Below are 52,189 nucleotides of genomic sequence, written 5' to 3' on the forward strand. Positions count from 1 at the left end.
CTTGTCATGTTCTCATAACAGACTCTCTGCACATCAGCAACATTGTGAGGCCCAGAGAAATGGAATCTTGGAAGAAATCTAGTATAAATAAACTGAGAGAGAAAATGTCGACGCAAGGCATGACATCAAATCTTAAAGTCGGAAGTAAAAGCATTACTTCGCCTCTCAACAGATTAGTTTTTTTCAGGCCGGAGGACCAGCTTCCAACGTCTCTCCCATAAAGATCCGCTCAACCATCGTAATATTCCCCTCGAAATCCAGCGGGGTTGAGATGGATCATTTCCCAATATCTGCTTTGACTTTGACTTGAACGCGCAAAGTTCATCACAAGAGAAAGATGATTGCTTGATGAAGGTCTCAAAATTCCCCTCGAGAGCCATCGGAGCGTAAACGATAGAATCTTTGGAACTCTTCGACTTTAGAAGCGAAGCAAAGTTAGTCAAAAACTAGAAGAATTGCCAAGTCGACATTGTATCACAGTAAATTAGGTTAAGCACCAACGAGTAAACCGGTAAGTAGCCCCACAAGAAAGACTCGAAGAGCTAAACACATCCTTTTCTTGGAAAAAATGGGTTCTTTTAGCGGAAGAGGTAAAGGGTTATTACAGAGTTTAGACGAGAGAATGGTTTACTTTGGCAGAGGAGGTAAAGGGTTTCTAACGGGTTTAGAAGTTTTCTTTGGCAGAGGCAAGGGTTCATAAGGTTATAGGGTTTAGACGAGAGAGAGCTGGAGCTATTTCGTGCTTTCAAATTTGAGTTATAAAGGTTCTAATTGTTTTTGACATATATTTAAAAATTTAAATTATTCAGAATATCTAAATAACTCTTATTTTTATTATTCAATCAATTTTATATTTTATTTAAATCAAATATAGGATACTTTTTACATTTAGTGTCATGAAATAATAACTAATATTTTAATTAATAAATATTTACTCTTAACTATGAATAAAACCCTTACTCTCAATTAAACATATCCTCACAATAAAAGAATGAAACCTTACTCTCATCTATCAATACAAAAATAAAAACCCTACTCTTAATCTTCCTAATTTCTTCAATCCTTCATTGCATCCTCAATTTTCTCGAAGTCTGAATCCTCACTGCCACGGTCCTGTTGTTCATCAGATTTATCCTCTGCTGTCTTAAGCTCCTGTCCATGGCCTGCAACTTCCTTCAACATAGTGTCCCATTCTGATAAGGTATCGTAGAACCATTTAGAAAACCCCTTTAGGACGTTCTGCAAATTCCTTTAACATAGTGTCCAATTTTGAGACGACAGCTATAAACCATTTATGAAACTTTCTGGTCATCGCAGACATCACTTTCAACCCCTCATGTTCGACCATAGCTTCCTCTTTCTTCAGTGTTTTCCCATCCTTACTAGGTTCCTAAAGTTCTATTCCAGAAAGCCTAATTCATTATTAGGCTCTCAACATAGTTTTGCACCGTTCTTGTTATGTTGTCATGGGAGAGTCCCTGTACATAATCAAGATCAGATAAAGAGGATAAAAACAGACAAAAGAAAAAAACATTAATTTAAAATAATACTCAATTACCTGTGTGCCCATTTTGTAACAAGATACCGGAATAAAAAAGAAGTGAGCTTTTTCGGGGTCGCTAGTCACAAACCCAGCTTCTTTCATGTTATTAAAGAAATACCCTTCAGTGGTATATTTCCCCTAGCCGACGAAACCCTCATCTAGATTATAATATGTATTACGATCTCCGGGGTAGACAAAAATCTTGAAATGAGTTTCCATTTCTGCATATTCGACTTTAAATCTCTCCAAAGAACGAACAATTGAAGCATTTGGCTAACAACGGCAACGCAAAGTTAATCAAAAAATAAAAACAAAAAAAAATCCAAGAAAGCGATAAAAGAGAACTTACCTCGATTGGACCTTCGGCGACGAAATCAAAGATAACAACGACGGAAGCGAAGAATGCGGTAAGCAGAGCGCATACAACAATTAATACGATCCACTGCTGATTAGTCATTTCCTGAGGTAATTTTCTTGAGAGAGGGAAAGAGTCGAAAGAGAGTGAAAGAGAGTGAAAGAATCGAGAGAGGGAAAGAGTGGAAAGGGCGGGAACAAGCGGTTTGGTAGGGGATCTTAACGGTTGAATAAAATAGGCTAAACGACAGCGTTTAGCTTGTAAAGAAACTTCAATAAAACGATTAAACTAGCAACCGTTTTACCAGCGTGAACTCACAAACTTGGGTCGTGCCTATTCCAGAACCAACAATTCTACTTCAGGTATATGACAACCTATTAGACTTAAAAAAAAATCTTACTCCACAGTCATTTTCCTCTTAACAGTTTTAGTATGGTAGTGTATATGGTAAGCATCATTAAAATATGTCACATCCATATTAATGCTATTAGCTTTAACCATAAAATTAGATACGATTAAAAAAAATTAAATTAAAATAATTCTCAAAATTAATTAATTAATTAAATTATTTTAATTTTAAATACATAAATTAAATTAAAAAATCTAAATATAAAGACTTGATGAATATTTTAATCATTTAATTTTGATATAAAAAGAGAGAGAAAAGAGGAAAGAAGAAGGCCTCATTGGGCTCCATTAGATTGACAGAATAATTTTTTTTTGCTCAAACCAAGTGGGACGTGTTTGTTTCCTCTTATTATTACACCACATCAAGTGACAGTAAAATTATAAGCACTTCCGTTTTCTTGTTTGACTTGGCCATGATATCAACCAAATACAAAGGTAAGGAAATGTATCATAATGATCAATTACTCCAAAAAAATAAATAACATTTTTTTTCACCAAAACTGCATCTCCCGTTAGCTATTTCTGGCCATAACAAAGAATTGTATAACATCTACTACAAGCCTAGTTTGACTTAGGCATTCTATTTGAAGTCGAGTTATCGCTACTGACTATTCCAAATCTATCTTTTCCACCCATATCGCCATTCCGCCTCTGGCTACCATTTAACTTTGAGCCAGGAAAGTTCTGAGTAGCTCCATTTCCTCCTATGCCACGATTTCTTAGAGATGCATACCTGTTTCCCTCGTTGCTCCCATGTACCTCTGCTCCTATACCTTGCTTGCCAGATGAATCTGCTATTGGAGTGCTAAATATCCCAAAGCTAGGACCTGGAGTACCTGGAACACCAGAATGAGACGGTCGTTGCTTGGGCAAGTCATTAGTTTGAGGACTCAAGTTTCCAAACAGAGAAGCGTCATTCCCAACTTGCTCTGTTTCTCCCACTGAAGATGAGGCATTCATGTTTTGAGGTGGTTGCTGTCGTTGATACGAGAACCGAGGTTCTGACCTACCTGAGTCTCTGGTATTCTGGCCCATATGACCCATTGATCTAGCAGGTGGAAACTGATTCCTTGGCTCACTTTTTCTGCATCGATTCCCAGTCCCGAGGGATGCTTCTGGATGAGAGTATTCAGTGGAGTTAGCTACTGGCTTGGGATGCAAAAACTTCGATGCAAAATCATTTCGTGAGGAGGGAACTGTTTGTTGAGTAGCATGTATTCCCTTACTCGTAGAATTTGATGAGAAGCCTCCATTAAGATTAAATAATTTGTCAAAATCATCACCAGATTCAGAGACCAACCAAGCAGTCTTCTTGTCCTCAAAATTTTTACCCTGCATTTGCATTGGTGAAGATGTAGGCAGGTCATCTTCATCTGAAAGTATCTCATTTTCAGACTCTGAGATGGATTCAATGGAATCATCTTCAGGCACCATGGGCTTAGGTTCGGCCTTGGTATCCTCTACAACCTTTGATGTTTTTCCACCACCTTTCTTCAATGGGCCAAATTTGACATGCCTGACTATAACATATGCCTGTTTTCTCTCCACCCTTGGCCCACTTACCACAACAGATACATCTTGGATCTGCATAATAAGGTTCAGAAAAAAGGGGTTGGGTTAGGGGGAAGAGGCGACAGATACAAGGAATCAAAAGTTCACATCAGACACTAGAAGGAAAAAATGCAGAAATGTGAGATACCAAGTCAGTGAGACGAGACAATAGTCCTCCCAAGTCCTCGTCTTCGTCCTCCTTACCCTTGCCCATGGCCATACACTATTAGACAACCACAGAAGACAGTTATTAATATTCATCAGAACCATGATAACTAATCTGAATATCACCAATTTAGAGACAATCAGGCAAACATGCCACAATTATTTTGCCCTACCACTTTCAGAATTATTTTTGAATCCTGGCTAAATTTTTTTTTTCTTTTTTTTAAGTCAAAGTACACAGTATTTGGCACATAAGGCAAACATCATCACCATATATATAAAGAAAAAACATAGAAAACAAGGGAATTGAAAATACAAGAGATCTGCTAGGATCAAAACTTATCTCTTCTGAAAAAAAAAAATTTGGTAGATACCACTGTATCATCATACAACAGCATAAAATAGGAAGCAGATAGAAACACTAAATCAGAAGAGTCTACCAGAATCAGGGGATAAAATAAAATAAAAGTGGCTACAAAGCTCAATTACTGCCTAATCATTAATCTTGCACCACAAAATTACACTTACAAACTAGGAAAAACATACTTTAATTAAATCATTAATCCCTCAAAGGATTGGAAGTAAGTACCTTCACTCGATAACCACGTTCCATTAATCTTATAACACTATCTGCCTTCATTTTAATGTCTTTTGCTTCCTGCAGAAGAAGAAGAAGAAATTTTGTCATGGTTCCCATCTCTGCTAGGAGTCTGATTTATTAATACTAGGAACCCCAACAAAATTTGAACAAGGAGGGAATAAGTCATCCACTGAACCATTCAAAAAATATCAATAACAAGAAAATGCCATCTAGGTCATGCCATTATCTATTCCTCTGTAAAATTATGAATCTATGGATTACTGGCTCAGGGTATAACAAATTGACAAGGAAAATGCAATGGACAATCTTTTTTCAATGCAAATGCACTTTATTCAAGGAGTAATTTCATTGCAGTTTACATGTCTAGTTACCCTCCCAAATCTTTACATGATACTTGCAGTACATTTCATAAGGTTGGGCCCTTAAGGCTCATGTACCTTTCAGCCAAGTATGGATTAATATAGAGAAGTCTACACATGCTCAAAACCCGAGCCACAGATTCAAAATATCAGCCTAAATTTGAGTATCTGGCATTAAGCAGTTCAGAAAGAGCCACAGATGAATAGTTTAAAATTTTTCATAAATGCTCTTAGTATCTGTGACTATGTTGTCCAGCCTTAAAACATTTTTTATTTCTTTTATCTTTAGTACTATTGCTGATTGGATGTTTTGCATGATGGTTTCAGGATGTATCAATATTGAATGGATGATAAGAAGAAGATACAAATTTCTTAAAGAAAGAACTTACTATTTTCCCAGTGAATCGAATCTCTTTGCATTCTCCTTTCTTTAATGCCTTTCCTGACTACAGAAAAACAAAATTATCAAGCTCAAGAACAGGGCATAGATAATGTTGTTTGAAAAACAGGCAGGTCCACCATGCATGGGCAAACACACAGAGACACACATAGAGACAACAATAGTTAACTTCAAGTATGATCGTGGCTCATATCAATTAAGCAATAATAATAATTGTTCAACACATCAAATATATTATGACACTTCCTGAAAGTGTCACATAATTAACTGATATGTTAGACAAAATCAATGCCAAACAAGTTCATTAGGAGACCATGGGTCTACTTGTTTGCTTGGTTTATTATCTTAATTCTTGCCAGTAGGCAAAAACATTGCACAGCAATAGTGCAACTGCTATTTACTAAATAAGCTCCAGTCTCTACAAATTACAGGGTGCAAAGGCCATTTTGTTTATGCTCTTATTCTCTGGCCCCTGGTCTAACAGGACCCGTTGCTCCAAGAAACTAGGTATCTAATCTTGGAGGCAGATCTTACTTTAGACAAAATAATAGAACCTAAAGCAAGGTTACATATTCAAGTCATGCACTCTCTTAAAGAATATTTTTTATTTCATCTTGAGAGAAATGAAGACAAATACAGGAATTATCATGCAACCTACCTTGCTTTTAGCACGATCCTTTTCCATTACTCGTCGCTTGTATCTTTCCTGATTGTAGTCCATCAGTTTACAAACAGGGGGATTAGCACTTTTTTGAACCTGCATCAGTTACACAACTTCTATTAGATCCCATAGGAGATAAAACTGGGCATAAAGGTTATTCTTCTTAAAAACTTTCAAACAGTGGCCAGATCATCAAAGAAGTTACCTCATAGCATGATGAAATAAAAGAAAATGGAGAGAAAGCTCCAATACCAAATGGCAAATCACATTAAAATTAATCATCTATAAACAAAGAGAAATTGTAACTTGTGACAAAAAAGATGTGACATCCATTTTTCCAAAAAAAGTAAAAGCATGTTAGCTATGATTATAGAAGTCCTCACTACTTTCAGCAGCTAAAAATTACCGATAAATAAATGAATGGAACATATCCGATGGAAGAAACCTAAAGAAATGGGTTTTTTCTTTTTACAAATACACACACACACACACACACACATATAAAATGTAGAACAGCAGGAACCAGGGAAAGTAAAAAGAGTAGTAGTCAGTTAGAGTAACCTAACCACTCAATTGAAATCATATTTACCTCAACTAAATCAAGATCAAGAACCTTTGCACGTCTCAGTGCTTCATGAATTGCGATGATCTCGTGACCTGCACATATGCATAAATCATAAATTGATTTATTTCTAAAAGCAAAGGACTACCATTCCATTTAAGATAATCCAACGCGACCTATAAAATAACTGTTATCACAATCAATAATAGAAACCTTCCACTCTTCTCTCTCATTTTAACTTCAGTTCAGTAGTCCTAAATTCTAATCCTAAGTGAGTGCTCCTCGCAAGTTCACATCCCTATAACCTCAAAACCGGCATATGTGAAAAGGTCCTTTATTTTGCTCGATGGGAAGAAAGGCAGCGTCACAAACCTTCCTCTGTCACCAATCTAATAACATCAGCTTTGATTTGCTCATTCAAACGCTTCTCAAACTTGCTCGGCTCTTCGTTCTTATGATAGTTTCCCTGAAAAAAACCAATACGCGAAATCAATCATTCATCCTTCCTTAGCACCACAAACTTCCCATATCCATTACTCAAAATTCAACAAACTATATACAAATTGCAATCAGAACCCAAGTATCCTTTTAATCCAACCAAAACCAAAACCAAAACTCATTCAGAAATAAACAATAGATCCCCATCAACTAAATTTTAACTAAAATTGATGTAATTTGCAAAGTTACCTGAACAGGGGCAGCAAAAAATCTGACATTACCGTAAAAATAAGATGGTCTCCTGTAAATACTGCTAACGGGTTTCTCTAAAACAGATGTTCTTATCGGATCAATAGAAGATGCACAAGGAGCTTGAACGTAAAATCTCCTGTATTGATTTGATATGAGCTGAAGCCTAGATTGATTGATTCTACACCAAAACGCCATGTTTTTAGCTCAATGTAGCAAAAGGTGGCATTCTTTGGGAGCAATCAGGTAGGGTTTGCGCAGAGAGAGAGAGAGCAAAACCCTAGTTAAACTAGTTTTCTGATTCGGGGCAAAAAATTTTTATGTCTGGTCTGCCAATGTAGCAGGTTCCCAGGTTTCAGTTGCATACTTGCCAGATAACAAACTCTCGTCTGCCGTTTTGGACTAACTGCTCCGACCCAATCAAGCCCAATTGTCTATGAAATTTTGATGGGCCTTCTGCCCAATTAGGGTTTCAATTTGATAATCTTTGGGCCACTTATAAGGGTTCCATGGGCTTGGCCGTTTCAAAAGTCCAGGCTTTGTAGACGTAATTAATTGAGCCGGAGACTTGCATCTCATTTTGCTTTGAAATTATATTTTAATGATTTATACACATAGCGTGTATTACTTAGATTGTAAATATTAATCATAGTAGTGAAGTTTAACATTTACGTTTTATATTTCGTTAAACTATGTAATTAGTTTTTGTACTATGATAAAGTGGTGGATTTAATTTATGTATAATAATTTATAAAAATTGAATCTCTATATTTTTTAAAATTGATAATATCAATCTAATTGTTAATATTGTTAAAATTTTTTTTATTATTTATGTTGACATGACATTGAAAATGGTGATGTGTTAATGATTATGTGGTATTTTTTATTTATTTCACAACACTTTTTTCATTATCTTAAATCTTAAATTATGAAACACAAAAATAAATTTGTTTTTTGTTTCACAACATTCTCTCCTTAAATAGTATTTTTAATTTTTTTTAATTTTATTTAAAACTATTAACTTATATTGGATAATTCCACATCAACACTTATAAAATCCATGTCGTTGTTTAGTCACATTATGTCAGTATTATTATTACATCATTCATAAAATGCCACAATATCATATTAAATGTCCCATAGCAAGAAAATATCATGTCAACATAACCAAAGTACGTGTCATCATAGATAATAAAAAAATTTTAACACGTTGAACTAATATTGTCAATTTTGAAAAATCTAAAACTCAATTTTTATAAATTACTATACAAAGACTAAATTCATCACTTTAATAAAGTATAGTGATTAATTTCATAATTTGACTTTTATATTTTGATTGTGTAACAATAACACAACTAACCTCTATTATGCTTAACATTTAACTTCTCACAAATTTTCATTGTAACCCATCTTGTTTAGTTTGATATAATTCGATGATTAACGATAAAATATAATTTGAATAAAGATTTTAAATCTAAATCATAATAGTTTTTTTAATTTATAAAAACGTAGTAACTACGTAAATATCAAAATCAAGAATGGAACTTGATGTCAATTGAGATCGTTGTCAGTAATTTTTTTATTATTGCTAGTCAATTTTCACGTGTATAAAAAAATTTTTTACAATATGTTTTAATTGTTAGATCGGTGATATCGTTATCAATGGTTTCTAATCTTGAAGAAAATAAAATAACACATTGATTTATTTTTCTCTTTGAATTTTTATATTCATTCCCATCAAAAGTCCTAACAAGAGAAAGATTCAAATTTTATCAAAAGGAAACAAGAAAACAATTATATTTAATGAACAAGTGAAACACGGGACGCAATCAAGAGTATAACGATAAATCCATATTTTCATTTAATATGCCAAGCCTTTGAGTTTTGAATTATTATAATTAATAAAGTTTTGTCAAAAGAAAATTTTAATACAAAATTCAGTTCGAAAGTGGCAAATGCTTTGATACAATAAATATATTTTAATAACCATATGTTAGTCGAGCATTATATGCATTATTTAAATCCATGCAAAAAAGTTCGTGCTCTTTTTATTTATTTTGGGATTTGATTCGTATGTTCTTCATTATAAATTTTCATATAAGGATCAAAGGTCAGCAAACAACCAAGAAAATAATCCCCTTTTTTTATATATATATATATTTTTGTCCAACTTTGCTTCTTTGCCTACTTTGTTTGATTCGTTGACAGGATAAAGCTTAAGATTTAATTAAATTTAATTGCCCATGAAGCATTCCCCAGATGGAAACTGAAATCCAATATGCCATCAGAAAAATAATAAATTAATGTCATCAACATTAATTAATTCTATCTTGCATGACCACGAGGAATTGAATCCGCGCAATCGATGAATGGATTTGAATTTTTGATTTCAATACGTGCGATTAAAGAAAAGAAAAGATTGAAAAAGAGTGGAACGAAAATTTAGAATAGGATGGGACAAACTTGATGAATAAAGAGATTTTTGCTTCTTCTTTTTTATTCGAAAAAGAAACAGTCCGGAACTTATTAATCATACATCTATTGTTAAATCAAAGTTTTGATAGAAATAAAGGGGTTTAATAGGAAAAAATAAATGTTATAGTAGTGGGAAGGAAAGTTTGAACCATTGAAGCACGAAGCAGACAGGGGAAAAAGCAAGAAAATGATGCATATGATTCCTTATTGAATGTGGTTCAGAATGTGGATAAGATTCGGTTAGTTTAACCCAAATTCAGATGCGGAACAGGAACATAACTATCCAAGGGAGGTACCTAAATAGTCAAGTCAAGAATAAAGATTCCAAGCATCAGACTCTGTGTGTAATTATTGTTTCTACACCATGATATTGACTTTCTGAGCTAGGTTTTTTCTTGCTGGGAAAGTTACTTTTCAGTTTTAAACCTTCAATTTTCATTAAATTGCAATAACCCACCAATTGGCTAACTTTTCTACATAGTCTGATCCAATCTGAAGAAATATGCGGTGGGTTCACCTGATCTCCGTCGTACACAAATATATTTTAACATTAAATTGATTTATTATAGTCACTTGAAGTCTCGTTTAAATAATAAAACGAGACGAGATTTGAATAAATATCTTAAATTCGAGTTATATTCTCGTCTCTTTAATGATTTTATTGATATATTTGTTGGTTCCAATATTCAATACAAAAATTGAAGAGGCACGCGTAGGGCTAAAAAATTATACACACAAGTCTAGTTGGATGCCATGCCTGCCAATAGAAAGAAAAATATACAAGTCTGAAAGCAACTCGAGGGTACCATGCAGCACGGGGCTACATATCCTAGTCTTGTTTCTTCAACATAATTAACAGTCGGCGGTCATATAATGAACTATATTTTCATATGACAGAAGATCAACAGAAAGTTTGTATCGCTTGTAATTTATGTACTTATATTTCATAGGAACAAGACAAGATCCCCTTTGGAGGAGAAATATTGTTATAATTGTAACATTCAAACAAAATCTGATTAATTTATCAATTTATAATTTTTTTATAAAATTGTACTTATTTTTTGCTTCTCGAAGTGACTTTGAAAGATACCTAAACAGTGAAACTATATATGATTTAAATCATGTTCATGTATCTAAACATGTATATTTATGTGAAGATCTTTTTGGTTCATCTGTCGATTCTTGTTGATTGTTTAAAGTTGGGACAATATTTCATTTTCTTAATTAAATCTAAGGATTGGTTATACATATATATAAAATAAATTTTTTATAAATTAATGCTCAATAAATTAATAACTTCAATTATATAATATTTTTAATCGACCTCAATCAACGTGATAAATTAATAATTTGTTAAATTTATAAGATAATATATTTTTAAAAAAACACATAGATTTTATTTGATATATAAATTAATAATCTTTTCATACGCTAAAATTATATATATACATACTCAATTAGAAAGTTTTTGTAAAATATAATTCTAATGTTATTTATTTATTTCTGAAATTGATGTCTCTTTAGACCTCATTTTTAATTTTTCATAATGCATTAAGAAACTTTAGTATAGTGTTTTCGTATTATAAGAAAAAATTATACAATTTGATTATTACTTTGAATGCATTTTTGCACGAGACGGATTATAGTACAGAATTATCATCTTCAACTTCATTTTTTGTATCATTGTTTACGACGTTCTCAATAATTTGCTCGTTACGAATAATAATAATTCGTAATTCGATAATTAGATAATGTTCATATAATCATAATACATAATACATACATTAAGTTCAATATTTTGAAAAAAAAAATAAAGAATACATTGATAAATTATTTTCTATTAATTAATATATATAAATTAATAAATAATTAATTTAGCGATTAAATAATATATTGAGTAATTAATAAATCTTCATGATCCAAAGGTATTAATTTATAAAGATTTTATTGTATATATATAATTAATTCAATACTTTATTAATTTTTGGTAATTTAACTCCTAGCTTTCATTAATGTCACCAATTGGAGTATCTATACGCTTGTTTAAAAAATATATATGCTGTAAAATTAGTGTGCCTTTATATGGACATGATATTTTAAAAAACTTTAAATTATTTATAACAATGTTTTTATTAAATTTAATCAAATTTAAGTATTTTTATTTTAGTCAAATAAATTATTATAACTAATGATTGATTAATTATATATAGTTAAAATGACATTTGTCATTTTTGTACTCACTTTATACCAACATGACGTGTTGACTTGTTATAGTACAGGATGAGATTGTCACATGATCACATTATCATATCACATCACAATCCATTAGAATAAGTCACGTAACATAAAATAGACATATATCATTTTAATTAATATCATTTAGTCAATCATTAATTATAAAAATTTATTTAATTTAAAATAAAAATATATTAATTTAATTAAATGTAATAAAAAAATTTATTCAAACTTTTCTATCAATTTTGTTTAAATATTATATCTATATAAAATTACTTAGTTTACAACGCCAATAGGTATATATTTTTTAAATCACTGCATAGATACCCAAATTTGATGACAATGAAAGCTAGGAGTTTAATCACCAGAAATTAATGATTTCAAATTTTCAAACCACAGGGGACCCCTCTTTAGATTCATCACATCTTCGAATGTCAGTGCCGAATCCGGGTGATTCCAAATGTCATGCAAATGCGTTAATTAATTTATATGAAATTGACTATTCATCCTATTAACGTAGGGTGATAATTAAAATAATGAAATTTCCAATTATTTTGGTTCGAATTCCATAAATCTTTGCATACATGCATCATAGCACACATCACCAACAGCCTTGAGGACAGGCTGTTAATCTTTCACATGGAAAGGCCTCAAAACATTGCTTTCAGCAATTGTTCAATGGCAGTACTTAATTAGGGCTTTTTTCCTTTCGAAAATGATTTTCATATATATGTTCCAAGTCAATGGTAAGTGTGATGCAAAATCACAAACAGAAACTTTCCCCTACCTGAATTGTCGTTTTGATGTTTACGGAATCAACAAGAATCAAAAGAGATGGCAAATAATGCTTCTGTTTGATTGTTATATTTTTACTGTTTATTTTTTTTTATTTCTCGAAAAGATATTATGTAAAAACAAGTATTAATTAACTAAAAGATAAAATCATATACTTTATTTAAAACAATATTTTTCCGATTTGAGTAACTGTTTCTAATCTAAAAATTCTTCAAAAAAAAAAAATCTAAAATTTGAAACTAAACCGAAATATGAAGAATATTAATTTTTGAATTTGGCTGATTTCAGATGCAAAGGGAGGGCGTTAGTAGGGGCTCCGCCGCCTCTAAAGTTTAACAAATTTATAATTTTTGTTTTTGTTTTGTTTTAAAATTTTATAATTTTACCCTTATTTCTTAAATAATTTTATAATTTCATCTCTCTAAATATTAAATTTTTTATTTTTACCTCTTCAAACTTGAAATCTTGACTTCCCTAATTACTGATTATATGTGTGAATTATAAAATTAAAAGCATAGCCTTCATCAATAAGGAATTCATGCACTTGAAAAGAAACTTCATGTAGGAATTCCAAGTTAGTGGTCAGTGGCACTCGGAAAAAGAGTCCATAATTCCAAGTCAGTGGTCAAAACGATTGAAGCAGAAGGGGAAAATGTAATGATCAATTAACACTAAAAGCCAAGTTCCCCAAGTAGAAACTACAAATCCAAATTGTTTTTACATCAAATTCTTTCCGAGGAAGGCTTTTACCGAGTTGAAGCCTACTTTTCTTTCATTGAACTTTGAATATCCAAGAAGACTCAAAGGGAAACAAGCAAGTACTAATTCTCAAGTCAAATTCTATAATTTAAACTATTATATATATGGTCCACGGCATTAATGTTACAGAACCTAGACTAAGTACATTGTTTTCAACTTTTGAGAGTAGCCATGACTTTTTTACGCAGAATTAGAGTTTGAACAACATTATCCGAATTGTCGATCTTTCCAGTGGTTGGAAAGATAAGGCATTGTGAACACGATTGCATGAATGATCTGCTTGACTGTTTCTATATATATATATATATATATATTTCTCTTTCTCCCATAATTTTTTATGCTCTTTTTTCTCCCCTTTGATTTATGGACCCGTGGCCCGTGTGATCGAGCGCTTATCCTGACCTTGTGACAGTTGCTATCTGGTTTAATTATGACTCCCCACCCTCCTCAACATTGACCCTCTACACCAATTCCCAGCAAATAATTATATCATTTACATATATATTCTTCTATGCTTGAAGTTTTATAATTGGAGTAACAAGGTGGGATGAATTACACCAACTTGTCAATAAAATCAACCTCAATTAGGCAATAATCTTTGATACAACAATTTTTAAAATTAGGGAAAAAAAATTCTCCAAATTCCCTTCTAGACTTTGGGTTTTATTGATGAACTTGAATATTTAATTCAATATTATTTATAAGTGCAATAAAAGAATACATCCGTCATGGTCCCAACTTGCTTGATCAATTGTCCACTTCTGCCTTGTGGAAAGAACAGCAGGTAGCTACGTAGGACCCAAGAGAACTGAGCTGCAATTTAATTCCAAGCTGTTGGGCTTTCTTTTCCTCGATTTGTTCTTTTTTTCTGTCTTGGTACAATATTTTCTACTGCTCTCAACTCTTTCTATTTGGAATTATCCAATCTTTTCCAAGCTCTGAGTCAAACCACGGAGAAATTTGGGAAGGGGATGTTTCATTCTGTTCACGTGGCACGCTTGAGGCTTCAAAAAAAGCAATGCCATTACCAGCAATGTGAAAAAGGTTGTACGGACTGGTTGGTGCTGCTGCCCCCACCAGCTCGGCCTGATCAGTAGTTTTCCATAGTTGTAAACTCTAAAGAAACTCTCCAGCTATGCTAGGCATTGAACAAAATGAGAAATATATCCAATCAAAGAGATTGGACCGTCCTTTCTGCGCATTTAATTTTAACGTTAGGTGAAGAGACATATCTCCATTTCTTCTTTATCCGAACTTTGGCTTATGACTCTTTCCTTTCCTCCCATCACCATTCACAACCAAAAAAATAATGGAAACGATGGGTTTTTCCAACATAAAGTGTTGTACTAATCTATTAAAATAGTAATTTAAAAGTAACACATTTGGGGAAGGCCAGTGAGGTGGAGGTAAACCCACTAAACCGGCAGGTCTTAAACCTCCATGACCAGGTTCAACCTCTTTGTCTTGAGACCAGAAAACCAGCAGGAAGCCATGAGGGTAAAACAACAAGAAGATTCACAAATTTTTAGCCCATTGTTTGACAAGATGACAATTTACCTGCCAAAAGGATAAAATTTAACAGGAAGAGGAAAACGAACCTGACCCATCTTTTTTTTTTTCGCTTCTTTTTCCTGACGGGTTTTAACTCTTTTTCGTATTCCCATTGCTCTATCGCTCTCTCCACAGCAGGAGGAGCAGACCAGTAATGATTCACAATAACAATGTGCTGAGATTTGGAACAGGACAAGGAAAGGACAGGTACATCTTTACTTGGGGGCAAGACTACGTATGTGCCCCCACATATAGATTGGCCATGGAGAAATGAGAATCGATCAAATGCAATGAACATTGCATATGCCTTTATCTTCTCCAACAAGAACGGATCATCACATTGCCCCCTCCCTTTTTCTTTTCGTTTTTCTTTAAAACCTTCACTGATAACGAAAACATGAGTTTTCCTCACGCCATCACATATGAAACAAAACACTTTTCTCTTCTCTGTCTACAGTTGACGTACACTTCACACAACTGGGTAAATATGATGCAGAAAAATGTTTATTCTATCTGGTCTGGACCTCGTGGTCCTCTCTTTGTCCTTGTTTCTATCTTTATATGTAAGTTTAAACTTAAAGATTGTGATAGAATCTAATCACAAACGAGCTCTTATAAGAGTTAATTTGTCCTTACAAAACATTTATATATATATATATATATATATTGAAATGATTATATTCAGATGCTAAGTCTAATTAACCTGAAAAAGAGTAAAAACCTGGCGAGGAAAAACCAAGACGCATCTCTGTTTTTTTTTTGAAAAGTAGAATTCATTCATAAAGGAACAAAGCTACAGCCAAAAGGAAGAGAATAGCCTCCAGGAAAAGCTGTACAGACACAAAAATCAGATCTGCAGCAACAAAACCAACCCCTGCCTTCCCCAGAAAAGCAGCATCTCTGTTGACTACAAGTGATTGAGCCATGATTAGCTAATCGAATGGAAAAATAAATGCGGGCAATTCCTGGCGCAGGTTAGCCCCAGCTAAAGGTGCACCAATCCACTAAAGAGAATAAAGAGTGACCTAGGAAATGGACCCAACACTGTTTCCCACCATCGGAGACCAAACATGACACACTTGGGTGGATAATGCGTCCTATCAAATTTACCCCAAAACCACTGATAATCCACCATCTTCCTCTGATAGTGCCTAATGCATGCGCACGTTAGCGCACACTAGTTCTGTAGCTGCTCACATTGCTTTCCAATGATGGCCGTGGCTTCATTTTTAGGGAAAATGTTCTCCTAGATGCTGCGAATTTCTAGATTGAAGCGAAGGACATTGATGGGTGTGACTAAATCCTGATGGACCAAATTATCTTGATATATGCTTGATGATTGACACAAATTCTCTTTGGAGAAAAGGAAAATCCGAAATGCTTTGGCTTGGTATTGAAACTATATATGGTGCATAGCATAATGAGGCTCAAGGAAAATAAAGTATCCCACTATGGATGGATGGAGTAGGATTAGATTCACCATTTAAGATTCCTTGAGAACCTGTCTAAAGTCCAGACCATTCTTTTTATGCCAATCGTACATGGAATTCCCCTTTGCATTAAAACTCACCCTTGAAAAATTCATCTTAATTTTTGCCTTTTAGCAAAATTTACCAATATTTTTTTTGTAATTTTATTTTCTTTTCAAATAGCATTCTAGGACTTCTTTTTTTTCCCCATTAGCACTTTATGAATATTGTTTTACGTCTTTAAAAAAGTTTTATCCATATTTTTACAATTTAAATTTTTCTCAAATAACTGTAAAGTTTTTTTTTTCAATTAACATGTGTGAATAATTTTTGTTTTAAAAAAAACTAGATTATTGATTTTGGGTATTAAAATTATAAAAATATATTTAAATTTGAACAAATACGCTAACTTTGAACCGATAGTTTTTTGGTAATTTATGGGATAAAATTAATAACCTAATTCTTTACAAGAATATAAATTATACATAAAATATTATTAAAGAAACCTACATGTGCTAATTAAAAAAATTATAAAATGTTGTGTACAATAAATTAAAATTAAAATAATAAAAAGTGTAAGTAGCATTTAAACATTCTTTTACTTTTTAAACAATTTCAATCTTCATCCTACACGTGTTTGAGTTGGTCGTCTAGGCTTGAAAATGGAAAATCCATACAATTTTATTAATTTCCCCAAATTTAAACCAAGACCGAAAGAACTTGGAAGTTTTCAAACTGTTGCACCTGTTTAATATAATGGCTGGCTGCTAACGTACACGTTAGATGCAAGAATTTCCCATAATTTCTAACATTCTCGAAGACTTCATTATTGTGTTTGGAATGGAAACCATATTTTTCTAAGATGGACACCGCTGCTATCTGCGTCACTTTACATCATAACATAAATAAATAAATAAATAAATATGTTTTTCATTTAATTTTGATTTTTTTTGCCTTTTTTTCCACATCTTGAGTTTGACAGGTTCATTATCTCACACCTTTTTTTTTAATATTCTTAAAATATTTAAAAAATATAAAAATCTCAAAAATTTTCTCTGTTAGGCTAAATAATATTCAAGGGTTATATTTTTTATCATAAAATTTTTGCCAAACTATCATGTTATATGATAATAGATTAATCGGAATATATATTCATAAATGATATAAAAATAATAACTATATTTTTGTAAATATTTATAATTATTTTAAAATAATAATTGTTATCATGATTATATGCGTTATCACAAGTCAAAACTTAAACTTAATATTGTGCAACCCTATCTTTGGAAATAGAGTTTAAATAAGTTTATAAATTACAGACTTACATCTTCAATTCAAAAGACATACTTGATAGGTGATGAAAGACTTATATTTATAAATTTAAGATCTATCTCATCTATTATTTATGTGATATATGTGACACACGTAATCTTATCGAATGCAATAATTTAAAATGTAAAACCTAATAGTATTTTCTATTAATCTGGATATCTTAACATATTATTTTTCTTTTAAAAAAAATAAAAAACTTAAAATAATTATTTTCTAGCGATAAAACTTTCACAAAATTTTGAGTTAGAAGCAAGATCATGTTATTTATTTGATAGTTGAATAATTTGAATATATATTTATAAATAATATAAAAATAATAAATATTTTTTTGAATATTGATTATTCTTTTTAAAATAATGATTATTATTATGATTAATGTATTAATTTTAAATGCATATTACTATGAATTTCAATGTCTTAGCATACTATTTTGCTTGTGAAGGAATACAAACTCAAGATAATTTTTTTTAAACCACATATCGTTAAAGCAAAACATCTCATGTTTGGCATTTTTTTCCAATTTATTTGATGTTTTACCAAAAAAAACAATCAAACAAATTTGAGGTGAACCGAATTTCAACTTTGATGAGATAAGATAACTTGTCATGATGAAAGAAAGAAATTTGTTCGAAAATTAAGATTAAAGTTTTAATTTTAATATATCTTATATTAAAATTTTAAAATCTTATTATATTGATGTTAAATACTTTTTTAATATGAAAGAAAAAATATTAAATATCTCATGAAGAATTTATTTACGGATATTTAAAAAAAAGAAAGATTTAAGAAAAAAAAGGATGGAAGGAATAGTAAGTAAAGTAAGCATGGACATTTCCCACCAAAATGAATTGACATAGAGAAAAAATTAAATCTTTCTAAATTTGACAATTTAAAAAATCCATCTTACTAAAAAAGGCTCTGAATTTCATGATTTGCATTACCCAACAGTTTCTTAAATAAACAAGTCACCCAAAAATCATCTACCTTCGTGCTTAATGACGAAAATACCCTCAAATTGTAACATTCTACGCATGCTATTGGCCCTTTTCTCCGAACTTCCGTGATCGAATCCCTAGACAAACAAAACCGGTTTTGAGTTTTAACAGTGGAGCTAGCGAGGTTTGACTTTGATATTTCGCATTCTGTAGCGTGGGTGAAATTCAAAATTAATATAATTATATTATATTATAATTTGTAATATTATTAAAAATATATTTATTTGTAATATTATTATTTTATTGAACATATTGTATAATATTATAATTTGTTTTGGTACTTTATTAAAACTATTTTATGATGATATAATTTATTTTTTATTTTATTAAAAATATTTCATAATGTAATAATTTGTCTTTTTATGTATAAATTTTGAAAGATTTTTTCTATTTTTTTCAATAATAATAGTGATTGCAAATAAAATTTATATTATTTTTAAAAATTAAAATAAAATATATACTATTTAAAATTATAAAAATAATATTATATAAAAATTAATAAAAATATAAATATATTAAATTTATATTTTAATAAATAAATATAATTTTAAAAATTAATATTTTATTTTTAATAAAATATTTATAAATTAAATATTATAATATTATTTTATATTTTAATTATTATTTCATTTATATATTAAACACTAAATATTTTTTTTTATAAAATATATTGCACTACGTCCATTTCTAACAATAATCTGTAAAAAACATCCACCGCCGAAGGCCCGACGATTTCATCCTGCTTTTCAGAAATTAACACGTGTAATAGCTTAGTGGATCAAGATGAATCCACCGTTAATAATAGCGTTCGTGGCAATCAGATTGTGCTGCCACGTGTAATCCGATTAAGATTATTTCAAGTTGATGTGGTGATGTAGAATATCAAAGCCCATAAAACATGACTTCATTGACTCTCTCCACGCTATGAAGCTTCTCTCTCTCCCTTTTTTTTTTTAAATTTCCTCGCTCTCTATTACCATTGTGGTGTGGAGCCCAAAACTGGACCTTTGCTTTGCTGGCTTCAAGCTCTCCATTGTTGGTCTTTTGTGGGTCTTGTCTGCTGAGAATTAGAGGGAGAAACAAGAGAGAAGAGCAAGATAGAAAGGAGAGAGAGAGAGTTTTTATAAGTTGTTGGGGCCAAAGCCAAAATCTTTCACATAAAAAGCCCTCTCCTTTTGTAGAAGAAATAAAGAAAAAAAAATCTCATTCCATTTCTCTCTTGTGTGCTTTCCTCCGTCTTCTTCAATTATCTCATCACTAGTTGAAGCCAGCTAAATCAAAAACCAAATCCCAACCTTTGTTTTTTCTCTTGCTGTGATTTTATTGATCCATAGATCTGCTAATTCCAATTTCATGCCCAGATGAAGTTTTTCCCTTTCCTATGTCCAGATCCTCCTTTTCAATTATAAACCAAAGGGGTCAAATAGAAAGGTAAGCTTCTTCTTCTTCTTCTTCTTCTTCTTTTAATATTTAGTATGGGAAATACAAGTTGAATTATGATGCTTATTGGGACTAAAGGGATGTGTGAAACCGGGCTGTTTAAAGTTCTCAATGTGAAACATTAGACCTTCTGGATTTCCTAATGGTAGACCGACTACTTTGTTAGAAAAAAAGAAACAAAAAGTGAGCTTTGACCAATTCCGTTGTTTTCACAAACCCTTCCCTTGTATTTTGTTGATTTTTTCAGCATAAGGAGCTAGTACGGTTGTGGCCTTCCTGTTTAAAGAGGGAACAGTTTCTGTTGTTTGAGCTTAAGTTTAATAACTAAACAAACTGAGAGAGGTGGCTTCTACTACATCATTTATTTGATCTGACAGTTATTCATTTTATAGTTATCAAATTTATTGTACTCTCTAATTGATGCTGTTAATTGCCCCTTGAGGAGTAGTGGAACATATAATTTGTAGTTGTCGTTTTCTTGGTTTAGTTGCTTTTGAGCCTTTATCGCACATTGCGCTATTGCTAATCTTTTGGTGTGCTTTGTTGCTGATATCTGTATAGTGTACAATTATTGTGTTGAGAAGCGAAGGAGGACACGGTTCACTGTTCAGGCTTCTAGCGTATAGTTTGTATTCAGTGGTTGTTTAGATGTGGAGAATTCGGAGGGTTTTTTGGATGAGATGAGGGATGTTATCTGGGTTGATGAACTTTTTGAGGGCCTGTTTTCGGCCAAGGTCAGATCGATACGTTCACACAAGTTCGGATGCTGGAGGTCGCCAAGATGGGCTTTTGTGGTACAAGGACACAGGGCAGCACTTTAATGGTGAGTTCTCAATGGCAGTGGTTCAGGCCAACAATTTACTTGAGGACCAGAGCCAGCTTGAGTCCGGTTGTTTGAGTTCACATGAGTCAGGTCCATATGGTACTTTTATTGGCGTATATGATGGGCATGGGGGCCCAGAGACTTCACGCTACATCAATGATCATCTCTTTCAACATCTCAAGAGTAAGTACTTTTGCCTTTGCTAGGGTTTAGTTTTTGTTGCCATCTATTTACTGATTAAGGAAGCAGAGGAAAGAAGTATTAAATAAGCAGTTGTTTTGGATATAATTAATTGATTAAAAGTAATTAGTGTACTGAACTTGTTGCAGCCACAGTTAAGGGTTTGTTGTTTTGAGTTCAAAAAGTTATCAGTTCCTTTGTATCAGTTTTGTCGTTTTGTGTGTTAATTCCAATTGGTAGCTGTAGAGCCTGGTATAAAATACTAAAAGAAAGAAATAAATAAAATTGCTAAAATAAGAGATATCTCTAGTTGTTCTTTCTTTCCTTCATGCACTTTGGCATTGGTGGTGTTTGTTATTCTGAAATATTTTCTATGTTCAGGGTTCACTTCAGAGCAACAGACAATGTCAGTTGACGTGATACGAAAAGCATATCAAGCAACAGAAGAAGGTTTTTTGTCTCTCGTTACCAAACAGTGGCCTATGAAACCACAAATCGCAGCTGTTGGATCCTGCTGCCTGGTTGGTGTTATCTGTGGTGGAATCCTTTATGTTGCCAACCTGGGTGATTCGCGTGCTGTTTTGGGGAGAGCTGTGAAGGCAACAGGAGACGTACTAGCTGTTCAGCTGTCGGCTGAACATAATGTCTGCATAGAGTCTGTAAGGCAGGAGATGCAGTCATTGCACCCTGATGACCCACAAATTGTAGTTTTGAAGTACAATGTATGGCGTGTAAAAGGTCTCATACAGGTAAGTTTCACTATGCAAACAATTTTTAATTTTAATAGTTTATTTTAATTGGGATTTAATTTTTTTTTCTGGGTTTTAAGTGGGATTTCCTTTCCTTGTTTCTTTGATCCTGTCTTGCTACCTTTGTTCCAAAAGTTAAAACATCTGTAACTTATTGTCCATAATCTTCTTCCTTGGGCCTTATTTGTTAATCTTTGCCATTTTATTATGCAGAATAATCCCTTTCTGTCTAGTTTAGTTAACTGCATGGGTTATTGACTTGTAATTACCAGTAAAATTTGTACCTAGTCTTGGCATACCAGAAGAGAATTTACAATGCTTCACCAACTGAAACTTGTTTGGAATTCCTTTCAATCTTTAATGTTCTTGGCTTTTGTCATTGTTCCTGTGGACGTTTGCTATGTCACAGTTCATGTTTCTTTGTCATCCTCTCTGGGCCAGGATGTTAAATATCAAACCTTGCAATCATTTCTCTTTGCTTGCTAAAGCTGGAAATTTCTTGAGTCTTTATGCTCTGCTTTTGTGACATGACAAGCATATGCTATGGCTTACAAAACAGAAAAATTATTATGAATATATCCTCTACTATAAGCTGTATTGATCAATGTTAGACATTCATCTCAAATAAACTAATCATTGACTCTACTCATTTTTGTGCAGAGAACTCAACTAAACTCATCCATGCTATTACATGGCATCGGTCCACATTGTCTAAACCTCCAAAATGAATTGATGTAGAGAAAAAAAAAATCTTTCTAAATTTGACAACTTAAAAAATCCATCTTGCTAGAAAAGGCTCTGAATTTCATGAATTGCTTTACCCAACAGTTTGTTAAACAATCAAGCCACCTAAAAATCATCCACCCTCATGCTTAATGACGAAAATACCCTCAGAATGTAACATTCTAGACATGCTATTGGCCCTTTTCTCCGAACTCCCCTGATCGAATCCATAGACAAGCAAAAACAGGTTGGGTTTTAACAGTGAAGCCATCGAGGTCTGACGCTGTTACTCCGTTTCTAACAGTAACCTGTAATAACGACCACCGCATAGGCATGAGAAGTAAAATGAATCTGATGGCACCTTGCATTACTCAGGCTAATTATAACCTGCAAGTTCATGTGGAATTGTCTGTTGTTCTGGCATCCCTTTATTCATTTATGGACCAAACAGGAACCTTCTTTTCCATACCACACCACCCAGAGCTCTAAATCCTTGCAAAATATGGTGCTATTGCCAAAATCCCAGTTTAGAGAGAGAGAGAGGGGCAGCCTAAAACTTTCAAAGGGACAGATTTGTCCATGTAGCAGTAAATGACACTGACAGACAAGCTTAAACCTTCTGCTTTTGTAAATTCCTCCACTTAACAACTCATTAAAGACCTTAAACATGTGGTAGGTAACACAACTATACTCCCGTTATTAGAGACTACAGAGAATTGCAAGGCAGGAAGGAGCAGTTAAAAAAAAAAACAAGGATACCTAAGGAAAAGACATAACTCTCTCTCTCTCTGGGGTTGTTGCGATGGTCTGGTCGCTGTCCTTTTACTACTAATGAACTATAGTGCATTTGACTCCTCTTTAACTCACAAGACTGCCCAATGGACATATCTGCTTCAAAAATCTGTCCTAAATTTGGCGGAAATATTTTTTTAATCTTTTTATTGCACTGAAAAGGATATAGTGGGTGCTTGCAATTGTTGCACACCAATTTTATAGTGTAAAAATACTAAACACTAGAGCTGTCCCTGCTCTCTCCTTCTCGAGCCCCTACCTTTTTTACCTTACCATTTAGTCTCTTTCCTGGCCTTTACTCTGTCATCTACTGCTCTACTTACTCTTTCTCTCATTTCACTCTTCATGATATTTAGTTTGTCTACTAATCTCAAACTAATTATAGTGTTTTAACAGATAATTATCAACATTTCAGCACAGGAAAAGAATTTTTTCCCCTCTCTAGAAATAAAGGTAAAAAGACAATAGGAGGAGGAACCACCTCCGTAGAATTCTTTTCGTATGTGGGTGCATGGTGCCAAGAGATGAAATGGGAAAATATAAAACTTCTGCAGGAGCTAGGTTTCAGGAAGGAAACCAATTTTTTTTTCTTATCAAAAGATGAAGTGGTTTATTCTAAAAATTTCCCAAAAGCTACATTTTCCTTCTTTGCTTCTCTCAAACCTTTGCAAAATCTAACTCATTCTTCCATTTTGTTACAACCCCACCTCCTTTTTATCAGAAAAGAATACTTATCGATTCCTCCAAAAGATCACTTTTGTTTACTTTACCCTAGCCCCATATATTCAAAAGCAGTAGCTTCTACGCCTGTTGAAACCAGAGAAAACACCTCCAGGCTTTAGCAAGAGAGATGGGCTGTGTTGCTTCTAGACTAGAGGATGTGTCAATCTGTAGAGAAAGAAAACGCCTTATAAAGCTAACAGTAGATAGAAGATATGCACTTGCAGAAGCACATTGTAGGTACTGTCAAGCTCTTTATGCAGTGGCAGCTGCTATTAAGCTCTTTGTAGCTCACCATTCGTCACCTTCTTCACCTTTCCTCATCACTTTTCCTCCACCTTGTCCACCTACACCTTCAGCTACAGACCAAAATGTTATAATCAACCCAATGTTCCTTTAACAAAGACCTTAAGAGTCAACTCATAAAGCCATTGCTTGCGAGTCTTGTGATTCTTGAACAAGCTCAGGTACTTTGGAGGAAGAGACTAAAGAAGAGGTTGTAAGAGGAGAAGAAGAAGAACAACCTTGTGGGTACTTTTATATGCAAATGCCACCGCCAATGCCATTACCACAAGGAGATTTAGGTTGGGACTTTTTTAATCCATTTGATGTTGTTAGACCAGAGATTATAAGTGGATATAACAGGTGTTCTGATGATGATTTAAGAGCGGTGAGAGAAGACGAAGGGATACCAGAGCTAGAAGAGGTAGGAGATAGCAAAGAGGAAGAGAAAAAAGGCTGTCTTTGTTACAGAAAAAGATAACTAGCTGCGGGGAGCATGAAGAGAGTGAGAATGGTCTGATCAAAGTAAAGGAGGAGACTCATGTGAGCCAAGGAGAGCAGAAGGGGCTTACAGTTATTGACAGCCCAGAAAAGGGGAGGGAGCTTTTAGAAGCCTTGAAGGATATTAAGGATCTTTTCATTAGGGCTTACTATTCAGGGAAGGATGTCTCAAGAATGCTAGAGGCTAATACGGTTCATTTGCAATCTGGTTTGGAGGAAATCAAAGGTGGTTGCTTTTCTTTTTGCCCCTTGACACATTTTGAGCCTCACTAGTGTTCTGTCTTTATTCGCAACATTCTCTCTGCTTTTTAATCTCCACCAAGCTGGTTTTGAAGAATATTTAGGTGGGTTTATTTTGTTCTACGAAAATTGTTAATTTGCCTTTGAAGTTATCTTCTGCTTGAAATTTGTGGATTATATGAGAAAAAAGAGGAGGACAATGTGGCCACAAGGAATTTCTCTTGTATGGTCTCAGGCTAGCTTTGCATGAGCCTTGGTTTTGAATTTAAGCCAGCTTTTCTCCAAGGTTTAGGACATAATATTTTTTTAATTGGGATTTAATTTTTTTTTCTGGGTTTTAAGTGGGATTTCCTTTCCTTGTTTCTTTTGATCCTTGTCTTGCTACCTTTGTTCCAAAAGTTAAAACATCTGTAACTTATTGTCCATAATCTTCTTCCTTGGGCCTTATTCTGTTAATCTTTGCCATTTATTTATGCAGAATAATCCCCTTTCATGTCTAGTTTTAGTTAACTGCATGGGTTATTGACTTGTAATTACCAGTAAAATTTGTTTACCTAGTCTTGGCATACCAGAAGAGAATTTACAATGCTTTTTCCACCAACTGAAACTTGTTTGAATTTCCTTTCAATTTCTTAATGTTCTTTGGCTTTTGTCATTGTTCCTGTGGACGTTTGCTATGTCACAGTTCATGTTTCTTTGTCATCCTCTCTGGGCCAAGATGTTAAATATCAAACCTTGCAATCATTTCTTTTTGCTTACAAAAGCTGGAAATTTCTGAGTCTTTATTCTCTGCTTTTGCACATGCGTGTCTAACATTCAGTTATTCCATTGTTATGATTACCCCGCAAAATTCGCCCTTTATCCTCCTGCTATACTTTTCTATTTTGTGACATCACAAGTATATGCTATAACTTACCAAACAGGAAAATTACTATAAATATATCCTCTACTTGGAGCTGAATTTGATCAATGTTAAACATTCATCTCATATAAAGTAATCATTCACTCTGTTCTTTTTTGTGCAGAGAACTCAACTAAACTTATCCAGGCTATTACATGGCATCGGTCCACATTGTCTAAGCCTCCAACTTGCAAGAGTCTTGTGGCTTCCAGTTCGAAAGGTTCTTCGGTATGGACTGAATATAAGAATGATCTTTTTGATGAATATGGAGGAATGGATTCAGGAAGCCATTCGCTAACACTAGGAAGACTCTATGCATGGGAAAAGAAGCTTTATGAAGAGGTTAAGGTAAACCATTGCCTATCAATATTGTTTTTGCAACGTTAATGAGCAGATAATAACAACTTTGGTTTACTCTTTTCAAGTTGGTAATGGTGGATTCTGGCTTACAAATCAGATTCATGTAAAGCTACCCTATTATACTTCCACCTCTTATTTCCATCATGGTGTTGAGAACTAGCCCTGAATATAACATCACAATCACAATATCGAGAACTAGTTCTGTATAAGACTTTCTGATGAATTAACTATATAAATAAAATGAGCTGTAAGTATAGAAAATGGGCTCCAAATAAAAGAACTCTTGCTTTATATGACAGGCTGTAAATATTATCAAACTAGTTAAACCATTATGTAGCAATGGTGTTGAAAGACACTTCTAACTGGTGAGTCTAGAAGGAATTCTTGGTTCCAAATTCCGAAAGGATAGAATGTTGGTGTCCTACCCCGCATATGCTCGTGTCACTTAAGTTCTGCACCAAATAAAACTGCGAAAGATTCAGAAAAGAGATGGCCAACTTTTTCTTTGCTTATATTGTTGATCTTTTGTTTCTACTTATCTGTCTTGGCATTTGACATGTTAACTTACAATAGGCTGGAGACTGCACACGGAAAATCTACGAGAGAAAATGTTCTCGACTGAGAAACCAGGATGTGAAGGGATATGATGAGCTAGCCATGGACAAAACCAGAGCTGCAGTAAAGGATTTATATGCTAGGATCTTGATTGCAATTCGAAGTGCTGAATCCATCTCGAAGAGAATTCAGAAATTAAGAGATGAAGAACTACAGCCTCAAATTATTGAACTGTTAAAAGGGTAGGTCCTAATCTTCAAAATCCAGCAGACTGCCTTGTTCATTTTCTTCTGCAATTCCCTTGGAATTTGATTCTACTTTTATTTTCTGCAGCCTAACACGAAGCTGGAAAGTTATGCTTGAATCCCACGAAACCCAAAACAAGATCCTTTTGGAAGTGAAATCTTTTGCCTGCCCCACATATGGAAAATTCTGCAATGATTCTCACCGACTTGCTACGCTTCAGCTCGAGGCTGAGCTTCAAAATTGGCGTGCTTGCTTTAAAGAGTATGTTGCAGCTCAAAGAGCATACATTGAAGCTCTTCATGGTTGGCTAACCAAGTTCCTGGTCCCTGAAGTTGAATTCTATTCCAGAGGACGGAGTTCTGCTGCGCCATATGGAGCTAACGGACCTCCACTTCTTGTGATATTCTATCATTGGTTAAGTTCCATGGAGGAGTTGCCAGATAAGGCAGTCACCTTCTCATTGAAATGCTTCTCCAAGGATGTAAGGGCTCTGTGGGCTCAGCAAGGGGAGGAACAGCAACAGAAGAGGAAAGTCGATGGTATGGCAAAAGAACTAGACAGAAGGACTATGGCATTCCAGAAGGCAGAAACCAGGTTTCTGGAGTCCAAGCTTACAGATCATAAATCCGAACCAGAGATGGAACAGCGGAATGAATATCTGACAGAGAAGAAGGATCAGTTGGATATGTTCGGAAAGAGGTTGGATGTGGAAAGGGAGAAACACCACAAACACATGCAAGAAACACAAAGAATCATCTTAAATGGATTTCAGACAGGATTTTCTGCTGTTTTTGAGTCCTTAATCGGATTCTCCAGCGCTTCTTTAAAGATGTACAATGACCTCATCACTCGAAGTGAAAACGCTGAAAAAGATGGGAACCTATCATATATAGAGGGCTCCCAGGTTGAGGAAAACGGCAGCAGATGACAGAAAGTGAACAAAGAGTTTTAAGAATCTGAGGTTAATGGTTTCTGCCTTTCTGTAGTCTACTTTGTATATTACATCATGTCGAAGCAGCTCGCTGAGACAAATTTATTTATGTTTCTGTGTTTTCGTTTCTGATGAATAGATAATTGTTCATTATCACTAGATTTCTAATGTCTGCTGAAAATTATTTTGCGAGATCTTTAAATTTTCGGGTTTCCTATTCTTTTCTGGTTAGGACTGATTAAGTGAGAGGGCACTTTGTCTGAGCAACGAATCTCTTGGGATTGCATCCATTTTCAATGAATTTGTATTTAGTGCTAACTTTGACCTGCAGAATGCCCGAGACCTGTACCTTTTGAGATTCTTTTCTTCTTTATTTTCTGTTCAACTGACCAAGTCCAAGGGTGATGATTAGAATTTTGGCTTGTGACCCTTCTGCAAGTTTTGCATTTTGAAACAAATAGAATATTTTGCAATCTTAATACATTAGGACATGCAGGCTTATGGGCATTTTGCATCCTAGTACATAAAGAACGTTTCAGTCTCGACAAATCAATTCATAAGATAAGGACATGGCTTGTTCTATTATTTATAATTTGCCGGCAAAAGCACAATTTCTGCTCACATTTGTTGAACGGGACTCAATACAAAAGGGGTATCATGCCGGCATCAGACGTAAAGTTGGCACCAGTTCTGACGATCAAAGTACCTTGTTCTAGAAAGTATACGTTACTGCTCTTATGGACACAGCAGAAGTATTATTTGAGACTGCTAAAGACAGCAAAATTCAAAGATACGAACAGGTTTCCTTCGACGCAATCTCAGACACAACTACAAGAACTACAAGAATTGTCTTCTCCATTCCACTCTTCACTTTGTATTTGATTTCACTCTGCCATCATCTAACATAATTCCACAGTGCATGGATGCAATAAGAAAGAAGCACGCTCATTGCTACGATGTCAGTAATACAAGACCAACAAACTTTTTAGTATGCATGCATCAAAGTAATGGGGCTACCCCATCAATCAAAAGAAAATTTTACATGCTGGAACATAACCTTTTTATCAGATTTTCAGAGGGATTGAAGTTTCACTATCTTCTATTTGTAGTTTTGTACAATATGCAATGATACACATCCTAAAACAGCTTGGATTATGATCATGCAAATGAATAATTGCAGGTTTTACAATTTAAATTACAAAAACATTCTCTTATTAGTCCTACCTTAGATACAAAGAGACCAAGAATTGAGAGAACAGTATAAATTCACTAACTACAGTAGCTGGGGAGTGTATTCCAAGAAATGGGACTACGTCTACCTGCAACCAGTTTTCAACAGCTGATCCCACCACTGCACCAGCAACAAGCCCCCCTATTGTTATTACTGTAGCCTTACCTGAAAAGAGAAAAAAAAAAAAAAAAAGGGAAATGACTTCAGATATTTTCATCCAAACTGAAGTTCAAACTAATTTGAAATTTCGCACAACATATGCAGTCTAAAATATCGGCATGCTTTGGCAGAAAGGTTCATAAAATCCCAAATGGTGAACTTCCTTTTGCTTTAAAGGACTTCACAGAAAAGCCTCATTTCCACTAAGGAAAAGCTTAAAGAAGGTAGCTCAAAGAGAGAAATGAACCAAAAATTCTGACAAATCATTAGAAAGGGAAGCAGAACCAGTGTCAGCAATGTAGAATGATTATATAAGCACTAGAAAATCATCCTCTATGCATGATAGGAGGGAATTCAAAACTCTTCCAGTAATAAATTTTCACAAGCATACCCTCCATAAACTGCTGAATGAAATTAAATGACTTGAAACAATCATTAATTTGACCTGAACCATAACAACATTTGCAGTAAAATTGCCAGCATCATATATGATGTTTTCACTTGGTAACAGATTGCAGCCCCTCTCCCCCACAGAGGGTTTTGCGTCTCTTCTCTCTTACTCCCCTACTTTCCTTTGATTAAGATGAAAAAACAACATAAATAGCAACAGCTGGACTTTAATATTTAACAAAAGTAAAATATAATTAAAATTCTATTGCAAGCAATAGAACCCATATGCAAGAAATCTCATTACCTAGCTTCACGTTCTTTTTGGTCATGAAATATAGGGAAGCTCCAAAGCTACTTGCTAAAATAAGCCCAGGAACGTCAGGTCCAGCATAAGGAATCCCAGTCGATGTAGAAGCTCCATTTACATAAGTCAGAACCATAAGAGCTCCATATACACCAGCTTGAATGCCCAATTCACCTGTAGATGGTGTTTCAACTGAAACAGGTAATTTCTTAGCAGTTGTCTGCACCCACTGAGGCATTGATCCCATTCTGGGAGGATTAACAGGTTTAACATCTGCATATCGAATGCTTCTATCCACAACTTTTCCTGCTCGGCGTTGAGTTAAGCTCCGCATAAGCAACATGTCATATGCAGCCTCAACCTAAAACACAATCCATAATACTAAGAAAATAAAACTACACAGCCTTCGGAGAATTAATTCGCTCACTGGAAAAATAAATAATTCTGATAACAGAGACAACGTAGAGTTAACAATGATCCAAAAAGCAACCACTGCATACTCTTCATCTAGAAGATCTCAGTTAAGTGTGAACTTGAATAGATAAGCCACATTAAGCATCATCATTTCACTTCATTGAACAAATAACAATACTTCTTTAATCTAAAATATGGGACATGCTATCCAGGCACTATCCTAATACATAGAACAATAACAAGTGGGAAATCAAATACCATAGAGAACAATCATCAGAAATTGGCACATCAATATCAAATCTAACAATGGACACAAAGTAAAAACTAGTAGAATCTATATTTGAAAACAGAATAATTGTCAAATCTACAAATTACGCATAACAGATAAAAAAGCTAACAAGTTCAAGAAACTTTCGATAAGCCCATGCAATATCCAGGAGCCAAAATTCAAAATTTCTACACCTAAATTCATAAATATCCAAAAATTCATCATCCAAAACCTCAAATTTTACTTACACAACACTGAATTTTAACACAAATACAAATAAGCTAGTTAGTCCAACACCAAGAAAAAAATTTTCAACATTCACACAAAAAGGATTCAAATTTATCACCTAAATCTATTAAAGTCATTAAATTTCAAAACTGAAAGAAGAAACGGCAATGAATAACCTGGGCAATAGCTTCCTGGTCATCCTTGATAGAGGCAACAATCGAATTCTTGGCGCGAAGAATATCCTCAAAAGAGGCACTTTCGGAGACTCCGAGGAGCTTGAGAGCGTTCTCAACAGACATCTCGAACGGAGCCGAGTCGTCAGCTCGTGAACCGGCTCGAGAGGCTAATGTTCGCCGGAAGTGGACGATTGTTGCGGCTCTCCACGGCTCGGTCTTTGTGGGTTTTAAAGAAGAGTGGGTTTGGTTAGGGAGGTGGACCGGCGGCCTGGGGATAGGGGAGCCGGGAGTGAGACGGTTGGGCCGGACGGAGAGTGTGGCTGCAGCCATTGCGGCAAGAAATGAGAAAAGCTTTGATATTTTTCCTTTGTTTTTTTTTTTGGCAATTTTTGGACAAGAATGTAAGGTGAATTTTATCAAAGCATTGTGTGCGTCTTGCTGGTGAGTGTGTGGTCACTTGGTGGGGACCGTTGGATTGTCTGACTGACTGATTCTTGTAATATTTATAACTTCGCTCTTTTTTTTTGTTATAAAATACCAAAAATTGCTTTTATTTAATTAAAAAAATTTCAACCCAATTTTTTAAACAGAAGCAAGACACTTGAGTCAGGCCAAGGAGGAAAAATCTGTGCTAGTAATACATATAGTTACAAGACTAAAATTTGTGGCCAAGAGAGTAAGGAGTGAGCACTGTGTACACGTCTCTGTTTACCAAACAGACACTTAAACAAACAAGAGAGAGAAGGAAGCGTCATCTGTGGCAGGGTAGTCAGGCAGTTGAAAGGGCGTTACTTGACAAAAGAGGAACAGCAGCATCAGCAAAAAGACATGTTGGCTATGAGTAAATGGTTCACGCTGACACCTTTTATCTCAAACAGGTATGGTAAGAGAGTTGGGTTTTTTGCCAGAGCTGATTCTGTTGAAGCCCATGCCAATGGAGGAGACAATAGCATCAAAAGCAACGACAAGAAGAAGAAAGTTGTTGTAGTTGGCTCGGGTTGGGCTGGTCTCGGTGCTGCTAACCATCTCTGCAATCAGGTTTTTTTTTTTTTAATACTGCTTATAGAGGAGAATGTTTAAAATATTCACATGCACATGTACGTACATATACATAAACCTATAAAATCAAAATTCAATAAAAATCATGACATTAACTTCCAGCTATAGCAAATATCAAGCTTTTTCTTTCATAAGCTTACTTTTAAAGTTATTTAGTCTATTTCTAATGAGTTCTTCCAATCTAAATGATAATTTTTTAATGATAAAAATACAGTATTTATTTTTAAAAAAAAAATTACTTTGAGTTAGGACTTTATTTTATAAGCAGAATCCTTTCCATCAAAGAGATACTGTTATTTCAAAATTAGAGAATTCAAAAGATAATAGGTAATTATCATAATCTCATTCAAATAATGAGTAGTTATAACAATCCCATTAAAACCATATCACTTATCATAGAACTAAAAGTTAAGGCCATTAAAGCTAATGTTATTTTTAATTTTAAAATTAAAAAATTTTAACATTCTCCCACTTGGTCCAAACTTTTATAACACAATTATTTTTGTAACATAATAGGCTTATTCCCTATATGCTTAAACAAAAAAAATGGAATTACATGAATTATAGGGGTAATTCGTTTTATAAATAAGTATTACCTTTCATGTATTACAATGCAATTTTTCCTTTTTCTAGATAAACTTCAATGCAGATATGCTTCAATTTCCGATGTTATAACATGGAAGTTTTCTCATTCATAACACAATGTTTAATGCCAACATTATAATGTGAAGCCATCAAACTATAAAAAATACTATCATTTAAATGAATTTTGAATAAACCATCATACATTGTACCATTTCCAACAACGATTGCATTTTTGAATAAATTAAAGGATGTTCCAAAAAAAGTTAAAAGGAAAAACCCATAGGTACAAGTCTTGAAACAAAAATTAGAATTTTAGAAAAACTTGGAATGTAAAAAGTTCATTCTAAATCAAAAACAAAACCAATTGATAAAATTAGTCTATACATTTCAACAACTTCCATGCGTGAAGGCTTTCGATTTTCAGAATAGATGTTGCATTAACTCTTTGTCAGTTTCCTTAAGTTTAGAAAACTCGCATGGTTTTGGAAACATGAATTGTAGAACCAGAATCAATCCACCAAGTGTTATAAGAAACATAAATCATATTAGATTCATAACACACACAAGATATGAGATTATCTTTCTTTTCAAGTCAAACCTTCTTTTTAAGACAATTTTTCCTCATGTCTCTCTTTTTTTACAAAAGAAACATCTAGATTTGTCTTTCATTCCAATATGGGTAGATCTATTCGACTTGCTAGTTGCATTCAATTTTCTCTTTCCTTTTTTGTTAAAGGCTTGCTTATTATTTCCTATTACCAGATATGCACTTTCACCCATTTCCTGAATCAATCTTACTTCCTTTTGAACACATATGGTCAAAAGTTCATTAATTAACCATTTATCCTCATGTGTGTTATAAGATATTTTGAAAGCATTATATTGAGATGGAAGAGAGTTCAAGATAAAGTGTATTAGGAAATCATCAGAAATCTCCATCTTCAAGGACTTTAATTGAGCAACAATATCCCTCATTTACATAATGTGCTCGCGGATGCCTTTAACGCCAGTGAGCTTCATCGATGTCAAATTGCTTATTAAGGTGCTAACAAATGCTTTATCATAAGACTCAAATTGCTCATCAATAGGCTTCATTAGATCCTTGACATTCTTACAATCAAGTATCGACCCACGAATACTAGTCATAATGTGAGATTTGATAAACATCATACTTAAATGGTTTGATCGTTCCCATCGTTCATACAATGCTATTTCAACTTGAGGACTAGTACTTGTAGGCACAGTAGGCTCATCCTTAAGAAGAGCATAGTCAAAGTCAAAGCATCTTAAATGGAGAAGAACACTTTTTTTCCACCCTTTATAATTGTCACCACTCAAGTAAAGAATTTTATCATTAGAAACCATCAAAGTTTGATCAACTGCAAATAAATAAATAAGTAAATAAATATGATTACTTAATAATATATGAGGCATAAACCATCAATTATAAAGATAAGTTTACTAATGTAAGATAAATCAAAATATACATGAATCGACATGTCATCAAAATCTACTTGTGGGCAAAGATTCTAACACATAATGATTCATTAACTTTTACGATGAAACTAAAAATTATTAATATTTCTTAATACCTGTGGGCTAATTAAGAAATAAAATAATTTTTATTTCATCCTAATTAATCATGAAAATATAATAATTTTCCTGTGGGGTAAAATAATTATATAAACATGTTTAACTAGAATATGATGTCATTTAAACTTGATGTGACCCAAATAAATAATATATATTTTAATGTATATCTTATCATAATTAAGATGCTGTGACTAATATCAATTATTTAAATATATACGATCACATGACGTCACTATAATAATCAAGACAAACATAAATTAAATATCAATTAATTTATTATACTAATAATGTCTTGATCAAATAAAAATAAATAAGTAAGCTTAATTTTGACTAATTAAACTCCTTCCATGATTAATTTAGTCAAACAAATTAGATCTAGAAAACAAAATTAGATCCAAAATCAGTTTCATTTAAATTAGTTTACCTTTTCTAGGTTTATTAGGCCATTAGTTTTGAACACATAATAGTCTATTCAAATTAACAACCAATAAGTTCAAACAAAAACATAAATAGATTAGGGCCAATATCCATTTATTTCGAGCCAAACAAATTGTATAAAAGTAAACACAATATTTGTGTATTTTTGACCTAGACCAATAACATAAATATACTCAGCCCAATACTGTGTACTTTGACCCAGACTAATAGCATAAAAAGACAAAACTTAATATTCTTTATTTTGGTACAAACTATAAATCTAAAATTCTGATCTAGATTATCTAATTAAACAAACCTAGTAAAATGCATTAGGTTGTATAACAAACATGGAAATAGACCCATTTGGTGAAGTGGTCCAAGACATAAAAAAGGAAGAGTTTATGAATTTCTTTTAATTAAAAAAAAACACTCACTTTGGGGCTCAAACATATAAACAAAGCAAAAAATATTTATTTTAAAAAGTAAAATATATATGTCATATATAAGATTCAAATAATTTAAAAACATAACAAAGATATATCATAAATGCATTTGGCTCATTATTTCTGTAAATAGTTTTCTAAAATACTATTTAAAAAAATTATAAATATACAATTAGAAGTATATCTCAAATATGCTAGACATAGATTATTCTCACTCTGATACCACATGTTAAATATATTCACATGCACATATATGTACATATACATAACAATGAATAATAGTAGAAGCAGAAATAAATCAATATGAGTAAATATCAACTATTATTTGATAACAGTGCATCTTTCTTCATTGCAAATAAACCCACCAAATCAAAATTCAATAAAGATAACGACACTAACCTCCAACCATAGCAAATGTCAAGCTTCTTCTTTTATAAGCTCAACTTTAGAGTTATTTAGTCTATTTCTAATGAGTTCTTCCAACCCAAATGGTAATTTTTTAATGATGATAATACGGTATTTGTTTTTCTTTTTTTTAAAAATGACCTTGAGTTGAGACACATACGTTTATTTTATAAGCAGAATACTTTCCATCAAAGAGATCTTGTCATCTCAAAATTAGAGAATTTAAAAGATAATGGATAATTATCATAATTTCAAATAATGGGTAGTTATCGCAATTCTATTAAAACCATATCACTTATCAGTTAAGACCATTAAAGATAATATAATTTTTAATTTTAAAATTAAAAAATTCCAACAAAAAGCTTGTCTTGAAGCAACTTTTAGTTTAGTTGAAACGTCATATGAGTTGCTGATATTTTGTTTCAGGGATTTGATGTCACTGTTCTTGATGGTGGTGATGGTCTTGGCAATCCAGATAATGTCGGTATCCAAGGTAAACCAAGATGATTCTTTTTCTTTTGTTGTATTTTCAAATTGTTCCAAAATTAACTTTCATGTTGGTTGTCTTCTGCATGATCAATTTATACAATGTAAGCAAATGACAAAAACTCCATTTTCTGATTACTTTGTTCGGAGGAGATAAACTGCCATTGTCAGGTAAAAACGAAAAAGATACAACAGAAGGCACGGTTTTTCATTGATAAGGGTGGCTGCAAATGAATGTTGATGCTGAGCTTTTCACTGTGAACATCATTTCACATGAGTACTATTATCTATGGAAATATTATGGCTAAGTTAGCAGAAGTGCAAATGTTATACACAATGAACCAAAATTTTCTTTGTTCCTAACTTTGAGGCCCAAGCTGGTATAAGACTTATGGCATCTGATCAAAATACTTTCCTTAAATTTGATTCTCTATTGTGTACTGGAATGATTAATGTTGCTCCTCGATAATGATTTGTTTATCAGATTCTTTGGTTGAAGTTGAAACCTGATTTCCTGTTTGAACCCCATTTTTTTTTTGCTGGGTTAGGGTTTTGGTATCCTTATCAAAATATATTTAGCCTGGTCGATGAGTTGGGTATCAAGCCCTTCACAAGCTGGACAAGATCTGCACAGTATTCAGGAGAAGGGTTGGAGGTATTTACTATCAGTTTGCTCTATCAGTTTCTTTGCTGAACAGAGTAATCTTTCCAACTAATTTAAGAGTTGTTATAATTGCATCCTTCAATAATTTTTTGTATCTGTTTGTAACTGAACTTGCAACTAGAGAAAACTTTTCTCATCATTGTAGAAGAATGATTGATGAAATGTAATAACTCAAAGAGAAAACAATATCTCCTGGAATTATGAAGCTCGAATAAATTTGCCTTGTCTAAACAGATTTACTATCATTCTGCAGGTTGAATTTCCAGTATACCAGGAACTCTCTCAATTGCCAACTCCATTGGGAACCTTATACCACACTCAAGTATGTTCTTAGTTGCATCTCCATGTTTTATTTGTCAGTCTGCAAAGTCAACGTTTGCGTTGATTAACATTTGCAAATTGCACCATTATTTGCAGTTTGCCCGGCTCCCTTTGGTGGATAGATTAACATCACTTCCTCTGATGGCTGCAGGCAAGTAGTATGAATATGATTCATTGTCTTTCAAAAAAGTAATGGTGCTTTTCCAATGAGTGGCGATTACATGTTCCTTTGTTTTTCTAATTACAATTCTCTTCTTTTTAATTGAATACTAGACTGATTATTTTTATGTGTGCTCAGATTGTACCTGGACATTATAAATAAACTTTTATGGCAATCTTTCTTTGTTTTCTATCAATTTCCTGCCATCAACTCAGCTGCTCCTTCTTTTTGCAGTAATTGACTTTGACAACACCGATGTTGCCTGGAAAAAATATGATTCAAGTAAGGATTTACAGTAGTAGAATCCAGCATTGAATGATTAGGTGTTACTTATATTAAATGAATCAAAGATGAATTTTTCAAATGCCTTATTCAGAGGTTTAACTGGTAGTTACTGCAAGGGAGCTTTTTAAACAATTTGGATGCTCAGAGAGGCTCTATCAGGATGTTTTTGGTCCATTACTTCAAGTGGGTTTGTTTGCTCCAGCAGAGCTATGTAGTGCTGCAGCTACTCTAGGGGTGCTATATTATTTAATTCTTGCCCACCAGGTTTGATTGTTTAAATTCTTCTCTAGAAATATTTTGACCTCCGGGAAGGGATTTAATAACTATGTCAATGTGTGTTTAATTCCAGCATTGATCAAGGAAATCCATAAAAAACAGTGACAGATGAGGCTTACTGGACCCTTAATCTGCAGAGTATTTTCAGCAAAACTCGCATTCCTGTCACATGTAGTTGAAAAAATTTCCTGATCTTTGCTGAGATTCATATTTTAGTGTTCTAACTTTTGTCAATCTCAGCCCCTATTCATATCTTCTGTCCCTAACTTAACCATATGAAAATATCTCCCTTCCTCTTGCATTGTCATTCTGATCTTTTATTTGCTATTTACTCAAATTGACTCTCTAAAGTTTTATTTGATGGATGGTTGTAGAAACATTTCGATGTAGTATTTTGTCGTGGGACCACTAGGGAGAAGATTTTTGAGCCATGGGTGGAGTCTCTGAAGGCTAAAGGTTGTGAGATGCTGGAGGATAAAAAGTTGACTGATATCTTCTTCAATGAGGAAACAGGTTGCATAACTGAAGTAGTTTGTGGTAAGGAGACCTACAGTGCTGATGCAGTTATCTTGGCTGTTGGGATTGCCACACTTCAAGAAATTATCAAGAAAAGGTATGCTATTCTGGACTTTCCTTACTTAGGATTCATTTTCCTGTAATATATGCTGTAAATTTGAAACTGAAACTCCTAGTTTGAGTTTAATTTAGCTTTTAAATTACGTTGAAAGTATGCTCAGTGTCCTAATTTTTAATTTTTTTTCTTAACCAGATGGTTATCTAGGCTTTTGTATTAACTAGACTAGGTTCTGCTCTAAACCTTTCATAGAGTTTTAGAGCTTCAGTTGACCTCTGTTTTCTGCTATCCTGTTTAACTGGCAGTTGAGTACTGTTTAGTGCAGCATTGTATACACGGGAAGAGTTTCTGAAAGTTTTGAACCTGGCTGGCATAGATGTGGTTACTGTCAAGCTGCAGCTGGATAAGAAGGTGCATGTACAGCTATTCTTCTCTGTATTCTTCTTTTTTTATTCCCTTATCTTCTTTCCCACATTTGTTCATCATCTAATTGCCTAAAATTCATTACGAAAGAGAATGAAACTGAGTTTATAATAGCCACATAGGCATTTTCTTTAGTGAATTTGCTTGTTTTATTTTTATGGTCTAATTGTTTTCACTGAAAACTGGTTGTCTGCTTAGATTGTATACCCATCTATGCACTTATCTGAAATGTAGTTGCAATATGTTCTAGAGAAATTTGACTATGATTTACTAAATCAAGCAAATATTTTAAGATATATAACCTCAGGGTCCTTCAATTTGTCATCACAAATCGTTGCTGCAGAAAGCATGTAATCGGTCATTCAATCATATTGACAGCTGTGTATAAAAATCATACTAGTCATGCTACATCAAGACTGTAATTTAGCAGAGTGCTACAGTTGATACTATGTCTTGAATATACCAGGTTGCCATCCCAAATCCTAGCAATGCTTGTGCTGGATTTGATGATTTATTCGGGTGGACCTTCTTTGACTTGAACGTAATTCATGATGAGCATAAAGATGATCCAGTAACTGTAATACAAGCTGATTTTGTAAGTCTTGCATTCAAATATGGATTTTACTCTGTCATTGATATGAAAGAATTTTGAAAATTGCAAGCTTTTGTCATCGTTTGTTCTACTTTATCTTGCCATGCAGTATCATGCGAATGAGTTGTTGCCTCTGAAGGATGAGCTTGTAGTTGAAAAAGTTATGTCATATCTTTCCAAGTGCATAAAGGACCTTGAGAGTGCTGCTGTGGTGGACAAAGAAATTCGAAGGTTTCCAAAGGGATTGACTCACTTCTTTCCAGGTGAGTTTCTAAAAGCCTGTTATTGATCAGTAAATCCAAAGAACTTCAAAAACAGATCACCGGGATCATGGTAGTTACATGTATTGTAGTGTAGGAGAGGAAAAAGGAGATATGTTTCATATGATGATGCATGAAAAACCATGAATCAACTTGATCTGATCTATATATTTAGATGCTTTTGCTTTGCTCTAACTCAAAAGAATTAACACTACGCTTGTCGGCTTCTTGAAAAGGTTCGTATAAGTACATGATGCGTGGCTCTACATCTTATCCTAATTTGTTTATGGCTGGAGACTGGATTATATCACGACATGGTTCTTGGTCACAGGTTGCTTTACTGATCTCAAATTTTGATAGCATCATATATGAACAACATACGTAGTTTGAACATGTTTTCTTGTATATTTCCTTGCTTAATTGGAGAATTCGAACATGTTTTCTTATATATTTCCTTGCTTTATAGGAGAAATCTTATGTCACGGGACTTGAAGCTGCAAATCGAGTGGTGGATTATCTTGAAGTAGGGAACTTTGCCAGAATAATTCCTGTCGAGGAAGATGAGCCTCACATTGAAGCACTTCGCAACTTAAATAGAAGACTTAACGAGATTATCAGCCAAGTTCCATTGTCTGGTTATTTTCTTCACTAAGTCTAATATAATTAATGTAAACAAACTCACACATCCACACAGAAGAATGAAACTACCAATATGGCCATTATGTAAAGCTAAAAATACGTATTATTAACTTTCAATATTATCATGTTTATGAGACAAATTTCTTTTATCTTCCATGTATTGTACATAAGTTTACAAGGGCTTTCATGTTCAAATGAAGCAGGGATGGATTCATAAAATAAATCATTAAATAATCTTTTCAAGTTCAAAAGAGGATCAAGATTGCTTACAATAAACTTCAGCCTGCTTTTGATGTTCTTACCACCGGCGGCAGGACAACTGAATTGAGGTTCTTAGGATAGGGAGTCCACAAGCCAAATCCACCCTTACTCTCTCTCATACTACTACCACTTCCCTTAAACTCACTCAAACTTTTTACCCACTCTACTTTAGAAGAATGCTCCCTAGTATGTGGGTGCAAGACAAATAGTGAATTGTACTCACAATTTGGAAACATAAAGAACTTGAACAAGCCTTTTAACCTGAATACGACGTAGCCAAAGCTGAGCTGGTCTCTTGGTGTGAAGAGATTGACCTCATTGAACCACAAGCAGCTAAACAAGTTATTCAGTGCAGTGTGTTCCCTTATAATTATGGCTCCCTCAGGCACATCTGCATTTGGTTTTCATGTTAGGAACACAAAATATTAGTTGCATCAACAGAACTATAACAAAAATGTAATGCATCCTTTATCATTTCATTGCAAGGGCATGCACTTCACTACTTAAAAAGAGACAATACTTCTAAATATCGTATGAGAATACTGTCTCCCTTCATACCGCTGATAGTATTTTTCTTCAAACTCCATGGCTCCATTCCCTCATAGTAATATATCTTCATCTGCAGATCAATAAGGGGTCTGGCATATCGCTTTCTCCGCTTGTTTGCATCAGCATCCTCATATATACTCCGATGATATTTGTGCTGAGCAATAGCATAAGTATGCTTCCCACGCCATAAGTATCTGCCAATAGAAAATAATTCTCATTATCTGAATGTTTCCGCTTCGGGATAATAATTCAAACTCCATATAGCTAAGAAGAAAATAAATCAATAAGTATATCAATGTTCATCATGTAAGCTTTAATAAATCAAAAACATGAGAATATACCTAAGTATATCAATGTCCTTAATAATTCAAAAACATTAGATATATATATATATATATATATATCAATGTTTATGACGCACGCTACCCTAAAATAAAAAAGATTGTATTTCCCCTCTTTCATTTACAAAGAAAAAAATATGCAAACTGCAAAGTTCTAAATAATTCAATAACACAAGAATGTACCTTTCGAGGATGAGCAATGGATCAACTATCAGCTCCATTTTACCATCAATCCAAATGCTGTACTGTGCTTGAGGGAATAACCTGTGGGTTAAAATCTTGGGGACCTTCCCATTTCTTCTAGGCTCATCATAAGGTGGATGCTTCAATGGGATAAGACGCCATATGCCCACCCACATCCCATTATCATTATCCTTCCTGATGGTCACATTTTTTTGAATAAATTTGAGAGACACTTCATCAACAACCATCAGAAAACAGAAGAGCTTCCTAGAACGAAGACTTATATTTGATGGCTGATGTGGTACATCATATCCATCAAAAATCCCAGATGCAACCACAAACCTACATTTCTTAACATATTCGACATCCACAGGATTCATGTCAGCACCGCCATTTTGCAGAAATCCACAGTGCACCTGAAGGGAAAATTATATAATACACAACAAAATTACATTATTTTATTTTCAGCCATCTAAAAGAGGTGACAGAATATGAGAAAATTTTCACCACCAAAATATATGAAACCTGACAACTAATTAGTGGTAAAAAAATCCTTTTTATCCCAAACCATAATTCGCCTCAGTTATGATACCTATATGAATAAGAGCAGGGGACTAAAAACAAATGAAATAAGTTCTACCTTCATACTTGGCTTCAATTTAAAACTCTCTTCTCTCTGCAGCCAGCTTTGGTTACCTCCAAATAATGGGAAGGATTGAGATCCATTGTTAACTAAATCCTCTGCCTCAATATAGGTTAGATCTTTAACAATTACATCTGGTGTTCTTCCCTCTGGAATAACTATTTTGTCAGGGTCATCAGCTACCGGAATTGAACAACCTATTTGATTAATTTAGAATCAGTATCACTCATATAAAAACAGAGAGATCAGCATTTTTTTCAGAGAAAAGTCCGCATAATCTTACGATGTTGTGCTTTTGGAACAAATCCAAACACATCCAACGCGATAAATACCTTGCCCTCTTTATTACAAATAGCTGCATATGAAGGAAACAATATATTGTCTCAAACCAATGACACAGCATGGCTGCGATTTTAGATTCAAAATTTTAAATTGGACAGGACATTGTTCACTAAGCATGGATGTAACCTTGATATATGATAAGTCACGACTACATCAAGAGTTAGTGGTGAACACAAAAGCAGGAAGCAAAAGCAACTGCTGACTTATTTGAAAACTTCCTAATACAGAAAAGAACCACCTATCTCCTTCCCAGTATTTATAATTAATTAATTAATTAACTACAAAAGATGCCACTATGTCTAATATGAAACTACCAAAGCAAACATAGACAAAATTAAGGTACGGAACCTTACCTGAAAAGAATGAAAATGAAGATTGGCAAGACCAAACATGAAATAATAATACAATAAGAATAAGAAACATCCATAGAATGCCTCCTACAAGAACCAATCGAACAAAGCCCTGCTTCCAAACAATCTTCATTGGATTATCTTGTCCCAATCTCACGGAAGAAATTAAACCACCTCCATCATCTGCATCACCACAATAAAGAAATCCACAAAACTACATCTCATCAAGCAATCCCAAAACTATAATCCATAAAATGAAGCAGGTAACATATAGAAATTACCCTCCATTAAAAAGACAAATCGTAGAACATAAACTAATGCCACAATCATAACCCAGTTGTTCAACACATCGACTGATATGGAAAAATTAATAGACTTAGCTTACCTTTACCAAATGGGCGTTGATTATTACGGTCTGCTCTACGGTTTAACCGAAAAGAAACAGGCCGTTGGAGCTCACTATCCATTATTACGCCACTTCTCACCTCATCACAATCAAAAACTTGAAATATATCTATAAAAAGATGAAAAATAAACAACGAAAGTCACTAATCAAGCACCCTTTTGTTAAATCCACAAAAAAAGCTAACCTTTAACGAATGTACCTCAAATACAGATCCCAGAAAAGCATTTTAAAAGAAGGAAAAAAAAGAAGAATTTTGCGGGACAAACGTGTACGTATCAAAATATAAAACAAAACCCAGTTCCGAGAGAGAGAGAGAGAGAGAGAGAGAGTAAGAACTAAGAAGTAACTTACGGTTTGGAGTGCTGGAGACAATAGTTGTTGCCCTTTGCCAAAGTAAATAAATCAGGGAAAAAAATAAAGAGCAAATTCGGCAAACAAAAAGGTTGAAGTTCTTTTTATTCAGACTCAAATCTGGGAACAAAAAAGAAAAGAGATAAACGAATTAACACTGTTCAGTTTTCATGATTAAGAGTCCGAGAGTAACACGATAACGACACCGTTTCTATCCCATGAAGCGGGGAGGACAGTTCACCAGAGAGACAGAAGACGAGTGAAACTGTGAAAGGTCGGTGCTTCGTGCCTGCTTTGTTTCAACTTGAAGCAACTTGGGTTATGGTCTTTGCGAACTCATTCAAATTGGGTTCGCCCAAAATCGTTAAACGGCCCAATTAATTAATTCTTGGGCCCATGACCCGGCCCAAGTTTAGTCCGATCTCTTTCCTTATCCACCTTTGGCGGCTAACGGCTTGTGTCCGTTATAGTATATATTCTCTTTAAATTAAAAAAAAAAAACCTTTAATAAATCCCTCCCGATTGGGAAAAAAGGAATAGGAAAATCCTCCTTGAGGAACTGCAATCCCTAACCCTAAACCCTTGACCGAATTCTGTTCATTGACAACGCTCCCCATTTACTCAGTTTTGTTAAATTACTGATTCGGTTTCTTTCGGATTACGATCAGCCATGGACGTTGACCATTACAGCGTCCTGGGATTACCTTCCGGCGAGGAAGGAGCCAGTTTAACCCCAAAGGAAATCACCAAAGCCTATAGAGAAAAAGCCCGCGATCTGCACCCGGATAAACGCAAAGACGATCCAAACGCCCATGAAAACTTCATAAAGCTGAAATCTTCCTACGAAATCCTCATTGACGAAAAAGCCCGAAAGCTCTTCGATGATCTCCTTCGCGTGAAACGTGACCAGCAACGCCGTTTTGCTCAGCAGGACTCGAAACGGCGGAAAATGATGTCGGACTTGGAAGATAGAGAGCGTGCCTCGTTTGCTCCGGATCCCAGTGTGCAGGCTAAAGCGGAAGAGGAGAGAATTGCGAGGAAATTGAAGGAGGAGATTGCGAGGATACGTGCTATGCACGCGAATAAAGGAGCGAGTACAGGGACGGGTCCAGGTTTGAATAAAGAGACCGTGGGGAAAGAAGAGAATAATGGGGCCGGAGGCGGTATGGGGTTGAATAAAGAGATGATTTTGAAGGTTTCTTGGGAGAAAATTGGGGAGGATTATACAGCACAGAAGTTAAGGGAATTGTTTTCCAGGTTTGGGGAAGTTGAGGATATTGTAATCAAAAGTTCCAAGAAAAAAGGGTCTGCTCTTGTTGTCATGGCTACTAAGGAGGCAGCTGTAAGTTATGTTCTTTTGTGTGATTTTATTATTTATTTATTTTGTGTTATTTTCTTAATTTTTCCCTTTTTTTTTTTTACTTTGTAGATTGCTGCTACAGGAAGTGTTAGTGGGAGTCTATCCAATCCATTGCTTGTTGTCCCTCTTAAACCAGCCGTTGTCTCAGATTTTCGAGCTCCACAGAAAGCCGAGGAAACTGATCTTTCCAGTAATTTGGTTGGGGCTGGTTACCAAGCTTTTGAAGATGCTGTTTTTCAGAAACTGACGAAGGTATGAACTTGTCGCCATATTTTTCATTCTGTGTTGTCGGTAGTTTGGAGATTAATTCTTAATATCGCAATTCCTTTTCCTCTTTAGTCTATACTTTTGTTGCACGTGCATATATTATCAGATTTTGTGAGCAAAATGTTAAGTTTGGTGACTAAACTAGATATTCATTTAGAACATTTGTTTTACCAAAGTAGTAGATCAGAGTAAATTGACACTTGCTGTTGTGGAGTGAGGATGGGTACTCTCGCTGTCCTGGTGCAGTGATATATAGTTTTATTGGCAAGAGAGTAAATTGACACTTGCCGTTGTGGAGTGAGGATGGGTACTCTCGCTGTCCTGGTGCAGTGATATATAGTTTTATTGGCAAGAGATCTTGATTTTGCTGTAGTATTTGCTATTTTGCTATATATTTGCCTGTTGGGCCACACATAAAGGATTCTAAAGTAACTAAATTAGCAGCACAGAAAATATAAGGACAGCTGATGGGAATTGCTTGTGTAAGGAAGTGTTGTAAGAGAAACCAAGTAACTATATGTATTACTAGAAATGAAGAATTTCCACGTGTTCATATTCTCCAGGAATTTTTTCCCCACTGATCTCAGTTTCATTTTAGTTTTTTTGTCCATTCTTGGTGTAGTTTGTGTTCTCTTGGCTGTTAACTTTTGTTAGTAAGTCATGTCTTTGGTTTATTCTGAACCAACCCCCCCCTTCCCTCTCACCTTTCCCTTTTCCTGCCCAAGTAATATCCTATATTGATTGTTTGAGGATATTTGGTGTAAAATGGATATTATGGGTAGGAAATTTAATATGGTTTTAGCTTTCTTTTTTTTTCTCTCTCTCTCTAGTGGGTTGGGGAGTTAAAGTCTTGAATGGAGTTTGAACTAGCCATTAGCAATTAATTATATTGTCAACTAGTATATTTTTGCCAGTGTAAGTATTGGATATTATAGTACGGAAAGAAAGCTATGCATTGTAGACTTTTTCAAATCTTCTATGGGTAGCAATTGTGTGATCTAGCTGTTTCACATGATTAAAATGTGGTTGTAAATTGCATCTGTCAAGGATTAGTGTGGGATACTATGTGTTATATCCTGTTTAAATGAATTATTTGGTCATTTTTGTACTAGTAGCATTTTTAATGTTTCTGATGTACGTGTAATTTGAAATTATCATGTGTTTAATTTAACAATCTGTTTCCTTGTTCCTGTATATTTCTCTCTATGCCTCATATTTAATTCTGAACAGGCTGCTGAAAAACAACAAAAATGACTAATCAAATGCGTTGAGGAAGAGAGTTTCAAATGCATCAGTGGCTTATGATCCTCAGAAATTCTATGTAAAGGTACTTCAGGAAACACATGACCCATGTGTTGTCATTTTATTTTCATTTGCGAATAAGGGAGGGTTAGTGTTTATGTTTATTAGTTACTGGCAATCATATTTCAGCTACATGTGCACAAATCCCAGTCAAGCTCGTGATTCACCTGACAATGGTGCTTTGATGGGAGCACAGTTGTTATTAGGGGCTCTGGATGACTCCTTTCCTTGATTCAAAGTTCACATTCATATCAATCAGCTGCTGAATCGTGAATTCTTGGACCCTAGGACGAACAGATTAACAGTCATCGTGGATAATCACATTGTAGAAAAATGTTCCAGTGTCTTCTTTCAACATTATGCATAACTTTTAAGTGCGAAGGGTTGGCATTGGAGTTTGTGTTACCTGTTAACTTTTCAACTCCAAGCTTCGATGATTAGCGCCTGTACTTCTTTTATCTAGCTCAAGTCCAAGATTTATTTCTAATTGAATTTCTGGCAACTAGATTAATAAATGTATATAGTTTAAAGCCTGTTAAATTTATGAGAATCATTCTTGTCTTGGTACATATAGTAGTCATACAGGATAGAAAAAAAAAAAAACCTTTATTATGTTATCAAGTTGCGACAAAGTTGTTGGCAAACCGGTTACAAGAACAATGATATTAGTGCAAAGATTATGATTCTGCAAGGCTAAAGCCCCAAAATTACATACCAATCAGAGTCTACAATTCAAGCATGTTTGATGGTTTGCGCAATACGTCCAAGTCCCAGCAATTGCTAAGCATAACTCGTAATCTTCCTCTTGTTACCTCCTTTCTTCTCTGCTATTTGTCAACCAATATCTCTCAACTTGTCCAAACTCTTCCCAAATCCCTCAACCAGAAATGCAAAAATCCAACAGGGTACTATATATATTTGAAATTAAGAACAGTCGTTGCCTAGCAAGTTAAAAAATGCAGAAATACCCTGTCATTATCAAGGTTGAGGTCTTCGTTATATTGGCAGTCTGCTCTCTTGTTGTGGGGATCAGTGTTCTTATGGTCCATTTCATTGATTTCACGTTTTAACCAGTACCTGGCACGATTGAATCTTGAATTGCTTGAGACTTGAAGTGGTGGATAAGCACTGATCCTGGATTGTTGCACCGTTATAGAAATACTCCAATGGTCTTCTATTCTTAATAATTATGTTGTCTTCCATGGTTACGGGTATATGTTTTCAGAGCAAAAGGCTGTGTCAACTGTTTAACTCTTTCGACTTCAAATTAGCTTTTACTTTCAGATTTTTGCTGGGAATTTCCTGCTTCATAGATGTAATAGTAATTCTATGGCATGATTCATTGATAAAATGGATTATTTTTCCCATTCAAAGAAAGAGAAGTGGCGTTGATAGCAGCAAAGGCAAAGCGCAACTCTGATTCCTTTGCTACATATAATAGTAATGTCTATTCTGTCCAAGGAAACAGTAACATGCATTACATAATCAACACTTAGGGAAGCAGAGCCTCCCCTTTTGTTTCTCTTCCAATGTAACAGCTGCAACTACTGCATGCTAGGATATATAATTACTCATGCATCAACAACTGGTTTTAGAGTCTCGTCGACTTTCATAAATCGGAATGGTCATCCATACTCGCTGAGAACTAGACGTCGTTCACCAAAACCAGATGAATACACTCCTAAATCTTTGCAGAATCACAGCCCGGATGTCAAAAGGCAATTTTGTAGGGGTAACCGCCAAACGCCTTAATCTGATGAAACCGACTGGACAAAGCCTGTGGATCACCTTCTCCCACCAGTTGTCACAAACCATTAATGTCCTCTTGACTCTTCATATATAGCTGTCCAGCTTCCACAAATGACTGGTTACAAAGGACGAATTTTTCTGAAAATCGAACTTGATACGAATACAATACCATTGTTTATGTTCATAGGAGCAAGAGTCACAGAAACGCCATAGCTTAGTGCCCATTTTTCTTGGACAACATCATACGGGGCAGGTTTGCTGCTATCTGCCTCTGCCTAGAGCTAACCCGCCACCACCAAAACCCCCAGCTGATAGCTGGAGATGATTTTTATCAGAACACAAAGAGAAGAAGCAACAGAATAGCTATGTTTTGGTCTTCTATTAACATTGCTGTTATTGTAGATTTTTGGATGCCGGTTGTCTCAACTTCAGTTCAATTTAATAGAGGTCAGGAATAATGTGTCTCAATACTTTTGGTAGCATGTCAAATTTATGCATGCTTAAACGTTGGAAATTCTTGCTTCACACATTGCTATAACTTCTCTTCCCACCTCGAAAAACCAAAACAGTCAGATAATGGAGCAAGAAGTTAAACTTATTTCTGGTTCAATCTGTCAAACATATTACTCATACATTTCATGCATTCAGACTATACACCCTTCGTTGAATGATGCTCAGTACTTCAAACTACTTGATTGTTATAATTGACATAATATTTAGGATTTTATTTCCATTCCCATGTGATTAATTAACCTAGTCATGTTTTTTTTCTTTCTTGGGTATATCCAGTCCTGTGTACATAGCCATTACTATTATACCTGCAGTAAAACACAAGAGAGAAACATATCATTCTTCTTCAAACATTTTCTTTCATAGTTCATTATTATTATTATCAAAGGGTAAAAGAACAAAAACAAAGGAAAACAAATCGAAAATAGTAGTAATTTCCGAGGCAAATGGCCGGATGTGGACCACGTTGCAAGGCCCGAACCTTATGTGTATGCCTAGCTTGTAAGATGATTTGAATGCTGACTGATGCAATGTTGAATCAATGCCTGTCTGGCAGCTTTGATTTAGAAATGACAACCACTCGTTGCCCATATCTAATATGGGGATTTCGTCACTTTGACATTAATCGTATAGAAAACAAAATTTTCAATGGCAATACGACAATAGATATATCGTCAATATAAAAATACAGTCCTGATATGATTATGTCCATCATACCAGCTGATTGCAGTCGTGCTTATTCATGACTGGTGTCCTGATACAAGTCAGGATCCAGGCAAGGCAGGTTTTGAAATTTTTCTTGAAGGCAACGCGTGTCAGGATTGAATTGGGTGTAAATTTAAATTTTTTTTAATCAAGAAAAATGAATTTATTACTTTTATAAAAAAATCATATACTAATTAATAAATTAAATGTTCGAAAATGTAAATTTCATACCGACTAATACTTTCGAGTTTGGAAAGAAATTCATGTAATTATATATGGCCATTAAATATTCAAAATGGTGGATTTGGAAACAAAGAGGTTAGAACCGAGAAGGACTGAAGATGACACAACCTAAAAATAACATTCAAATATGTTGTGGAATAGATTATAACCAAATGCGAAGTTTCATTGTAATAACGCGAGGGTCAGCTCATATTTCAGTTGCCATGTTAGCAAATCCCTTGTCAAGCTTCCTCTGCTGTGTGATATGACGTTGGATGGTCCCATTGCCTTGATTTGAAGTACAATGTATATATATATATGATTGAAAATCTTAATTTGTTTTCTTTTTTTTTATAATGATAAGATTGAACCTTGACTAGTTGGATTTTTGCACTTCCTTTGGATATTTGTATCAACTATCAACTCTTTCAACTCCAAAGTTAATTCTAAGTAGTGTTTAGTTTTCGATTTTTTTTACTATATGAATATGAAGCTTCCTAATTGATGCTTAGAAGTAATATATATGTTATTATTCATTAATAGAATGGTTATTTTCCTCGTTGAAAGATAGAATTTAATTATAGGGACATATATAGACACAGAAAAAGGTAGCAGCTAAGGCAAATGCCAAGCGCTTTTCCTTTCAGTAGGTAGATATATACTTCGTCCAATGCAACAATAATATTGCATTACATGATCAACAGAAAAGGGAAACAGAGCCTCTCCTTTTGTTTGCAGTAATTGCTCATGGACAACTTGTTTTAGAACCTCATCGTCAGCTTTGACAAAGACAAAAGGCCATCCGTTGTCTTTAAGAACTAGGCGTAGCTGGGAGTCAAAACCAGATGAATATTTTCCGATCTCCTTGCATAAATATTGTTCGCATGAGTCACACACTGAAGGACAGTTCGCAAGTTTATAGAATACGCCGCCCTTAAATCCTAAACAGGCTGGACAGAGCATCTGGGTCACCTTCCATCCCACCAGGTGTGACGAATCAATGTCCCCTTGATTCGTCATAGCTGTCCATCATCCACACTGTTGATTCGGAACAAGCTGTTGGTCCGGGAGGGATGAACTTGATGTTAAGGTCAGTTGATTCGCGGATAACACCGTCGTCCTTGGTGTCCACCGGAGAAAATATCACTGGAATGCCTTGACGCAGGTCTAACCTTTCTTGGATAACATCATATGGGCAGGTTTGGTTTCTACCTTTGCCTAGATATAACCCGCCAGCACCAGCACCAGCACCCGCTATTGCTGACACGACGTAATATTGAAGGCCTGGGCGAGCTCATCACCATGGACATCATAGACTGGATCATTTTCATCAGCTGCAGAGGATTTTGACGAGAAAACAGAGAGAAGGAGCAAAAGCATAGCTAACGTGGTCTTCATCATTAACAGTATTGAGAAGCAGCTAGCTCTGATGGATCTGGATGTCGGTTGTCTCTAGTCAGCTCAATTTATAAGAGGTTGGGACGTGATCCCTACTCAATCATGCATGGCTTTTTCTCTACTAAAATAATGTCATGCATGGTGATTCAAACGTGGCTAAAATTTGTTTCACACATTTCCATAACAACTCTTTTTAATAATTATCTTTTGTTTAAAAGGCCGAAATATTTATATAAGGGAGCGTCGGGCAATTTCTCATTTAAGAAGTATTAAACAATATTTTTTTTTTATAAAGGTTGATTAATTGTTGGAATAGGCATAAATTAGGAATTCTTCATCCATTCCCATGCAATATTCTGGTCATATTATATAAATATATATGTTATATGTATTTTTGATACATCATCGATTTGGTGATTTATATTTGCAAAATAAATCATTATATAGAAATATATGATTCGTCGAAAATATTTTTATATAGTTCATAATCAAAAGGCAGAAGAGAAAAAATGTTAAAAATCGTAATAAATAATAATTAAGGTTATGTTTGGT

General features: G+C 34.2%; 7 protein-coding genes and 1 pseudogene across 11 annotated transcripts; 5 read left to right on the forward strand and 3 right to left on the reverse strand.

Moving 5' to 3' along the window:
* Positions 1-2,568: 2,568 nt before the first annotated feature.
* LOC110417820 (translation initiation factor 3 (IF-3) family protein) lies at positions 2,569-7,643 on the reverse strand. The gene is made up of 8 exons (XM_021430369.2): positions 7,293-7,643; positions 6,978-7,071; positions 6,633-6,700; positions 6,041-6,139; positions 5,372-5,428; positions 4,612-4,680; positions 4,006-4,080; positions 2,569-3,890 (listed from the first exon to the last, which is right to left on the reverse strand). The coding sequence occupies exons 1-8, from the start codon at positions 7,488-7,490 to the stop codon at positions 2,868-2,870; spliced, it is 1,683 nt and encodes a 560-aa protein (XP_021286044.1). The 5' UTR covers positions 7,491-7,643; the 3' UTR covers positions 2,569-2,867.
* A 12,200-nt stretch (positions 7,644-19,843) lies between these two features.
* LOC110417645 (Protein phosphatase 2C family protein) lies at positions 19,844-22,143 on the forward strand. The gene is made up of 3 exons (XM_021430094.2): positions 19,844-20,334; positions 20,905-21,349; positions 21,728-22,143. Exons 2-3 carry the CDS (start codon positions 21,031-21,033, stop codon positions 22,141-22,143), a joined length of 735 nt encoding a protein of 244 aa, XP_021285769.2. The 5' UTR covers positions 19,844-20,334; positions 20,905-21,030.
* A 2,228-nt stretch (positions 22,144-24,371) lies between these two features.
* Positions 24,372-25,167, forward strand: LOC149527135 (uncharacterized; annotated as a pseudogene).
* On the forward strand, positions 25,121-28,579 carry LOC110418417 (protein ALTERED PHOSPHATE STARVATION RESPONSE 1-like). Its single transcript, XM_021431140.2, has 4 exons — positions 25,121-25,339; positions 26,379-26,602; positions 27,188-27,411; positions 27,503-28,579. The coding sequence occupies exons 1-4, from the start codon at positions 25,288-25,290 to the stop codon at positions 28,341-28,343; spliced, it is 1,341 nt and encodes a 446-aa protein (XP_021286815.1). The 5' UTR covers positions 25,121-25,287; the 3' UTR covers positions 28,344-28,579.
* Positions 28,580-29,370: 791 nt separating this feature from the next.
* On the reverse strand, positions 29,371-31,956 carry LOC110418129 (chaperone (DUF3353)). 2 transcript variants are annotated; one of them, XM_021430763.2, is made up of 3 exons: positions 31,517-31,954; positions 30,431-30,791; positions 29,371-29,742 (listed from the first exon to the last, which is right to left on the reverse strand). In XM_021430763.2, the coding sequence occupies exons 1-3, from the start codon at positions 31,844-31,846 to the stop codon at positions 29,567-29,569; spliced, it is 867 nt and encodes a 288-aa protein (XP_021286438.1). In that variant the 5' UTR covers positions 31,847-31,954; the 3' UTR covers positions 29,371-29,566. The 2 variants fall into 2 exon arrangements, with proteins under 2 accessions (XP_021286438.1, XP_021286439.1); XM_021430764.2 differs by lacking the exon at positions 29,371-29,742 and adding an exon at positions 29,749-30,308 and having other exon boundaries at positions 31,517-31,956.
* A 307-nt stretch (positions 31,957-32,263) lies between these two features.
* On the forward strand, positions 32,264-40,759 carry LOC110417659 (uncharacterized). Of its 2 annotated transcripts, XM_021430113.2 has the most exons (13): positions 32,264-32,554; positions 36,445-36,511; positions 37,053-37,159; positions 37,422-37,490; positions 37,586-37,640; positions 37,884-37,931; positions 38,041-38,198; positions 38,585-38,823; positions 39,105-39,195; positions 39,674-39,802; positions 39,909-40,062; positions 40,296-40,390; positions 40,526-40,759. In XM_021430113.2, the coding sequence occupies exons 1-13, from the start codon at positions 32,345-32,347 to the stop codon at positions 40,709-40,711; spliced, it is 1,608 nt and encodes a 535-aa protein (XP_021285788.1). In that variant the 5' UTR covers positions 32,264-32,344; the 3' UTR covers positions 40,712-40,759. The 2 variants fall into 2 exon arrangements, with proteins under 2 accessions (XP_021285788.1, XP_021285789.1); XM_021430114.2 differs by lacking the exon at positions 40,296-40,390 and having other exon boundaries at positions 40,526-40,696.
* A 121-nt stretch (positions 40,760-40,880) lies between these two features.
* LOC110417660 (Sept9 (DUF616)) lies at positions 40,881-44,396 on the reverse strand. 2 transcript variants are annotated; one of them, XM_021430115.2, is made up of 8 exons: positions 44,125-44,395; positions 43,753-43,881; positions 43,371-43,550; positions 42,959-43,030; positions 42,673-42,872; positions 42,033-42,448; positions 41,518-41,702; positions 40,881-41,350 (listed from the first exon to the last, which is right to left on the reverse strand). In XM_021430115.2, exons 2-8 carry the CDS (start codon positions 43,832-43,834, stop codon positions 40,977-40,979), a joined length of 1,509 nt encoding a protein of 502 aa, XP_021285790.1. In that variant the 5' UTR covers positions 43,835-43,881; positions 44,125-44,395; the 3' UTR covers positions 40,881-40,976. The 2 variants fall into 2 exon arrangements, with proteins under 2 accessions (XP_021285790.1, XP_021285791.1); XM_021430116.2 differs by lacking the exon at positions 42,959-43,030 and having other exon boundaries at positions 44,125-44,396.
* Positions 44,397-44,619: 223 nt separating this feature from the next.
* On the forward strand, positions 44,620-47,291 carry LOC110417661 (DNAJ heat shock N-terminal domain-containing protein). Of its 2 annotated transcripts, XR_016351305.1 has the most exons (4): positions 44,620-45,466; positions 45,554-45,736; positions 46,982-47,078; positions 47,183-47,291. XR_016351305.1 is itself a non-coding variant. In XM_089783737.1 (3 exons), the coding sequence occupies exons 1-3, from the start codon at positions 44,795-44,797 to the stop codon at positions 47,003-47,005; spliced, it is 879 nt and encodes a 292-aa protein (XP_089639863.1). In that variant the 5' UTR covers positions 44,620-44,794; the 3' UTR covers positions 47,006-47,291. The 2 variants fall into 2 exon arrangements, 1 of the variants encoding a protein (XP_089639863.1); XM_089783737.1 differs by having other exon boundaries at positions 46,982-47,291.
* Positions 47,292-52,189: the final 4,898 nt, after the last annotated feature.

This window comes from Theobroma umbraticum, unplaced genomic scaffold, assembly GCF_002168275.2.
Source record: "Theobroma umbraticum cultivar Fairchild unplaced genomic scaffold, ASM216827v3 scaffold_50.0, whole genome shotgun sequence".
In the NCBI taxonomy this organism is placed as follows: Eukaryota; Viridiplantae; Streptophyta; class Magnoliopsida; order Malvales; family Malvaceae; genus Theobroma; species Theobroma umbraticum.

Excerpts from the sequence above, each read along its gene's own strand:
- LOC110417820 (XM_021430369.2), bottom strand. The coding sequence starts at position 7,490 with ATGGCGTTTTGGTGTAGAATCAATCAATCTAGGCTTCAGCTCATATCA. Across the intron at positions 6,701-6,977 it reads TAGATTGGTGACAGAGGAAG|GTCACGAGATCATCGCAATT; the intron begins GTTTGTGACGCT and ends GCATATGTGCAG. Across the intron at positions 4,081-4,611 it reads AACGTGGTTATCGAGTGAAG|TGTATGGCCATGGGCAAGGG; the intron begins GTACTTACTTCC and ends GTTGTCTAATAG.
- LOC110417645 (XM_021430094.2), top strand. The coding sequence starts at position 21,031 with ATGTTATCTGGGTTGATGAACTTTTTGAGGGCCTGTTTTCGGCCAAGG. Across the intron at positions 21,350-21,727 it reads TCTCTTTCAACATCTCAAGA|GGTTCACTTCAGAGCAACAG; the intron begins GTAAGTACTTTT and ends TTCTATGTTCAG.
- LOC110418417 (XM_021431140.2), top strand. The coding sequence starts at position 25,288 with ATGCTAGAGGCTAATACGGTTCATTTGCAATCTGGTTTGGAGGAAATC. Across the intron at positions 25,340-26,378 it reads TGGTTTGGAGGAAATCAAAG|AGAACTCAACTAAACTTATC; the intron begins GTGGTTGCTTTT and ends TTTTTTGTGCAG. Across the intron at positions 27,412-27,502 it reads ATTATTGAACTGTTAAAAGG|CCTAACACGAAGCTGGAAAG; the intron begins GTAGGTCCTAAT and ends TATTTTCTGCAG.
- LOC110418129 (XM_021430763.2), bottom strand. The coding sequence starts at position 31,846 with ATGGCTGCAGCCACACTCTCCGTCCGGCCCAACCGTCTCACTCCCGGC. Across the intron at positions 30,792-31,516 it reads ACCAGGAAGCTATTGCCCAG|GTTGAGGCTGCATATGACAT; the intron begins GTTATTCATTGC and ends ATTGTGTTTTAG. Across the intron at positions 29,743-30,430 it reads CAAAAAGAACGTGAAGCTAG|GTAAGGCTACAGTAATAACA; the intron begins GTAATGAGATTT and ends TTCTCTTTTCAG.
- LOC110417659 (XM_021430113.2), top strand. The coding sequence starts at position 32,345 with ATGTTGGCTATGAGTAAATGGTTCACGCTGACACCTTTTATCTCAAAC. Across the intron at positions 32,555-36,444 it reads CTAACCATCTCTGCAATCAG|GGATTTGATGTCACTGTTCT; the intron begins GTTTTTTTTTTT and ends ATTTTGTTTCAG. Across the intron at positions 37,932-38,040 it reads CTGGAAAAAATATGATTCAA|TTACTGCAAGGGAGCTTTTT; the intron begins GTAAGGATTTAC and ends TTTAACTGGTAG.
- LOC110417660 (XM_021430115.2), bottom strand. The coding sequence starts at position 43,834 with ATGGATAGTGAGCTCCAACGGCCTGTTTCTTTTCGGTTAAACCGTAGA. Across the intron at positions 43,551-43,752 it reads TCAACGCCCATTTGGTAAAG|ATGATGGAGGTGGTTTAATT; the intron begins GTAAGCTAAGTC and ends GTGGTGATGCAG. Across the intron at positions 42,449-42,672 it reads AATTGAAGCCAAGTATGAAG|GTGCACTGTGGATTTCTGCA; the intron begins GTAGAACTTATT and ends TTTTCCCTTCAG.
- LOC110417661 (XM_089783737.1), top strand. The coding sequence starts at position 44,795 with ATGGACGTTGACCATTACAGCGTCCTGGGATTACCTTCCGGCGAGGAA. Across the intron at positions 45,467-45,553 it reads TGGCTACTAAGGAGGCAGCT|ATTGCTGCTACAGGAAGTGT; the intron begins GTAAGTTATGTT and ends TTTACTTTGTAG. Across the intron at positions 45,737-46,981 it reads TTTTTCAGAAACTGACGAAG|GCTGCTGAAAAACAACAAAA; the intron begins GTATGAACTTGT and ends AATTCTGAACAG.